The sequence below is a fragment of the Cryptomeria japonica genome, chromosome 10 (assembly GCF_030272615.1).
Source record: "Cryptomeria japonica chromosome 10, Sugi_1.0, whole genome shotgun sequence".
NCBI classification, from domain to species: Eukaryota; Viridiplantae; Streptophyta; class Pinopsida; order Cupressales; family Cupressaceae; genus Cryptomeria; species Cryptomeria japonica.
The window spans coordinates 913,699,019-913,771,107 of record NC_081414.1 but is presented as its reverse complement, the minus strand read 5'-3'; the positions used below and the strand labels follow the sequence as shown (position 1 = coordinate 913,771,107).

Genomic DNA, 72,089 nt, shown 5'->3' with positions numbered 1-72,089 from the left:
CTAGAAGGACCAGGGCACTGGGCGCTCTGGTCCCACCTCCCGGGACAACAGGGTGCAAGGAGGGATCAAGCAGGGTGCTAGAAAAATGCAGTTTTTGATGTCATGAACAAGTTTCGGGGTCTCCATTCAGGTTCAGTGTTGCGTCACCATCATGAAGACCCAAATGCGGTCGAAATTGCAAGTGTCGCAATTTTAGGATGCTACAACAACAAAACTGGGTGTGTCAGATGCACCAGTAGATTGAAAATTACCATCACGCTCTCGAGCCATGGCCCATTGATAGTGCTTGCGCTCATGCACATGTTGTTTTTGAAGAAGATGAGGGCCACCAACTAAAGCCTAAGAGGACTCACCAGCATCATCCTCCATAGGAGATGCCTCTAGAACCGTGACAAGGATATTAGAAGGCCCAATCGATGGAAAAGGAGGTGCATAGGAGATAGGTACTGTATTCACAACAATAGGTTCCCTACCTCACTTTTCTTGAGGACCAATTGGAGGGATGGAGGGTGTCGACATGGGTTGTGAAGTAGGAGAAGGTGGTGACAAATGAATACTAGAGGAACACCTCCCTTTCTCATATCAAGAAGGCCAAGGGATACTGGCCATGATCGGAATCTCGAAGGGAGGATGAGTCATAGACTTTGACAATGCAGGTGCTATTTCCTTGTCTGCACTAGGTACAGTCTCAAGAATAGAAGACACCATTAGAGGTTTCACAATCCTGGGAGGATAAGAAGGTCTATTTGTAGGAGCAGGCTTAGCCTCAGCCCCCAACGATGAGGGGACATGAAGCACCACTCGCTCCAAGACCAAAATAGATAGAACAGAGGCTGATGCAGGAAGAGGCAACAAATAGCTAAGCTGAGTTGATTTAGGAGTGAACTCCCTCATCTTATACTGATAATACACATGATTGATCAAATCACCATGATGAATCATGGGCCCCATCAAACCAGGTCAAAAATGATCCAATGAAAAATCCCTACGAGCTCCCAAGTGTCAATATCCAGTATCTTGGATGACATGCACCGAACCCTCATGGGGAAACTTGAGGAATTTATGAATCACTGAAGGGGCCGCCTCCATAGAAATCAACTAGGGAATGCCTAGTTTAACCTGAAATAGGTCTTATTTAGGGATAATCACAAATGTAGAGGATATAGCCTTGGGTCCCATGAGGACCGTCAAGGTGATGCTACCCAAAGTAGGGATCAAGAAACCATCATACGTCCCCGGGGTTTCTTGGCATTCATCATATGCAAGCCTATGCCAACCATTCACAGATAGAGTCTCCTCCATAATGACATTGACTCTGTGTGATGGGTCAAGCATCACACCCATGACAGTTTGACTGTTCAATCTAGCAGGGATGTATAGAGCAACAGGTTCTCCACAATATGGGGCATCTAGAGGGGTGAATGATAATGACACATTAGACACCTTCCCCTTCTAGTTAGGAGGTAAGCAAATGGGAGTGATGATGATCATGTTCACAAATGGACAATCATCTAAAGGAGGATCTGATGCAGAGATGAAATTCACTAAATGCGAGGGAAATGGATCAGTGTAGATCTATAAGTCACTATTGGTCCTATCAACAGACTTGTTTGACTTATGTTTTCATGCATCACCTTTAATGCACCACTATTGATGTGGTCTTGGATAATATTTTGAAGACGATAACACTTCTTAGTGGCATGACCAAGCACACTATCATAATGAATCTTTTTTTATCCATCATACCAGCACAGATAGGGTCTATTATCTGACAACAATCTAACTTCAGGAAGGGTAATCAAATTGTCTTTTAACAATCGCTACATTATGCTCACATAGGAATCATTCAATTTAGTGAATATTCTATTTTGTTGTGACCCCTATGTAGAAGTCATCGGAGGAATAGCCACAACATTAGCTATGACTTTATTCTTCCTAGACCCTTTCGTGGATGTGCCTATGAAAGACCCACCATGAGGATTCAAAGTAGAATCTCTGAACTATGTCATGGTGTGCTGGTAATCAGTGAGTGTTGAACACATATTGGTAAATTTTTTATAACAATTAAGAGATAACTTATCCCTCAATGATGGTTGCGGATTGCCAATGAACATCCTCTGCAAATCGCTATCTGGTAGGGAAAAGGGGATCCTAGTAGAGATTGACTGATACCTTGAAATAAAATCTATGACCTTTTAGTTGGGATTTGCTTACAATGAACAAGGTCAGCGATAGCGACCCTACTACCAATGTTAACCTGAAACCTCTTGAGGAATAGATCCATAACTTGATCAAAGGTATGAATTAAATTATCTAGCAAGGAGCTATACCACTCTAACGTGGTTCCTTTAAGGGACCGTGAAAATAGTTTAAGCAAGACGAAATATAGGTTGTGGTAATCACTACACATGGACATAAAAGAATCAATATGCACATTAGGTTCCCCATAACCATTGATCCTATCAAACTTGAATGATTCAATCATGGTAGGAAGGATAGTGTTCAAGATAGTGATGTCAAGGGGACTCTTCCTATAATATGCAAGCATAGAAGATTGACCAGAAGTGGAGGCCAGGTTTGTGAGTTGTAACTATAAATGTCTTATGTTCTGCAAGATAGTGTTCAAGACAATATTGGTAGGCAGAGGGGGTAGAGGTGCACTATATGCACTACCACCCCCACCGGCACCTCCAAGAGGACTAGTGCCACTGGCAGATGTAGTACTAGTGTTGACCGTAGAGATATGAGTTGCAACAAAGGCAAAGGTCAAGATAATAACCATACCTGTGTAACCCATGGGAGTGGATGAGGCATTGGCGCTAGGGATAGTGGCTCTAGGATCAACCATATGCACCATGAAACTAGGCATGTCAACACCAAGATGAGAACCACAAGTCTCAAACTGGTCATCTTGGGGAGAGGTACCAGCCAAAGGCACGTCATTCTTGACAATCATAGATAATGCCCTCAAAATCTCCAAGCCTCTTCTATCTGAGATCAACATGTATCTCAAAGTGTTTATGACATTTATAGCCTGGGGGAGGACATTCTCCAGATTCATAAAACCCTCAAAGTCTCTCAGATTCTGCTCTAGCATATTAATTTTTTCAAAATCAATGGTGACAACAAAATCATGATCGACAAATGGAGGGGAAGGTGGAGAAGAATTGTTTTGAGAGTTGGATTTTGAGTGAGGTAGAGAAGGACCCTTGTCAAAATGGTCTTAAGAGGGTAAGAAGATAGGAACTCATTCAGGTTGGGAAGATAATCGTTAAACATTATGTTAGGTAGAGGAGGACTATAATGATTGGGAGGAAAACTACACCTATATGACCTCCTGACTATGGCTCTTGTGGCAGTCTGGGTCGTAAAGCTCATAGGCAAGCCTCACGACACTGAGACCACACAATAGGGAAACGAAGGGTTTGATTCTTCTAATAAAGTTTGCTAAGCGGAAAGATAAAGAAAAAAAATGCAAATGCTAAAAAGGGAATGAAAGCTACATTTGTTTTTGTTTTTTTTAATTTAGATTTTAGATGTTAAATGTATGCAATGAACTAAATGATAAAAACATGATACAAAAAGAAAATTGGCCTTCACGTTAGGTTCACAGAAATGTAGTGGAGGAAATTTTCTACCTCAAGGATGATAAACCCAAGAGAAAAAATTGACCCTCCAATACCTCACTTATATTGGCGCTAAGGGTGAGCATTGGGATAAAAATGACAAGCTAAACTAACAAATTACAAAGTGAGACTTCTAGATGACTCTGCAAAGCCTCTGTCTTAAGGACAAGCACACATGTCTGGGACACCAACATGACATGTTGTTCTCTTTATGGATGAGGTATAGAGACCATATAAGTCACAAAAATGACTAGATTATTAATTAAGCAATGCAAGAAAACCAAAACTATCAAGATATTGCAAAATATGAAATAAAGGAACAAAGTGAAGGAAAATGATAGAAACTTGCAACTGGTCCACGAATGAAGCCTCCCGCAAGACAATAACTTTTCCACCACTACAAACCTACACACAAGCAAGAAGTGAAAATGTTGGGGTTTTGTTTTGGATTTTTCCTAAGTAAAACCCCCATTTTGGTGTTTCCACTACCACGAACAACCCAAATAATAGCCACAGGGAAAATAAAATAGTAAAGATAATAGAGATATGATAGTAGATTTGACATGAAAGAATGAAAATATGTAAACAAATCAAGTAAGAGTGTGTAGATTCCCCTTCCAAGACTTGTAAAGATGGCACTATGAGCTGCTCGAAATACTACTACAATGGTGGTCCTTAAGGTGCTAGAAAACCTATGAATATTTCTCAAGAAGATCGCCAAAAGATCCAACCTGCAAGAAAATGTTCAAGAAATCCCCCAAAATTCCCTCAAATGGGAGAGATATAGCTCCTGGGAGGAAAACCGATGTCGATGGGAACATGAAGAGGTGTTATGATTCCTTCTAGGCACAGATGTAATTCTCAAACGACCACCTGCAGACTGTCAAATTTGTGGGATGCTAGCGCGTCGCTCAAATGTCTCTGCTTTGTACTAATGTCCCGATGATGATAGGTTGATAGGGTTGGTAGGATTCCAATCTGGAGTTGACGAAGTGGTACATGACCTCCAATGACGTGGAGTAAGATGCCATTTGTTGTGATGAATTGTACAAGGTGTGATTTTTGATATTACACTAGTTATATTATCTTCAGAGCTAACCCTCTATATGGTTTTTCCCATTTAGGTTTTCCACGTATAAAAATTTGGTATCTATCTTGTGATCATGTTTTCCATTTATTCTGAATTTGTTGTTTCATGTTGATGAGATTAATTATTAAGGTTAAAATCAATGAAAAGTTTGATTTCTATGGGAATACTAATTCACCCCACATCTCAGTATTTTGGTCCATTCAACAATATAAATGTTTTATGCTTTGGGTAACATTCTAGTGTTTGCGGATCAATGGATTGTACTTAGGAAAAAACATTTGGGTCCCCTCTTTCTCTTGGAGTGGATCAACATGTGTGTTTTTGGTCTAAAATATTTTATTTTTTTTTTGGTCGACTTGGTTCAAGCCTTGATGATCTATCTATTATATAAAGAATGTGTGTAATTGAGTTGTGATATGGCAAAGTGTGATGTGGAGATAGACAACAAAAATGCAATGAAGATTAGACAGGAAGATTTGTGTTCGAATGATATGCAAGTTGATTAAGATTTTGGTAGAGTTGTGAGACAATGTGTTGAGAAATGAGATTTGAGTTGTGTGTGTTGATCGCTTGATGCAAAGTTCAAGAACAACTTTATAATTAGGAGATCCATATTTTCAAATCAATTTGTAGTATCTTGCCCTGCTCTAGTTAGCATTAGGTTTACAAGTCATTTTTGTATATTTCCCCAAGAGTAGTGAGCTCTTTCATTGTAATTTGATATATATAGTGGATATATTTTGTGAGTTGATTCTCACCGTGGTTTTTCTCAGTTAGGATTTTCCATGTACAAATTTTTTGGTGTTGATGTGTTGATTATGTGTTGTTGTTTAATTGATTAAGTATTGTGAGTTACTACATTAATTTTGATTTGGATTGATTCACACCCCCCCCTCTCAGTCCTGCCTTGGGTTCAATGCGACATAATTTGTAGAGATGAACAAGTTTAGCTTTCTGAGGTGATAAATTCATAAGACAGTGGAAAATTGATACTACCTAGTCCTGAAAAATTAGGTTGAACTTCTAGGAACATATCCAAAATATATTATTTTTCCCAGATCCAGGTTGGTGGCTCCGTCTGATATCTATAGATCACTATTTCTGTCAATTTACTTTTGGAATTCCTTGTTTTGCCCTAATTTCAGCACTTCAAAAATATACCCTTCAATATAGAAAGAGGGGCAAACAAACCAGGTGAACCCAATCAAAATTTCAATATTTTTCCCATTGGGATTAAGCCTAGATCTATTAGGTCCATCCCTCTTTCAATGTGGTGGTCTCTCAAGTAAAATTAGAGGTTTTGTTACCTTAATTGGTGAAACCCTGATTTTCACCATTACATTTTGGTGAACCCAACTTCTTTCATGCTAATTTTTTATTTGTGTTCTTAGATCTGATTTGTATGCATCATATTTTCAATTAAAAACATGAATTTAGAGGTTAAATTCATAAAAACCATAATTTATTCTTCTATAATTGACTTGTGGGTTGCAAAAAATTTCCATTGCATTTTTAGATCTGATTCTTATGACATGTTATGCTCATATTTAAAGGAATCTATTGTTCATATTCATAATTGACATTATTTTAGTTTATTGGTTAATCAATCATTTTTACAAAAAAAAAAATTGCATTATTTAATCATAGTTTTCAACTTTTGCATTCTAATTTCCCTCCTTTATTCAAATGTGTTTCAGATTTGATTTTTCATAATTTCAATGCATATATTGAGTGAACATTACTTTGGTTACATGGCATACGAGTTTCTTGTTTGATCATAAGTGCATATATGGAGTTCTTATCTTAATTTGCTCATTTAACTTCAACTTACATTAAAGATGTTCATGATGTTCTCTTTCATGCATATGATGATAATTTAGTTCTCCCTTTCATTAAATATCTATGATTTACGCTCTCCTAAAATTGGTCCTACAAATGAGGACGCATTGCTACAAGAACAAAATATGAACACTTCATTCAAAGATCTCCCTCCTAGAGATGAATATTTCAAGAATGATGTTCATCTTTCTCCTAAAATGTACCTCCCCCATAAGGATTATTTGGTGAAAGAGGATGATCTTAAGCTACAACGCTTTAAGATATATGAAAATACCCTTTATGAAACTTTCAAAAATTCCTCTCCCAAAATTTCGCTCCCTAAAAGGGAAATATTGATGCAAGAAGATATTTTTAACACCTCTCTTAGTGATCTCCCTCTTTGGGATGAACCATTGGAGAATGATGTTGATTATTCTCTTGATATGTCCCTCCCCCATGAGAGTACCTTAGTGAAAGAGGATGATATTATGGTAAAAGAGGGTGATGTGATTGACAATTCCCTTAATAGTACCTCATCTTCTATTCATTTAAATAACCTTTCCACTCTAGATGAAGCATTAATGAGATATTATTGTCCCTTCCCTAAGGTTTGCCATGAAGATACTTTAGAACAAGAGGATAATACCATTTCCCATCATGTTTTCAATGATCTCTCTCCTAAAGATGAAGAACCTAACCAAGATGAAATAAATTGTATTCATGTTGTTTAAGAACCTAAGGTTGTTCTCCACCTTCATCAAGATGCCTCTCAACGTCACCAAAAATCTAAAATTGTTGTTAAGGATGGGGTGAATTGTCAACCTAATTATCATACAGTTCCTACACATGTTAATAAAGTGTTTACTTTAGAAGTTGACAAGAACATACAAATTGAAGAACAATATACTTTGTTAGTTCCTACAATCCTCTCTCCAATTTAGACAAATACATCATCTCCTATTAAAGATGTTCCTAAAGAAGAACTCTTGGAGGATGATTGGGGGTCATTAGATTTCACACCTTCTTTTTGTAGAAAATCTAAGATGCTTGAATTTGATACTGAATATTTTTGTCCTAACACATGTTTGGATGTTGATTGGGCATCTTTAAAATTCAATCCAATTCCACCTAAGATAAAACAATCTCTAGATCCTACACATAGATGCAATGAACCATTTTTAGATGTGTGCAGCACAGTCTTGAAAGTCATGAGAAATCCTACTTTTTTATTGAAAAGCTACATTTCCAACCTCTTCCTTTGTCAACATCTCCTCCTCCATTGTCTAGTAAATCCATGTCTTCTAATTCCAATATGAAATTACATCAAGATAATGTTTTGTCCGATTTCCTTCACACCAACTTAATTTCTCTTCTTTGGCCTAAAAAAAGAAGGAAATGTAGAAACCATCTTTAAAATTCTATGTTTTTGCAAGTATTGTTGGATATTGGCAGATATGTTGTCATTGATGTCAACATATGTGGACATTGTTGATGAGGAGATTGTTGGAAAGTTTTCTATGTATTCCAGTGTTGCAGTTTGATTGGATGAGTTGGTTTGGCCTATGTATTGCAAATGAGATGATGTGCTTTAAAGGTTTTCTGGTATATTGTTGATAGATGGTTCACTCCCATTTGCAAAGGTCTACATGATGATTTAATCAAGTTATGAGATCTGGCATTGGGATGTTATGCATTTATTTATGTTATTTGTTATCCTCGTTTGTCCTTCATATTTCTCTCGAATTGCTATATCTTTGGTTGTGGATGTGTGGGTTGTGTTATGTACATTCATGTGTGCCTTCAGTTTGAGTGGTTCATGATTTGGAGGTCTGTAAGAAAATATTTTAGTTTAACAATCAGTTATGTTGATGATTCTGGTAATCTGAGTGGTTGCAGTGGTTGCAATGCAATTCACGTTGCTTGTGAATGTCTTTAGATTGTGTTTTGTGCATATTGGTGGTCTGCATTGATTATTGTGCATGTTATTGAAGATTTTCCTTGTTCGGTGATGTTCTTCATGTTATGCAACATTCTTGATGATTGTAGCATGTTGCGAATGATTGAGGCATAATTTTTGGAGGTGTTGCGTATTTGCGGTATTGATTTGGGTCCAAACTATGTCTTAGCCAAAATTGTTTTGGTCCACATGCATTGTTATAGCATGTGAGGATATTATTTTGTATTTTTTATTGAGGGTTTGACCGACCTCTATTTCATGGTTTGATGCCTTGTATAAATATATGTAATAATCATGTAAGAGATATATCTACAATTGTCTGTGTTATGTTTACGAGTGTATGATCGAGTTGTATGTGTGAACAATTGATTTGATCTTTTAAAAGTGTGAAGAAGAGAAGTTGTGTTGAGCAAACTGTGTGCTTAACTAGAATTGTACTTGGAGATGCTATTTTTAGAGTTCATATTATCCAGATTGTAGTCCAAATGTTTTTGTAAGTCGGTGAGACTTCCTATAAGGCAATGATCCTTCCCTTAAGGTTGTAGCCTTTCTAGGTTTCTTATTTTAAGCAGTGAGCTCTAGGCAGTGTGTCTGAATGCATGTGCATTCCCATTGTAACATTCGCATTTACTCCTAACAGGGTATTATCTCATTGTGGGTAGGTTCCCACCACGGTTTTTCCCTTAACCAGGTTTTTCATGTCAAAAAACTTAGTGTTATGTGTATTATTGATGTGGTATTATTTCATGCTTTAACTGCTAACTATCAAATCTGATTTGTGGTTTAAGTTGCAGTAAGTTTTGGTGCAAACTAATTCACCCCCCGCCCCCCCCCCAACCCTTCAGTTTGTTGCATTGTTGCCAACAATTGGTACGAGAGCTAGATCCTTCAGAAGAAGCTTGATCACTTGAGGAGATCAGAGATGACAACCTTTTCTTTCAAGAAGGATAGTCTGAGATTTGATGGAACGAACTACACTCTCTGCAATAGCCAGATGCAAGTTCATTTGAGATGCATTAGCGAAGAGTACTAGAAGATTACTAAGAATATTTATAATGTTCCTCAGAATGGTCCTACTACTCTGGATGAGTTAAAGGAAGCAGAATACAATATTAGAGCCAAGGAAGCATTGTCAAGTGCTTTGTCAGATTCTGAGATGACTAATATGATGGATCTTGAGACCGCTCATGAGATTTGGGTAAAATTGGAGACCTTGCATGAAGGTGATAGTCATGTGAAAGTCACTAAGTTGTAGAGCTTAAAAGGAAAATATGAGAGCTTGAAGATGGGTGAAGAAGAGAATATTACTTCTTTTATGCAAAAAGTGAATGAACTTGTGTATGGAATTAGATGTGCGGATGAAGTCCTTGAAGAATCTGAGATTGTTGCTAAAGTGTTGAGATCCTTACCTCCTGCTTACAAACATAAAGCTGCTATTGTTGATGAGATCCGGACTGTGACACATGTGACAAGAGATATGTTGGTTGGTAAACTTGTTGCTTTTGAGATGAGTGAGTTTGAAGATCCTCTTCCTAAGACTGAATCTACATTCAAATATACTATTTTGGGGAAGCAAAGATATGATCTGGGAGAAAGTTCTACAAGAGTATCTAGATATGAGAAAGAGATGAAAGAGATAGAAGATGAAGAAAGAGAGCTTGAGGAGATTGAAGCACTAATTGCCAGAAGATTGCCTAAAGGTGCTAGTAAGTATAAAGGAAAATTACCTCTTAAATGTTTTTCATGTAATAACATTTTGCATCAAGGTGTCCAAAAATAGATAGAAATCCTAAGAAGCCATTTAAGCCATATAAGCCTAAATATTAGAAGAAGTCTTATTATGCTACTGATGAAGGTGTGGCAGATGATGAGTTGGATAAGGGAAATTCAGGAGATGAATTTGTGTTCATTTCTATCAAGGAAGATGATCCTATAACTACAAATTATACAAGTTGTACTAATGAAGAGAAATATTTAGCTGCTAAAGTTGAGGAGAAAGACAAATGGGTAATTGGCAGTGGTTGCTCCCATCATATGACAGGTGATAAGAGTAAATTTGTGAACTTTGAAAGGTATGATGGTGGTATAGTAATATTTGGTGATAACAAAGCTTGTGTAATCCATGGTAGAGGTTCTATTTCTCTTCATGGTAAGCATAATATTGATGATGTGTTGTATGTTGAAGGATTAAAGCATAATCTTTTGAGTGTTGGTCAGATGGTTGATAAGGGATATATCTTGAAATTCAAGAATGGTAAATGTAAGATCTTGAGTAGTTCTAGAACTAAGATTGCATCAAGGACAAAGACTAAAGGTAATATCTTTCACTTGAATGTTGGTGGTAAAAGTTGTCTGATTTCTCAGATTGATGAAAGCTGGTTATGGCATAAAAGGATGTGTCATGTAAATTTTGATTGCATGGTTAAGGTAAGTTCCAATCAAGCAGTGAGAGATCTACCGAAGTTAATAAATCCTTCTAATCCGGTATGTAAGGAATGCCAATTAGGGAAGCAGACGGGAGTTACTTATAAGAGAAAATAGTAAAATTCTAATGGATTGTTGGATCTTGTGCATACTGATCTGTGTGGTCCTTCTAGAGTGAGAAGCTTGCAGGGTGACAGGTATTTCATGCTACTAATTGATGACTATTAAAGAATGATGTGGGTTACCTTCTTAAGGGAGAAGTCTGAAGCATTGGAGAAGTTCAATATTTTCAAGGCTAGTGTTGAAACTGAGACTGGATTGAAGTTGAAGTGTATGAGATCTGATAGAGGTGAAGAATTCACTTTTGGTGAATTTAATACATACTGTGAAGAGCATGGAGTTAAGAGACAGTTATTTGCTCCTAGAACTCCACAAGAAAATGGTGTTGTAGAAAGGAAGAATAGAATAGTTCAAGAATCTTCTAGAACCATGATGATTGAAGTAAATGTCTTGCATGTATTTTGGAGAGAATCTATGAGTACTGCAGTATACACTCTTAACCTCTAGTAAGACTCCTTATGAGTTATGGTTCGGTCATGCTCCTACAATTAGATATTTCAGAATTTTTGGTAGTAAATGCTATATTAAAAGAGATGAAGATCTTGGAAATTTTGATGCTAGATGTGATGAAGGAATCTTGCTTGGTTATTCAACTAAAAGTAAAGCCTACCGGTGTTATAATAAAAGATTCGGAAAGATGGTTAAAAGTGCTAATGTGAAGGTTGATGAACGTAATGTGAGATAGATTTGATATTGCGCATATGATTTTGATGATCAGGATGCCAGTTCAGATAAAGGAAAGCTAGTCCAGAATCAAGTTCAGGTTGATTCGGAAAAGATAGAGAATCAAGGAGAAGCTGCAAATACAAATGCAAAAGAAAGAGTTCAAGAACCTGAAATTCAAGAAAATCCTAAAACCCCCAAGTATGTAAGGTTGAATCATTCAAAAAATTAGATCATTGGTGACAAGAATAAAGGTTTGATGACTAGAAGAAAACTTGTTGAAGAAATTTGTTTGATCTCTAAGATTGAGCCTAAGAATGTTGATGAAGCCTACAAAGATGAAAATTGGATTAAAGCTATGGAAGAAGAATTAAATCAGATTGAGAAAAATGAAACATGGATTCTTGTTCATAGAATGTAATTGGAACTTGTATACACCTAAAAATGGTTTGAAGATAATTAATTAAATACGTAGCTATTTAATTAATCCCCCTTCCCAATTAATCAAATTCACAAGCAAATTTGATTAATTCCCTTATTCATCTACTAGTAAATAAATCTACATGATTTATTTATATAGTTCATTTCATATCCCTTTTTATTAATTAGTCCTTCCCCCTACATCTAAATCAATTCTTCTAATCCCTAATTAAGATTAACAAACTCAAATTTGTTGAGATTAATTATTATTTTCCAATTATTTGAATTTCTAAATTCAAATGAGCACATGGCTCCTAACTTTTAACCACCTAGCCTAACCATCCCCTAACCTAACCCATTCCACCTAACCTTGGGTTTAACTAATCCTATCCTATCTTGCACATCCCAACCTACTTATCCTAACCTCCTATGGTGTGGATATTCTCCCCTTGAGACACATGACACTTTTGTCACATGTCTCCTCCCTTGGACACTTTCCCTCTCATGAGCAAGGCTCCTTGACACTTGTCACCATAGAGATGACAAGTGTCCCTTCCTCCAACCTCTTCTCCAACTTCCTCAATCTTGGCCCTTGATATCTTCAGATCAGATCTGGACCATCGGTTCCTGCCACCTTAGCTTTGGCCTTGGAATTCCTATAAATATCCCCCATTTTGGAGCAATAAGGATCCCTTGCATTCATTGTTTTAGCATCATTACTATAGGCATTTCCATTTCAATCATCTAGTAATTAGCATTTTGGATTAATCATAGCATGTTAATCTAGTTCTTAAATCATGCATTTCATATCATTTGCATAATCAATCATGATCAAGTGGCTACTCAACTCTTGAGTTGCCACTTTGGAGGTCATTGCTTCACTGAGAGCCAATCAATCCAATACCTTCAAGGTCCTCAAGAATAGAGGAAAATGGAATATTCCAAGGAAGGCTTATGGTTTGCATCTTAAATTTAGTTTTCAATTAAGCTTTCCATTATGTTTTATTGTCTCATTATATGTATATGCCTTTCTATTTACCACATTTTTAGCATCACAGAACTAAATGGGTATTCCGGAATAAATTGAATGAACAAGGTCTGAAATAAAGCTAGACTTGTTTGTAAAGGTTATTCATAGATGGAAGGAATTGACTATGGGGAGACTTTTGCTCCAGTGGCAAGAATTGAAGCTGTTAGATTATTTTTTGCCTATGCTACTCACAAATATTTCAAGGTTTATCAGTTGGATGTCAAATCAACATTTCTTAATGGAGAATTGGAAGAAGAAGTCTACATTGAGCAACCAGATGGATTGAAGCAAGCCCCTAGAGCCTGGTATGCCAAATTGGATAAGTATTTGATGAAGCTTGGATTCAATAAAGGTACTATTGACAATAATCTTTACTTCAAGATTGATTAGAATAACATCTTGATTGTTGAATTTTTTGTTGATGACATTATCTTTGGAGGAAATGATTGCCTATGTAATAGATTTGCTAAAGAGATGCAGAATGAACTTGAAATGTCTATGATTGGTGAAATGAAATTCTTTCTAAGATTGCAAATTACTCAGTTGGATAAAGGTATTTTCATATCTCAATCTAAATATGTGAAGGAATTGTTGAATAAATTTGATTTTGAAGACTCTAAACCTGTTGGTACACCTATGATGACTGGATGTAAGCTGACAAAGGATGATGACTCTCTAAAAGCTAATTGGACCAGATATAGACCTATGATTGGTGGTTTGTTGTATTTGACTCAGACTAGACCTGATATAATGAATGTTGTGTGTCATGTTGCTAGATTTCAAGATGATCCTAAGGAATCTCATGTTACTTCTATAAAAAGGATATTCATGTATTTGAAAGGAACTGTTGATTTTGGTTTGTGGTATTCTAAAAATGATGACTTTACTTTGAGTTCTTTTATAGATGTTGATTGGGCAAGTGATGTTGATGATCGAAAGAATACTACAGGTGGTACATTCTTTTTGGGAAAGAAGTTGGTTTCTTGGGCAAGTAAGAAGTAGAATGATATTTCCTTATCTACTACAGAAGTTGAATACATTGTTGCTGCTAGCAATTGTACTCAAGTAATTTGGATGAAGCAGATTTTTGAAGGATATAGGAGTTATTTATTATGAGCCTATTGCTATCTATTACATGGCAATTCAAGTGCTATCAATATTTCAAAGAATCCGGTGTTACATTCCAAAACAAAGCATATATCAATTAAGTTTCATTTCTTGAGAGAGAAAGTGAATAAGAAAGAAGTTAGATTGGAGTATGTATCTACAAAGGAACAGATTGCAGATATCTTTATGAAGCCTTTGCCTAAAAATACTTTTGAGTATCTCACAGAGAAGTTAGGGGTAATTTCCCCTCCTGATGAGAACTAAGGTGCATGGATTTGCATCAATCTGATGAATTTCACAAAGGTATTTTATGCTCCGGATTGGTGAATGAGGCTACTACTTAGGGGGAGTAGTCAGTGTTAGTGTCGGTGGTTCAAATGTTCATATTTGTGAAGCTAATTCAAGGGGTAGAGAAGCCTAATTCCTAAGCCTTTTTCATTGATGTCAAAGGGGGAGAGAAGCATGTGAAAAACTCTATAAGAGAGTACAACATTTTGAGATTTAGATTGTTTGTCAAAAGGGAAGATTGTTGAGAGTTGATTTCTTTCTTTGCATTGATTGTCTTTCACATTCATATGTTGCCATCAATGCCAAAGGGGGAGATTGTTGGATATTGGCTGATATGTTTTCATTGATGTCAACATATGTGGAGATTGTTGATGAGGAGATTGTTGGAAAGTTTTATGTGTATTCCAGTGTTGCAGTTTGATTGGATGAGTTGGTTTGGCCTGTGTATTGCTAATAAGCTAATGCAATTTAAAGGGTTTTTGTTATATTGTCTGTAGATGGCTCACTCCCATTTGCAAAGGTTTGCATGATGATTTGATTGAGTTATTAGATACGGTATTAGGATGTTATGCAATTATTTATGTTATTCAGTATCCTGGTTTGTGCTTCATATTGCTCTAGAATCACTATATCTTTGGTTGTGGATGTGTGGGTTTTGTTCTAGACGTTGATGTGTATTTTCAGTTCAAGTGGCTCGTGATTTGGAGGTTTGCAAGCAAATATTTTAGTTTGACAGACAATTATATTGATGTTCATGTGCTTCGTTAGAGAGATGATGATGATTCTAGTAATATGAGCTATTGCAATGGTTGTGATCCAATTCACGTTGCTTGTGAATGTATTTAGATCATTTTCTATACATATTGGTGGTCTACATTGATTATTGTGCGCGCTATTGAATATTTTCCTTGTCTGGTGATGTTATGCGACATTATTGATGATTGTAGTATGTTGTGGATGATTGAGGTGTAATACTTGGAGGTGTTTCATATTTGCGGTATTGATTTGGGTCCAGACTATGTCTTAGCCGACATTGTTTTGGTCTTCATGCATTGTTGTAGCGTGTGAGGATATTATTTTGTATTTTGTGTTGAGGGTTTGGTCACCCTCTATTTCATGGGTTGATGTCTTGTATAAATATATGTAATAATCATGTAAGAGATATGTATGTGTTATGCCAGCGAGTGTATGATCGAGTTGTATGTGTGAACAAGTGATTTGATCTTTTAGAAGTGTGAAGAATAGAAGTTACACAGAGCAGACTGTGTGCTTAACCATAACTATACTCAGGCATATGGAGATGATATTTTCATAGTTCATATGATCTGGATTGTATTTTTAATGTTTTTTTAAGTTAGTGAGACATCCTGTAAGGTAGTGAGCCTTCCCTTAAGGTTGTAGCCTTTTTAGGTTTATTATTTTGAGAAATGAACTCTAGGCAGTGTGCCTGAATGCATGTACATTCCCATTGTAATATTCACAGTTACTCCTAACAAGGTATTATCTCATTATGAGTAGGTTCCCACCGTGGTTTTTCCCTTAATTGGGTTTTCCACATCAAAAATCTTAGTGTTATGTGTGTTATTGATGTGGTATTGTTTCATGCTTTAAGTATTAATTATTAGATCTAATTTGTGGTTTAAGTTGCAGTAAGTTTTGGTGCAAACTGATTCAACCCCCCCCCCCCCTCTCAGTTTGTTGCATTGTTGCCAACAAGTATCATCAAATGCATCGCCATTCTACGAATGAATGTCAAGCTTTGCAAACTAAAATACAACAATATATTAATTTAGGTATCATCAAAGTAACATGTGACAATGAATGGCATATTTCGCATAATAATTTTAAATAACATTAAAGTTACTATTATGTTGCTCCTCACTATGTGGCATTGTTAGCATATCTATTGGGGGCTCATTGTCATTCATGGTAGTGCAGTCATACTTAGTGAGAAACATAATAGTCTATTTATTCTTGTCTCTATGCCTAGGGGACAGGAATAATTTTCCTATCCCTTTCCTCTTTTTAGTGATTCAATTTTTCCTTTATGGGTGGAATTTTTCATAACATGATGTCCTTTCTTACATAGTATTATCCCTCATGCGAATACAAGTGTCTTCCTTGTGTAGGGACCTATTCCCTAGTTGAAACGCTATGCCTCTTATGAATAATATTTCCTCAAGGGACGTGAGATCCTTCATCATGGTTATCCTTGTATCCTTGCTTGGGGGCATGGATAATGCATATTTCTTTCCTATTTCTCCTTTTGAAGATTACTTCTTCTTTAGAGTTGCATTTTACATAACATAGTGTCCTTTCTTGTATAGAATTATCCTTCATGCAAGTACATTTGTGTTCCTTGGGTAGGACTTATTCTTTTCTTAAAACGATACATCTCTTATGAATAAATATCTCCTTAGAGGTTGTGTAAATCCTTCTCATTGTCCCTATAATTGGGGGGCATTGATCTTTCCTATCTTTTCTAAGGATCCACTTTTCCTTTGTTGAGTGGTGTTTGCTTATGATACAATATCATTCCTTGTGTAAAGTTGTTTGTTGTTGAGGGATTCTCTCTTATGCAAGAGGTGTGTATCCTTTTCTACAACCTCTTTACACTTGGAAATGTATATAACAAATCCCTCACTTAGGGTCAAAAGTGTGTCATCCTTCATTAAGAATCCCTTTAACCTAGCAACAGGGGAAGATACATGAATTCTTGTTCTCCTCTCTCTCGATGATGTTATTGTTTATGGTGAAAATGGATAACAATAATAACAATATTGAAAGGCTAAATGAATTCAACCACAAAACCCTAGCCTAACAATCAACAAAGATCCACCATAACATATGAAGATTACCTAAGATAATGCGAATCACATGAAATCACAAAGATTATACCATCACATGCCCAATAGGGTTTTGATCTCCATTCTTCCTATCTCCATTGATCTTGCTTGATATATTTGCTCTCAGATTTTATATGCACAAGAGCTCAACAAAGAACAGAATGTGGTTGCAAGTAGAATCGTAGTGTAGTCGAGTCCTCCAAATTGTCGATTAGGCTGAGTGATTAGGTCATTAGGGTTTGATAATGAAGGAAGCATCTCCTTATATAGAAGACACTATATGAAATGGAGGGATAAGATTGAGAGGTGTAAAAGGAGGTCGGCTATGATTAGAGGGTAGGTAAAAGAAATACCAAAATAATGAAAGAGGTAGGTAGTGTATGAATTAAGAGATGAATGACATGTGTCGTGTGTAGAAAAAGCTAATGAATTAATTAAATAAATAAAGATTTATTTAATTAATAGAAGAAGTGGGATAATTAAATAAATAAAATATTTATTTAATTTAGGAAATGATAATTTAAATAAATAAATGTATTTATTTAAATGAGAAATAAGGCTAGAAGAAGATAAATGAATTAATTAAATAAATAAAGATTTATTTAATTAATAGAAGAATTAAGCTTAGATAATTAAATAAATAAAATATTTATTTAATTAGACATGACAATTTTAGGTGTCTACATTTTGCCCCTCTTTGAGACAATGCGGCTTGTCGCGTTGTTTCAAAGAAGATAAGATGAACTGATACAGAGTTGCCCCAGGATGGGAATGATATGCCCCCTCGAGAGATTGGATGAAAAAGTCTGGAAAGATTGGAGACAATCTCTCGATAAGAAAGAAAGGCTAGAATGGAATGGTTGGATAAAGTGACAAAGTCATGGGATAATGAAGACTGACTCGGGAAATGAAGGCGAGGGCTAGGGTAGGCTATAAGATAGACCATGGGCAAAAGACATCCTCATTGTCATCTACACCTTCACGAGATCACAGTGCAGAGTGAGAAAAAGAGCAGCAGCAGTCAGCAGCGATGGCTTTCGTGCATAGATTCAACCGTGTTCGTCGATTTCAGAGGCCAGCAGAGGCAAGAGAGCCGGTAAGTACCACCAAACCTCCTTGTATTTTGACGCATTTATTTTCATTAATGCATGTCGAATAGGGTAATAAATGCACTTAGACTAGGGTCTAAAAAGTGTCAAAAAACGTCCAGGTGCGTCTGTGTAGAGCATAGGCACGTCTATGTCAAGAAGGCGCATCTGTGTTTTTCAGGTGCGTCTATGCAGTCTTTGAGCGTGTTTATGTCATGTAAGCGTGTTTGCGTTTGAAAAGTATGAATTTGCATCTTCTAGGTCAAATCGGCAGTTCTATGATGAACATATGCTGTCGATTGGATAAGCTGCTAAGAGGATACACTCAAGCAGGTCCTCTAGGAAGACTAGGATAGATCAAGGCACTTTGTGATGAACAATGAGTACCGAGATAGAGTACTTTGTGATGAACAGGGAGTACTGAAATATGAGCAGCACTTTGTGATGAACAGGGAGTGCAAATGTGAGTAACACTTTGTGATGAACAGGGAGTGTCACACACGTAGTACTTTGTGATGAACAGTGAGTACAACTAGGATAAATAGCAACACTTTGTGATGAACAGTGAATGTCACTAGGATAGATAACCATCTGCATTTAGGTAGCTAGCAGCATTTTTTGATAAACAGTGAATGCCACCATGACTGACATGATTGATTTGCTTGACTGCAGGAGTATTTGCCTATGTTGGAGTCACAGGAGAGATTCCCGTCCACACAGAGGTTGCGACCAGAGTTGTCGTTTTAGGATAGAGCTGCCATTGAGGAGATGGGTTTGAGACATGTGTTGTATGTGCCTGAGTTTCGGGCGAACATGGGATTGCTGACTACACTAGCTAAGAGATGGCACTCAGAGACTTGTACGTTTCATCTGCCGATGGGTGAGATGACAGTCACCCTGGAGGATGTATATAGGATTCTGCGGATATCGATCGATGGGGAGTTAGTACCCTATGATTGAGATGGAGACAGGGATGCATTGAGATGAGTGTTCTAGGATCCAAGACTGGAGATGAGGGCAGGACACGTGGCATGGGATACCATGACATGGATAGGATTAGCACTACCAATAGTGTTGGCAAGAGTGATCAGTGAGTTCCTCTGTATCAGTTTTGTACCATTTTATATAATGATGTAGACACCTGCGGGTGATTGTAGCCATATGATTTTGACATCATTGTATCATGACACTTTATATATATATGAGATGATGCATCTTTGCGGCAGCTATATGCATGTGTACCTATGTGATGAGATGTTCTTATGATGTATGTTTTATGTGATGCTTATGATATGGATGCAAATATGTATATGATGCAATGCAATATTTTTTTTTGTTCTTTTATGTTTTATATGTGTATGCATGATGCAAATGTGAATGTATGTAATGCAAATGAATATGATAATGCAAATGTAAATTGTGCTAACAGGTGTTGTGTGCAGGATGTGATGCAGTTGTGATATCTATATGTATGTATGAAATGCTTATATGTGGTAATGTAGGTGCAGCTACATGAAATGCAAATGTTTTTGGTGTGTCATTATACTCAGTCATGTGATAGCAGGCTACGCGGACTCGAGAAGGACGATGAAAGTCAATCAAGAAAGGGGGATGGAAGACAGAAGATATGAAAGTGAAAGAGCTTCTTGTGCGTTATCATCAATGAGCTTTATTATGGCAAGTAGGTTATGACAATCGAGGCATATGTTCGACCCAGAAAGTCATTGTACCTATTTGCATGGAGATAAGACAGTCACAAAGAAGGAATGCCCCAGTTCATACTAGACTCACAGTGTCCTCATATCCTTGGACAAGTCATAGCATTACTAAGAGACAATCCACAGACAGCAAATGCAAATAGGTGATGATACCCCATCCTCGCCTTTCTAGTCAAAGACATCCTGGAGATAGAATCTCTAGTCAAAGACATCCTGGAAAAGCTAAAAGACATGTCACCAAAAGATAAAATCAAAAGAAAACCAAGACTCGACACCAACATCCACTGTAGTCCTCAAGTTTAGTGTCTCTTGTCACTTGTATAAGTTTTATTTGATTGTGGTCACAATGTTCACTTTCACAAAAAGGATAGATAGCATTGAACCATATGTTGTCTGAGTCTGTTGAAAGATTTGATTTGTTGAAGCCCATTGTTGCTGCTGTATCTCGTCTGAAATTGACTGAATCCATGAAACTGATACTTTATTGCGGAGAAGATGAAACTTTATTGCGGATCTGCGATGCAAATGTTGCTTTATTGCGGATTGTGCGTGAATAGACTGAAGGAAGCTAGAAGAAACTGTACTCCTTGAAACATGTGATGTTCTCAGTTCCACACCCATCACTAGACGTAGGATTTGCCTTAGCCACAGATAAGATCTGATTTATTATGGATGGAAAGGGAGTGAAAAGGGGGGTTTATTATGAATGGCTAACCAATCTTGGGTAGATCAATAACAAGCCATGATAGGAATGGGTAAGTTTATTGTGGATGAATAGGTTGTGAGTGTGTGCAAAGTGAAGGATGAAAGAGAATCCTGAAGGAGGGAGGAGCAGTGTCTCTACACATGGCGCTGGTGACCCAGTTTTCACCATGGTACTTGCCCAGGGCGCCACCGAAGTGGTTTTCACCGTTGGACGAAATTATTTCTCTTTACTTTTTTCGATTTTTCAATGTTTTTGTGTCACAAGGTGCCTGTTTGCCAGGTTTTCACCAAGTAACGATTTTTTTGTTTTATAATTTTTTTGTATTTTTGAATTTTTTTAAATTTTTTTTGTATTTTTGAATTAGGATATTCTGATGAGCTATGTGTAGAACCTGCGAAGGCGCATGCTGTTGATAGGATCCTCCAAAGGTTCACCTTCTATAGTAGAGAGCTGATATGCCCCAGATCCATAGGCTGCTGTAATGATGTAAGGACCAAGCCAGTTTGGTTCAAACTTGTCCTTCTTCTCTCTGTCTTGCTGATGTTTGGGATTTTCTTTGAGAACCAAGTCACCTACCTCAAATGTGTGAGGCTTGACCTTGTGATTATAGCTGCATTGTTCCTTGATTGAATGATGTGTAGCTTGAGTGACTGTCTTCCTTGATGAAGGAACTGAGATAGAATTACTAGCATGTGGACTACACAGGCCCGTATGCGTGTCACCTAAAGAAGTTTGGGCATCCCTGATAACAAAGTCCTTTGAGGAAGCTCCATTAAAGGTCCATGATGTATCGCCAAAAGGAGATGGATGTGTGGAACAAGTGGATGAGTTATGAAGGCTTATGATTGTGAAAAGAAGTGAGAGTAGGATAGCATGATGGAGACTTAGGATCAACAAGTATGCTTTTTGGCTTGAAATTTTAGAACTTTTGCCCCCAGTTATTTTGACATTAGGGGAGATCAACTCTTGCTCTTTTTGCTTCATATGAGTTTTATCCTTGACTTTGATTTTTGTAGAGTCCAATAGCTTTTGATTTTGATTTGGACTAAAGCACTTTTCTTTATTTTTGACTTTTAGATTTTTCTTTTCAAAGCTTGATTTTTGATCCCCAGTTAGTAAGGGCTTTTGTAATTCTTGTTGATCCAAGTCTAGGGGAGGAGTGGAAATGGAATGAATGGATGATATGGTAAGGCTATGTGAGTTCTCAAGAGGGTTGACGATACACTCAATAGATTCTTTGTTAGAACCACTCTTAGGACTATTGATATCAAGAGTTGCTTGCACCGCTAGAGGAGATTTGCATTCAGACTTAGTAGCCACAACACTAGGTGGTTCACACCCAATTCCTTGGCATTGAAAATTGTTTGTAGGTTGTTCTTGTTGACAGAATACCTTAGGAGATAATGGGAGTTGGTCAACATGAAATATATACCCACCACATCCTAGGTCTTTAATGTTGAACTTTTCTTTTAGCTCTGCTTGTTTGGATGTAGAATCTTTTAAGGATTCAGGATCCACATATGCCGATGAAGGAATAGCTTCTCGATTAGCTGGAATTGTTATTTCGGATCTAGGTTGCAGATTGTTGCAATATATGAATGGATTTGGATCCGCTTTGATGGTCACTTCAACTCCATTGTGTGGAAACTTGATACATCGATGATATGTAGATGGGACTACGCTCATTTCATGAATCCATGGGCGTCCCAAGAGTATGTTGTATGTGAGATCGATGTCTAGGACTTGACAAACCACATCCTTTGTAACTGGTCCAACTCTGAGAGGTAAGGTGACTGTGCCTTTGGATGAGCGCTCTTCATCATCATATGCCTTGATGGTAATTTTGTTTGTAGAATTCACAGCTTTGTCGGAATATCCCAATTGTTTAATAGTGTTCAATGTACAAATGTTTAGACCTGCTCCTCCATCTATCAGGACTCGTTTGATTCTATGTTTGTGTATGAAGGCTTCAACATATAGTGGTGCATTATGTGGCCGACTTACGGAGGCGTCATCGGCTTCTGTGAATGTAAGGGAATGTGGAATGGAAAGGTATCCCACCATGGTTTGATACTGGTCCACGTTCAGATCAGTAGGAATGGCAGTGTCTCTCAAGATTTTGTCAAGAATAGCTTTATGAGCCAGGGATATGCGTAAGAGCTCAAGGATGGAAATGAGCGCGGGTGTTTTCCCTAACTGTTCTACAAGGTCATACTCAGGTTTGGTTGATGAAGAAGCGGTGTTTTTAGTGGAGGCACCTGGCAACGTAATCTTACCTCAACGAGTTGTAACATGACATTCAGAGGTAGGTTTGGAAGAAGATCCAACACCTCTTAGGACATTCTTGGGTCTCAAAGTAGAATTCTCAGACGCTTTGTCCTTGATGATAATAGTAGAGACGTAATTGTCCATTGAGATGTGATTGATAGTTGAATCATAGTTATAAGATGCTCTTGTATAGTTGGTTTGATCCTCTGTGGCTTTAGCTTTTCCCTTGTCATGTTTTGGGAATGGTTCCTTAAACATCTCATGTTCTTGATTGGAGGAATGTCCCTCAATCTCAATGTCACCTCTATCAATGAGATCTTGTATGATGTTCTTCAGTCGATGACAATTTCCTGTCTTATGACCCTTGCTCTTATGAAATTCACAATACTCATCATCATTCCACCAATTTGGTTTAACCTTTGGTTCATATGGAGGAAAATCTGGAACTGTGATCACTTTGTTTGCCACAAGCTTTTTGAAGACTGATTCAAGTGGTTCTCCCAACGGGGTGTACTTCCTTCGTGATCTAGAAGTTGCTTGAGTATTCACTTGATTGTTTGTAGAACTTGATCCTGAAAAGATGAACTTGGGTCTCACTGTATTGGCATCAACAACGCCATCGTTGACTGTGTTCTTGTTTTTATTCCAAAATCTTGGCTTGTCTTTTCCTTTAAAGTCATCTTTGTTTTCCTTGAATAGCTTGATGACTCCTTGTTCAATTAAGACCTTTTCTGTTGCTAGACCCTTTTCAATAACATCCTTGAATGTGGACAAACAAGCTTTCCTTAGATCATAGCCAATATCCTTGTTAACGTTTTGAGTGAACATTTCTACCATTTGTTTTTGGGGAATTTCACAAGAGCATCTGCTGGCTAGATTTCTCCATCTTTGTAAAAATGACGCAAAAGATTCTCCTTCCTTTTTCTTAGTATTGCATAGAGTAGTGACTGAGATATCTGTTTCTATGTTGTAGGAGAAATGCTCAATGAATGCCTCTGCTAAGTCGCCCCATGACTTAATACCGGGAGGTAATTGAGAAAACCATTCCATAGCTTGATCTCCTAAGCTCTGCGGGAACAACCTCATCAAATATGTTTCTTCTGCCGCTACCTTAATGCAAGCTGTGAAAAATTGTCTTATGTGTGCCTTGGGGTCTCCTTTTCCTCTATACTTATGAAATTTTGGCGTCACAAAGTGTGCAGGAAATGGAGGCATTGGAATGCTCTTATCAAATGGATAAGGACATATGTCTCTCATAGTGTATGTTGGTTTTGGTGCACTCATGTCCTCCATTTTCTTTTGTAAATCTCTTATTTGTTGCTCCAAATTGCTCTTGGGAGGAGATCTATTTCTTGTAACATACCCCGTGTTTGAAACACCCATTCAAGGAGGAGCTTGTTGCATGTATGGATGATACTGATCGTAGACATGTCCATATGGAGGTCTATATTGATGCGGCATATATGGAGCACTTGGTATAGCTTCATGTTGAGGAACCCCATATCTATTTTGTGCATATATACCATATTCTATAGGCATTTCATTTTCCATTGTGTTGCCCCCAAATTTGACATGAGGTTTCCTTATGTCCAAATTTTGAGGATGCCTTTGAGTATCCACTTGTTTTGATTGATCCATAGCTGGAGCATGTGATTGAGCATATCTATCTGCATAAGGCTTCCATAATGGTTTTCGAAGGTAAGTATCATATGTTTGAGCTTGTGTATGTGGGACTTCTGGTTTTTGAAGCAAAACTGATGGTGATTCAGGTACCATATCCGGTCCTCTATTTCCCCCACTATTGGGTCTCCTTTGATCCATGTTGGATTGAGTTTGTTGCGAGGGTCGATTTTCCATAAGTTGAGACATGTCAAAGTCATGAGGTATTTTAGCTCCACTTTGTGCCATCATGTGTAAGAAGTATTGTCAATCTCTCCTCATTATCTCTTCAACCAATCTATTGAAATGAGGATTCATTATGGATTCTTCTATATCTGCTGATTGTATTGAAAAGTTGTCCACATTGTCATTGTGTGTAGCCTTGTTGTTTGTAGTGTCTGCATAATCCCACTATAAACCTCCATGTCAGGTAATGTAATGTGCTCAGGATTGAAAAATAAATCATTGTCATACTCATAAGAACTCATGTTTGCGGATTCTTGAGCTTTTTTAGCTATTCTCCTAGATTTTTGAAGGCGGGTTTCAACCATGAACTAGGTGTTTGACCAAGATGTGAGAGACTAGATGAAAATGAAAAGAGTATGGAAGACCAAGAGTAAAATGGAATGTAAATGAATCTTGAGGTGTACTTGCAATGTCCAAAGTGTAAGACCAAGTATGTATGTAGTAGAGTAGGTGTGACTTCCAAAGAGAGGATAGTTTCTCTTGATGAGGTAAGTTGACCTTGACTCTAAGTAAAACCAAATGAGACCCAAAGGTAAGAAACCTTGATGAGGGACCACTAAGCAAAGTGTTGTTGTATGTAGTGTGTTGACAAAGTATGATGATGACAAGCAAGTGACCTTTTGACTCAAGTTTAGACAAATGTGAATATAATGTAAGGTGTAAAGCAATGATGGATTTTGTGAGACCCAAAGACAAGTTGAATGCTAGATGAAAACCTGGAGAAACAACCTAGGAAGCTCAAGAATTCCGAAACTGATTGTTCTTGTTTGCTTGATTGTAAATTTTTTTCAATTTGTGAAGTTGTGACCAAATCTGAATGTTTGACTGTTTTTCATGACAAGAGGACACAATGTTGATGAGGACTCAATGTTTGCAAGTGTTTAGACTCTCCAAGATGACTCCAAGAAAAGTGTGTTGTTTGATGTAAAATGTTTTGCATACACTTGAAGACACAAAAGACACAATGTTTTGTTGTTTGGTCTTGATTGTTTTGAATATTTAACATAAGTCAAGCACAATTCTTATGCCTGGCCAAGACAATAGTTGTTGATCCCACTTGGGGTTTTACCCCCGAGGCTACGCTATTCAGAGCGGATACTTAGATGCTTGACCTCACTGGCTCCACCCTCGGCACTCACTTCTCGAGTCAGCCAAGCATCAATCCCCATGAAAACTCCCCATGGCGAACTTTGTATCTCTACTAAAAACCGTATGTGTGTGGGCCGCTACCAGAGGTCTGACCTCCTGCCCCAACAACTAGAAGGATTTGGGCTTCTAAAACAAAAAGGTGCTAGTAAGGGCATCCGCTCGTGTGGCCATACATGCGGCACTTTCAGCTCTGTAAATACAGAAGGCTCCCAGCCGATAGGGGTTACGCCCTACAAATGATCAAATAAATTTGATCAAACGGGTTTATGGGGAGACATAGTGTCGGTATGAACTAATCAGCACACGTTATCCATAGTTTTCACCATGAATACATTTGATTATAGTGGTTCGGAAGAGGTGGGTTTTCCTCGCTACCGCTTGGGTCGTTCTCTTCTCACTAGTAGTCCTAATGACCACACGGGAAGACCGGCCCTCTAAAGATTGAACAAAAAGAGCCTATTGCTCAAGACACAAAAGACAATGATTCAATTTTAGTGCACCAATTGAAGTGTTTGCTAGTCTATGAAAATAAGGCACACAATAAAAATCCAAAAACCCTTGCCAAGGATCTACAACAAATATTTATTAGTAGTTTGGATTGTTTGAAATAATCACCCCTTCCTGCAAGCACACAAGTTAGGTAAATTTTAGATCCAAAGACTTTGTGAAATAGGGGCCTTCAATAATACGTTTTGTTGACCAATTCAAAGATCTGATTCATCATAAAAAAAGACCACCTGTAAAATTTCAAGAGATTTCCAGAATGTAAGAAAATCCAAAAAATTTGCTAATTTGCTCCAAAAATTAATTTTTTATGAAAAATCATAAAAAATTCATATAAAATGCAAAATCGATCCAAAAAATCTGAAATTTTTACTGAAGAGTCCTTATGGTCTTCCAAACCTGCACAAAAAGTTTTTTGCAACAAATCCAAGCAGTTTGTGAGATATGAGTAAAATAATGCAAAACCCTAATTTTCAAAGATCTGATTTTTGAGGAATGATTTTGCGTCAAATTTAAAATAACAAAGAACAGATCTTGTGTATAATTTTGAGAGATTTCCAAAAATGTAAGAAAATCCGAAAAATTCGCTAATTTTCTCTCAAAATTAATTTTTTATGAAAAATCATAAAAAATTCATACAAAATGCAAAATAGATCCAAAAAATCTAAAATTTTTACTGAATATTTCTGATACGTTTCCTGACTTGCACAAAAAATTTTGTGTCAAAATTAGAAACGGTTTGTGAGATCTGATCAAAATAAAGAAAACCCCTAATTTTTAAAGATCCAATTTTTAGGGAAATATTTTGCATCAAAATTAAAATCACAAAGAACAGATCCTGTGTATAATTATGAGAGATTTCCAAAAATGTAAGAAAATCCGAAAAATTCTCTCATTTGCTCTCAAAATTAATTTTTTATGAAAAATCATAAAAAAATCATAGAAAATGAAAATGTGCTCCAAAAATTCTGAATTTTGGCTTGAGAGCTCCTGATACTTTCTTCAACCTGCAAAAAAAATTTGGTGTAAAATTTCCTAGCCGTTTGTGAGATATGATCGAATCTCTCCAAGATCTTGATTTTGTGTCCAAAACCCTAGCTGCACAAGGTTATTCTCCAAATTATTTTACAAAATAGCAATATAGGGTTAGAAAAATCTGCAAAAAACATAGATCTAAGAAAAATCCATGTCCCACAGGGCGTGCCAAAATGTTTATGGTGAAAATGGATAACAATAATAACAATATTGAAAGGCTAAATGAATTCAACCACAAAACCCTAGCCTAACAATCAACAAAGATCCACCATAACATATGAAGATTACCTAAGATAATGCGAATCACATGAAATCACAAAGATTATACCATCACATGCCCAATAGGGTTTTGATCTCCATTCTTCCTATCTCCATTGATCTTGCTTGATATATTTGCTCTCAGATTTTATATGCACAAGATCTCAACAAAGAACGGAATGTGGTTGCAAGTAGGATCGTAGTGTAGTCGAGTCCTCCAAATTGTCGATTAGGCTGAGTGATTAGGTCATTAGGGTTTGATAATGAAGGAAGCATCTCCTTATATAGAAGACACTATATGAAATGGAGGGATAAGATTGAGAGGTGTAAAAGGAGGTCGGCTATGATTAGAGGGTAGGTAAAAGAAATACCAAAATAATGAAAGAGGTAGGTAGTGTATGAATTAAGAGATGAATGACATGTGTCATGTGTAGAAAAAGCTAATGAATTAATTAAATAAATAAAGATTTATTTAATTAATAGAAGAAGTGGGATAATTAAATAAATAAAATATTTATTTAATTTAGGAAAATGATAATTTAAATAAATAAATGTATTTATTTAAATGAGAAATAAGGCTAGAAGAAGATAAATGAATTAATTAAATAAATAAAGATTTATTTAATTAATAGAAGAATTAAGCTTAGATAATTAAATAAATAAAATATTTATTTAATTAGACATGACAATTTTAGGTGTCTACAGTTATTTTTGTTCAAGAACTCCTCTTGGAGGTAGATGTCTTTTGAACAAAGATATCTTCCCCTCCAAGGATTCCCTTTACACTTGTTGCAAGATATCTTTTTTTCAACTATCTTGGCCTTGCTTTTAAGAGTATTGCCTCTTTATCTTGGATTTATGAACATTGTTGCCTAAAATGATATATCCTTGGTGTTGAAGGTGTGTATCTTTGTTTCTAGATTCCTTAAGACATCAACATAGGACTATACTGACATCTTAAGGGGTGGGGTGGGAGGGGGGCAATGCATATCACCATCTTTGAACTATATATCTTTTGCATGTCTTAAATGGGGTGTTCATTCTCAAATATAGAGAAAAAAAACTCTTATACAAGATGCTTCATGCCCGAAACCAAATACAACATATATATATGTCTTACATAGGATTACACATTCTCAAAACTAGACAAAACAAAGTCTTACACAAGATGTTCTTGAATCTAGACATTTTTTGCATTTACATTAAATGTCTTAAATTAGGTGTTCATTCTCAATTCCAAAGAAAACAAACTCTTATATGAGATGCTTCATGTCCGAAACCAGACTCCAACATATACAGCAGGATAAGTGAAACTAGCAAAACACAACTAGACTATTTTGACTCTCCTCCCCAACATGGATCACCTAGCAAATAATAGTTGGCCCATGGCATCCATGTTCTTTCTCACTCTTCTTCTCATGGATCACCTAGTAAAACACAACTAGAATGTGATATCCATGTCTTCCCTTTCTTCTAATCATGAGATCATAGTTTTTCTATTTGTGTTTCATGGTTTGATGCATGCCCTTGCTCTTTTTATGTGATCATTGGTTTTCTTGTGATGGCATTTCGAGAATGATAAATTAGTGGTTGAGAAATTTTGATTATCAAGGTCTCTTCAACTAGTTGACTTGGGGTCTTGTTTTGATTTTTAGATTTTGTGTTATGTGTCTTTTGCCTTTTTGTCTTTGTGTTGTTTTTTGTATCATTGCATGTAATTTTGTGAGTTAAGATCCTAATATTGGGGGCTTGGTTCCTTGAAATTAGTGATGTCTTATACTCCTTATGGTCTTTCTCCTAATTGCCCCTCTTTCATCATTCATCTACTTTACCACTAGTATTTGCATAGGCTCATACTCCCGTTAAAATGGGGGCTTAGCATCGTAAATTGTCACCATTCTAATTTACACTTCATGTTTGTGGCTCCATTTTTGTGTGTTCTATCCCCATCCCCTCTCTAGGTTTGATTTGTGCTTATTACCCAGCTTTGATGTCATGAACAATCTGTTGTGGGTCCCACAGAGGGGTACCTACCTCCCTGGCACCTTATTTTGGTCTCTTTTGTAGTGGGACCAAGGTGTGGTACGTCCTGGTCTGAACCATGGTGCCCTAAAACACCATGGTCCCCCTCAAAGGGGCCCCAATTTGAAATAGGGCAATCATTGTATCTCCCCGACGAGAATTCATCCCAGTGGCTATACATCAGTGTTGGAGGTTGGCCTAATTAGTAATTTACCTAGAAACCCCTATATAAAGACATCATATCAATTCATTTTCATATCCACACCCCACCTAAATTATTTGTGCATCTGTGAAGCATTCATTAGCAAGGTTTTTTAGAGATCTTCAAGGTTGCCTATTCAACATCAAGCATTGTGGAGTAAAGTCATGTCAATTTTTATGCAAGCATGTGTGTGTGATTAAGGTTTTTCAAGTTCATGTGTTTGTCATGCCATTACATACAACATTTGTGATTACATTCAAAGAGCATTGCATCATCAACAACAATTGCACATTTGAGGTATATTTCCTTAAACAATTATTTTAGTATTTGCATTATTTCATTCAAGGTTGATTCCAAACCAAGGTTTGACTTAGGCAGCCCCCTATTCCCAACATATTTCCCCTTTTCTCTATGTGTAGGAATAGGTACAGAGTTGTAATCGAGAGGATCAACATAATTTGCAAAGACGAACACACACACACATATATATGCATGTATTTCAAGTAACAAATTTGATACATTCGAAAAGCAATAATTTGTATTATTATATACTTACACATAAATATATAAATACATACATGTATACATATATTTATGTATTTCTCTTACATATGTATATATTTATCTATATATATTTGTTTGTAATATAAAGTCACATTCATTTTTATATATATATACATATATATCTATTGACGTATTCCTTTACGTATATACACAATGACAACTTACAAAATGAAATTGATCTATCACAAATTGATTGTGACACATACTCTTGACCATTGCAACTTAAGTGTGTGTGTGAAGGTCTCAAGATGACATTGACACATTTACACTTTGTCTATACTGCTCTCTTGAATGATACTCCTTGTTCTTTTGGTAGGATGAACTCGATGATCTCCTTCCTAGATATCACTTGGGCAATCAAACAGGTGATTAGACCACTTTCATACATAAAGTTATATTCCATAATAAAACATTCTTGCATTTCAAATTCATCACAAAATGAACAATTTAATCTATATCTTTCATTGCAAGTTTCAAAACACATTAGAAACCAGATTGACATCGTAACATGTCATTAATGACAATTCATCCAAATTCAAAGTAATTTCACCTTTATAACATGAAAGTTAAAAAGTAAAAACCATTAAGAACTGGAATGAAGTACTAAACAAAATTTAGGAATAACAGTTCTCAACACATAAGTTTTTTGTTGGCATAACAATAAGATGACCAAAATTTAATTGATTTCTATATATCAAATAAAAAAAATAACAATACTTTGATTTTAAAATTTGAATATAAAAGTGATTTGAGTGCCTTTTGCACACTCATATATTTTCATTGAAATAAGGAATTCGATATATAGAGATCAAGCTTATATCAGGAATGAGATTAAATAATGTCATTGACCAACCTGAATACAATAATAACCTAAATATTTAAGAGTGCCCTAATTATCCGGACGCGTCTATTCTAGCTCCAAAACGGTAGTATGGATCAGTTTTACACCATCGATTTTGCAATAAACGACTGCGATTGACTAACACGTCACTATCACGTTATACGAAAGGTCTATTTTGAAACCAGAATAGCTTCAGCCTAATTACCCTCTACTCAAAACATAAAAAAATATAAAGTATACAACATTCAGCAAATAAATTAACCGTAAAACCCCTTTCCAAACAGAAATGATATAACAATTGGTAAAGGCAGGAAAAAGAGCAACTTTTGAGTAGTAAGTGAGATATAAACGAGTAGTTCCATAAGAGCCTCATAATAACAATAGAGATGCATGCATTCGTGTAAGATCTCAAAAAAGTTATTATCTATTTTTAAAGCGCCCAAAGTACAAAATACATGATAGCGTCGGTTTTATCTAACTTTCGCGGCTACCTTTTTCAAAAATTAATTATTATTATTATTTGAGTCAACACATCACCCATGTGCATTCATTCCCCACCAAATAGTCATTACTTTACTTTGACCATTCTTATTAAGAATGAAATTATAGAGCTTAAAAGTAAGAGCTCAACAAGTACTTAATTCACAAGTAACGAATAATCCACATGCTTTTCAACGGTAGATGGCCTAGAAAATCAAAAGCTTAACTGCTAACCAAATTTTGAATATACCCACATCCCTAGGGCCCTGCAAAGGACTAAGTTTAGTTTCTAGATTATAGTACTTAATATTTACTAAACAAATTCTAAACAAAACCTAGAAACAATAGTTGTTATAGTTTGGATACCTACAAATATTGAACGGTATATTGGATTTTGACAATTTTTTGTTGTTGTTTTTATATGTGACTTAACTGCTTATGGCTATCATTATGACTTTGGTGTAGTAACGACGCATGTTGTGGAATCTGTTATGCGAGCAAGGGTCAAAAAATGCACATTTCAAAGTGTTGCCCAATACCTACTTAAAGATGCCCCAATAACCGTACATTTAAAATTGCCAATACTTATGCACAAATACCCCAGTAATCATGCAATATAGGTACCAATAAAAGTGCACAAATGGGCCAATTATGACTCAAGTATATCAAGAAGCGGACGACTATTGAAACATATGCTTAATGGACTTTTAATTATTCACTTATTTCTTATGGATTCGATTGTGTATGCAATTTTTTCATCTACATTTCAAATCACACTCCGATTCATCATCAGAATAAATATGAATTTCAAAGAAAAAAGAATACTCTTCCCTTATATACTTTTTTTCTCCACTTTAAACTCTTTTTACTCCATTTACAAAGTCTTAGATGAAAGAATACTCTTCCCCTATATACTATTTTTTCTCTACTTTAAGTTCTTTTTACTCCATTTACAAAGTGTCTAAATAATCCTTGGTATTAAGTTGCAACGTTTTTATTATCTATATCTAGAAAGTGATTATATGATAATGTAACCCATGTTTGCAAGAGACACAAAGCAGCTGGAAATGGATATGTGGCGCAGCAGTTCTCACATAGAATCTATGGGTCATTGTGTTTTTATCCAATTCTTCTAGGTAGAAATACAGGACAGTTAAATTTGTGAAGCATGGAATGAGCTGTAAGCAACTAGTTTTGGGAGTTGTCAGTTGCTTGCAATCCCAACACAATCATGTTCACCTAGTGTAAAGGTGAATTAATGGGCTCCTCTGGTTGTTTGGAATATAGTTCCCACTATTTTCCATCTTATTCTTTGTCCCCCCAACTCATCTATTTAATTCAACCTCCTTCCTCGCATTTTCTCACACCAATTTCCTCTTCTTCATCATCGTTAGGCCAATCTCTTTCTCTGGCCCTTCATTCTCTCAGTGGGTAAGAAAGAAAGAAATTATTTCTGCTCTGTAATGACTGAACTTTTTCTTTGTTCTGATAGTTTTTGTGTACTAATGAGACTAACTTTTTCTTGTTCTGATAGTTTTGTGTACTTATGATGCTGTAGATATAGTGACGAGTACTCATGCTGTTGTTGATCTTGAATGCAGGACAAATGGCTGTCATGCAACTTTTTCTTGTGGGTTTATTCTCAATAACCAGATTTGGATTCGCCCATGGCTGGACCAGCGCTCATGCTACATTTTATGGCGGCGGTGATGCATCCGGCACAATGGGTATACTCCCTTATTTATTTTTCCTCCTCCATTGGGGGATTCTCTTATAATTGAGATGGGAAATTTGTGTGATACTAACCAAATCAGACACAGTTAAATCTAATTATTATGAACTCTGAACTCTGAGAATCTGATGTTCCTAAGGGAAAACTTGTGTTAATGTATGATCCAGGTGGGGCGTGTGGATATGGGAACCTATACAGCCAAGGATATGGCACCAACACAGCTGCTCTGAGCACTGCTCTGTTCAACAATGGCCTCAGCTGTGGAGCATGCTATGCAATCAAATGCAACAATGATCCACAGTGGTGCCTTCCCAATACAATAGTGGTCACTGCAACAAATTTCTGTCCGCCCAACAATGCACTACCTAACAATGCAGGGGGATGGTGTAATCCTCCACTCGAGCATTTCGATTTGTCAGAGCCTGTGTTCCAACACATTGCTAAATACAAGGCTGGGATAGTACCTGTTATGTACCAGAGGTTTGTCTTTTCTCTTGAAGGCTGCTGGGCCTTACTTTTCTCTTTAACAAGGCTTAAGCAAATGATTAACAATAGTTTTCCCTTCTCTTACATGAATTGCTCTGCTTCGTTGTTGCAGAGTGCCCTGCAACAGAAAGGGCGGAATTCGATTCACCATTAATGGCCATTCCTACTTCAATTTGGTGCTTATCACTAATGTTGGAGGAGCAGGGGATGTGCACGCAGTCTCCATAAAGGGATCTAAAACTGGGTGGCAGCCAATGTCACGAAATTGGGGCCAGAATTGGCAGAGCAACAGCTACTTGAATGGGCAGAGTCTGTCATTTCAGGTCACTACCAGTGATGGGAAGACAATTACCTCCTACAATGTCGCTTCAAACGGCTGGCAATTTGGCCAGACTTTTAGCGGCGCCCAAATTTAACTGCAGACAGAGAAATTCTCTTGCTATTCTCTAAAATATTTACTCACATATGTAGCCAAGGAAGGCATCTGAAATAGTTTTACTCACATATGTAGCCAAGTAGGCATCTGAAATAGTTTTTAAGTTTTTTATATACCCACTGGTGATTTATTACAGTGCTGTGGCTGCACTGGTTATGAAAGGCAGCAGCAGCAGTCGGTCTCATGTGACCATGGTTTTGATTTAATTAGCAGGACATAGGTAGTGCATTGGGCTTAAGCCCCTGGCAGAGGTGGACTACTGAGTCACTGACACCCGCCCTTCTGCGCAGTTATTTTCTATAATTAGAAGCTTCCTGACTGTGTTTTTCCAGAGCACAACACTTCTGCTCTTAACAGAGGCATTCCTTGTGCTTACATTGTAAATATCAGTTGATTGACATATATATAAGTAATAATTGTGCTTGTTGAATTTCTGGTGCTGTACATCATTATTTTGGGTGAAGCTGATTGTTTTGAAAAGTGGATATATGATTTGTCGACAAAATTGTATGATGGGTGGTTCAGATTACCCTGAAAGTCCTGTGGAAACCCATTATTAAGGAATTAGCTCTATGATTGCTTTAGTTCTTCACTGTTACAGAGCATAAGGAAAAGGGGAAAAGTAAAAACCAAAATCCAAAATGTTTTCTTTATTGTGGTGAATTTCCCTGCTGCCAATAATTTATCTTGTTGTGGAAGGAAGGGTTTTCATATTGTTTTCCAAGTGCCAGGGAAAACAAGAGGTGTAAGCTTTTACGACAAATGGTTAACAGTCTGAGTGGCGACAAGTTTGGCGGCCATGATTAAGATGAAAATGAAGGTCCAGCTGACATTTTGCCTGTCGATTCAGAACGTGGTAGGCCGACCGGTTTATTCGTTCCGGTCTTGTGGAAACATATTTGCCCATTGTTTACCCTCTAGCGAAATATTCCCGACGCCAGAATAATTTTTGTCTGCTCACTTCGACACCGAATTTCCACAAAACTATTTTATGCTAATTCTAAGGATTTTGGAAAATTTGTACCTACAATTTTAGACATAAAGGATTTTGGAAAATTTGTAGCTACAATTTATGTATAAAATTTGTGCATTTTTTAACTTTGCCTTCAGTATAAGGCAATGTCTCAAGACATTTCTATAGCTACAAATAACATTTAAAAAAAAACTTAGCTAACAGAATTAGCTTTTTAGTAGTGTTAAAAAAGATAAAAGTGAAATTTAAATTATTGAAAAGAATATGGAGAAAATGTTTATAAAAGTATAAAATACATAAAATTAATATTACAATAAAAATTTTATTCATGAGAAAAAATTATATTCTAAAATTTGAATTATAAAATCAAATAAGAGATTACAACACATTTCCAAAGTAAGATTTTACATTAGTTTATCGACATCAAATTCTAAAGTAGTTTTGAGAACATTATGGCACCTACAAATTCATACATGCATATAATTTCAACATTTAATTTATAAGAATTAAATAATTTGAAAGCCATCAATACTCGTACAAATAATGTGCTAAATCCACCTAGTGGTATGACACCCAAATAAAATTCCAATTTTTTATGCTCACTGGTGGTATGGAACTAAACTAATACACCAATTTCAAATGCCCACCTAGAAAAAAATCACATTTTAGTTAAAAATAGTAAAGCGATAATATATCTTACCAACTATCATAATGCATCATAAGCACCCATACAAACATGAATGCCCAAATTATAATTCCCACCACCAAAAGTGGAGTTACATGACATGTAAACACTTACCATAGTCTTGGTCAAGATATAAAGTAACTCTCTTACAAGCTATCATAATATTATCATAGAATCCCACACAAGTAGGACATCACAATTATACTTAAAATAGACACTCTATACATTCTTTTATAATAGGGTGACCCTACAAGAGTGTGTTCCACTTTTGGTCAAAGTAGAACATTTAAATCAATGTCTCACCAAATTTTCACTTTTTGACACTTATAGTCTCTCTCTCTCTCTCTCTCTTTTTCACTTTTTGACACTTATAGTCTCTCTCTCTCTCTCTCTCTCTCTCTCTCTCTCTCTCTCTCTCTCTCTCTCTCTCTCTCTCTCTCTCTCTCTCTCTCTCTCTCTATATATATATATATATATATATATGAACTAATTTATGAGTTTTTTAATGTGATTTCAATAACTTATTTTTTATAGTTAATAGTATATTTAAAAAGTGACATTATTTTTGTAAAATATAAGTTTATTTGTAGAAAGAAATAAAATTATAAATTTTTAAACATATCGAATGCAAATATCTAGCACACAAATATTTTTTCATAATTTTAATTACTTTGTGAAGTGAGTTTAACTATAATTTAGACATAGGTTGCTTCTATAACACATCTTTTTTGAATTTTGAATTCCCTCTGCATGACCATTGTTCCTGGGGAGGATCCTTCCTCCTTGTAGCCAGACCCCCTCCCAATACTACTGCCGGTTCACATGCTTCACATGAGGCCCCTATGTCTGCTTCTGGGACCCCATTGCCTGCGGGCAATGTGGAAAAGATTGACAAGAACGGAGATTCTTGTGGTTCAGCTTCTTCTGTACTGGTGGAATCTGCCCTTGGTTAGAAGGATGTAGACAAAAGGAAAGAGAACTATGAATTTGGTAATAAGAAGTCTCCTTCTACCGTGTCGGAAAATGCTATCAATCAGAAGGATGTGGAAGAAGGTAAAAAAGAGACTAAATCCAACTAGAAAGGAGCCCTTGTCGGTTCTACAAATACGAATCTGGAGGCGGCATTGGCTAACTTCATCCAAACCGAGGGGACGGAGATCAGCCTACTTAACAACCTCATGGATGAAATTGCTTCATCTCTACATCTAGCGCTTGTTGGAAGATTTTTCTCCTTCAGACCGTCTATCGATATGGTTAGGTGACGGGTTGCGGCAAGATGGAAGCTAAAGGGGAGTGTCGACATTTCCGCTATGCCGAGAGGTCTCTTTCTTTTCAAGTTTACTGTTGATGAGGATTTGATCTTTGTCCTTTTGGGCTCTTGGGCTTATGGCAAGCATGTTTTAACACTCTCCAAATGGAAACCTGGGTTTGACCCCTTTGCTGAACTCAACCGCATGGCCCTAGTTTCAGTCAAGATTCCTGGCCTCCCGCTGGAGTTTTGGGACGAGCAGATCTTCCGCTGGATTGGGAACTCCTTTGCAAAACTATGTCACTGCTGATTCTATCAGTCTAGCTAAATCTAGGTTAGTTTATGCTCATTTTTATGTTAATGTTGCTTTTAACAAAGCGTTGCCCAACTTTGTGTCCCTCAAATCAAAATGGCAAAAATGGTCTTAGCCCCTTGTTTATTAAAATGCTACTCTTTACTGTCAGAAATGTGCTAAGAAGGGACACACTATTGCTGACTGCAAAGCCTCGACTACTTGTGAACCCAAGCTTAAAGAGAAGATTATTGCTAATGATGATCCTATAAGCCCAAGTGCCCCCTCATCCTCAGCCCCTAAGGGATAGACTGACCCTTGTGTGGTGACTGAAGACTATCCCCACAAAGATAGGATCCTTGAAATAATCAAAATCCCTATTGATTCTGTGAAGAAAATGAGGCCAGTTGAAACTCTTGAAGATGGGGAAATCCCCCCAGTTATCAGCCTACATTTATCCCCAAATCCTTCTACCTCCCCCTCGATGGGTAAGGATGAAACTCACCATACCCCCCTTCCTAATAGTGAAGCCAACCCCAAGTGCTACCAAAACCCCCAAAAAAAATATGATCAAAAGTCTACTTTGGGGAGACTAAAACAATTAATTTTCACATCTCCACCTCAGTCTCCTAGAAATTTTGTGACCTTGGAGGAGTTGTGCAAGTCGATCATGTTGACCTCTGATGTGAAGACCTCCCCCCCCCTGTATTTCTTATGTGGATAATGAGGAATGGCTGACACGGAAGGAAAAAACCAGGAAAAAGAAGGTGGATGTGGGTACTGACAACAAAGTTGGAAGACCGGCCGATAGAGTGTTGAGGCAGAAAGCTATGGCGAGGGATATTGCAAGGGGGCGACAAATGACCTTGGATGGAAATAACAAAAACATAAGGGGACTCAACAACCCCCAAAAGCAATTTGCTATAAAGAAATATATCTTAGATATGAAGATTGATATCTGTTTACTGCAAGAAGTCAAAATGTCTTACCAAAATTTTGCAATGACTGTTAACAAACTTTAGTTGAGTGTTGTGTTTCTATATGTTGAGGTTTTGGGGCGTCTGGTGGAATTTCTACCCTTTGGAACCCCTGCAAGCTTCAAGGTGCTATACATGTGCCCTCAAAAAACTATCTAGCGGTGACCTTCAAACTTGGTGAGCTCTGTTGGCACTTGTTCAATATATATGCCCCCAATTCTAGGATGGGAAGACATCTGGTTTGGGAGGAAATTATAGATTGCATCCTTGAGGACCAGAATACTCACTACATGTTGGCTGGCGACTTCAACACCCCTCTCTACCCTTTGGAGAAATGTGGTAGTCTTATGGATTGTTTTGATAGTATGGGGGATCTAGCCAATCTCATAAATGTTACTAGGCTCTTTGATTTAGATCTTCAAGGTATCCCCTTCACCTGGTCTAATAACAGGAAAGGGAATCACCTCATCCAGGTCAGACTGGACAGATTTTTAGTCTCTACTAAATGGGATATTGGTCACAGCTCGTCTCTAATGACCCTTCCAAGGACTACCTCTAATCATAGCCCTCTCCTCCTCCACTGGGCTGACAAACCCCCCTTGGGACATCCTCCTTTTCGATATGAGATTATGTGGGCCTCCCACCCAGATTTTAGAGAACTAGTTAGGAGGTGGTGGGCTTCTCCACTTCAAGGGACGACTATGTTCAAAATATCTGAGAAGCTGAAACTCATCTGTCGAGAAGTGAAAGGCTAGAATAAAGCAACTTTTGGAGATATATTCAAGAAGAAGAAGGATTTGTGCTCTAGACTGGAGCAAATTCAAAGCATTATGGCTACTGGTGATCCTCCCCACTCCCTCCTTAATAAAGAAGAGGACTATAGAGAAAAATGGAAGGACAATCTAACTAAGGAGGAGATCTATTGGAAGCAAAGATCTAGAATCCAATTGTTGAAGGAGGGAGACATGAATTTTGCCTTCTTCCATCATTCAGCTAGTATTCACAAAAGGAGAAACACGATCAAAAGTCTAAGGGATAACAATGGACAGGAGATCACATTTGAGACCCAAATTGGTCAAACTGCTACTAACTTCTTCATCTGTATGTATACTGAGAATGGGAGAAGAAGTGATGCTCTCCAAGACAGTCTTTTGAGTAAACTACCTACAGCCATTGGTGAAGAGGATAATAGCCAGCTCCTATCACCTATTTCTATGGAGGAGGTCTGTGATGATGTCTTTTCTATGGGCGCCTACAATACCCTAGGTCTGGATGGTTTCCCCCTTGCCTTTTTCTAGGAATTCTGGGACATTGTCATCTTTGATGTCACTAGAGATGTGAAGGACTTCTTCAAGATTGGTAAATTGCTGAAAAAGTTGAACAATGCCTACATTGTTCTTGTTCCCAAGTCTCGGGACCCTAAATACATGATGAATTTTTGGCCTATCAGTCTCTGCAATACTATTTATAAGATCATCTCTAAGGTCTTAGTGAACAAAATCAAGCCGTTACTTCCCAAGTTTATCAGCCCTTCTCAAAAAGGCTTTGTCTCAAGTCATCAAATCTTGGATGCGGCCATTGTCACTCATGAAATTATTCATTCCATGGACAAAAGCAGAAACCTAGGTATCCAACTTTTAAATTGACATCTCAAAAGCCTATGATAAAGTCAATTGGTGTTTCCTGTTTAAAACTCTCTCAAAACTTGGCATTAATCCCAAAATTGTTGATATGATTCGAGAGTGTTTCTATGATTCAGTTTTCTATCTTGGTCAATGGGGTTCCTAGGGGCTACGTCAAAGCTGAAAAAGGTATCAAGCATTGAGGGGACCCCCTTTCCCCCTATCTTTTTATTATGATTGTCGAGGTTTTGGGCATAAATTTTCTGAATCTGACTATCAATGGGAGAATATAGGGAATCAAAGCTACTTCTACTATCCCCCCCTTTGTGATTCAACAATTCATTGATGACAACTTCCTTTTTGGTAAATCCTCTGTGATATAAGCTAAGCACTGAAAGAAACTTCTTACTGAATATGCCTCTGCTTCAGGTCAATGCATTAACTATAACAAAAGTAACATTTACTTTTTCAACACCCCTATTGACTTGTAGATCATAATTCTTAATATTCTTGGGTGCCAATATGCTAATTTACTTGGGACTTACCTGGGTCTCCTTCTTACTATCAAAGAGGTGACTCTGACCTTCTGGAATACTATCCTTGAAAGAATTCAGAAGAAACTTGTGGGTTGGAAGGGTATCCCTGTTTATTTCCAATCCCTATTCAAAATCTCAGGCTCTGTGGGGGAGAAGCTTGAGAAGATTCAAAGAACCTTCCTCTAGACTGGTATGGAAGAAAAGAAATGCCTCTCACTAGTTAAATGGGATGTTGTTTGCTTGCATAAGACCATGGGTGGTCTAGGTATCAGAAAGATAAATACCTTGAACAAAGCCTTAATTGCCAAAGTGGGTTGGAACTTGGCTAAAGGGGAGGCAGATTGGTGCAACATTATCAAGGCTAATTACTTGGAAAGAGAACAATTTTGTTTTAACTTGAAATCCATTGGCTTACCTCCTGGGTCTAAATTATGGAACAACATACTTAAGCTTAGACCTATAATCAAAGAGGGACTCAACTGGCAACTTGGAAATGAAAGAGAGATCATATTTTGGGAGGATATGTAGCTAGAAGATAAATCTTTGGCTAAAACTCACTTCTGCCAATTAATGAAAATCTTAAAGGACAAATTTGGTGATTATGTTGTTGAATACATTGTGCCGAGAAGAAGAAAGTGGAAAAATGTCTCTTTGATCTTCATTGATCAGCCTGACCTCTTGCCTAAAGATCTCGACCTTTGGGCCCTCATGCACATGACGAAGATACCTCTATCTCTCTATGAGGATAAATTCATCTGGAAGGGGACTCAGCCTGAGGATTTCTTGGTCAGATCTGCTTGCAGACAACTTTTGAGATTCAATGGGAATACAAAATGCTAGAAAAGAATTTGGAATCCACAACTTATACCAAAGATTAATTTCTTCTGGTGGACTCTCATGCATGGAAAAGTGCTAACTTAGGACAACTTAAGGAGGAGGGGTTTCCAATTGCCTAAAAGGTGTATCTTCTATAAATCTGAGGAGGAATCTATCAACCATCTTTTTATTCACCGCCCCTTCATTAGACACTTGTGGACCATTATCCTTGAAAAATGTGGCCTCCAATAGGTTTTCCAAGGTGACATCCACCAGTTTGTGGACGGATGGTCATCACCTTCTCACCACCCACTGGTTATACAGCTGTGGAAACAAATTCCTCCTCATATATGCTAGAGTGTTTGGAAAGAAAGAACTAATAGAATCTTCAGAGATGTTGAAATTTCCTCAGACAATGTATTTAATAGCTTCTTCAAGATGATCATGGAAAATACTCAGTGAATAGATGGAAAACCCCCTCCAATCCCCCTAACCTGATGGACTAGAGGATTGCTGAACAATGGAAACTCCCCCCAAAGTTTAAATTATTCAACAACACTAAAAAGATCAAAAGGAAAATGACCAAATGGGAAGCCCCAAGTCCCTCATGGCACAAATTAAACTTTGATGGGGCAGTCCACAATAAATGGTAAGCTGGAGGTGGTGTCATAAGAGACCATTAGGGAAAACTTATCGTCGCCTACACTGGAAGCTTGAGGAACCATATTGTCAACCAAGCTGAGGGAATGGCCCTTTTATGGGGAATGAAGTTCGCCATTGCTATAGATATCAGACAACTTGAAATTGAAGGTGATTCTAAAATAATCGTGGAGGCTGTCAGTGGAAGAAGTGCGGTGGGATAGAAAGTGGATGTGATATTGAGGGATGTTAGAATGATCTTAGCTAACCTTGATAGTTTCACTATCTGTCATATTTACAGAGAAGGAAATGTGGCTATTCACTCCATGGATGCTTTTGGCATGCTGCAAGATGGCTTACGATGTTGGAGGAATGTTCATCTGCTGCCAGTGGCTACCAAGGAGATCCTTGAGAGGGAATTTTAGGTGCTAACAATGATTAATCTCCCTCTTCTTTGCCTCTTATCCATTTGTAATCTGATGATGATTAAAAAAATTCAAATTTTGAACTTGAAGTCAGAGCCCGACAATTGCTAGATGGATATCCCACGTGGCGGTGTATGGCCTAGTCATTATTCCCACAAAAATCCAAGGTGGTTGGATAAGGACTTTATTTCCTTGCAGAGTATAGATATCGGTAGTATTTTTTTAATCATCTAGATGAATGACATTGGTGTTGACAAAGGCAATAACCTATCTCGCCTAATCAATACTGGGTGGATTGAAGGTTCACACGAGTGGAATAGATCTCGGGCTTGGTGGGTTTTTTTTAAACACGACTTGCAATAATTAGGATGATTATTGCACTTCCTTATTATGGAGGTTGGTGGGTCTGTTTCTGGACTCTTCATTTTCTCTTGAGTGGCTTTGTAATTCTGATTCCCTACTTCTCGCTACTATTGTTAAGCTAGAGGGAGTGGATATGGGGGGTGAAAAACTGAGACTTGAGCCAGATAAGATAGATGGATTCAAAGCCAAGTTGGCGCTATGGTTTGTGTGCACGAAAGGAGGGATAGATAAATTCATGGAGAATATGAAGGGCAATGATGAGGGATTGTCTAAGTAGTTTGTGGCTTCTTGGGTTGATAAAAGGGTCAATGTGGGTGGCATTTAATTTGAAGTGAATGAGGAGGTTATGTTGGCCATTTGGAGGAATTGATTATGTGTTGTATTGATATTTTGTCATTTATGTCAACACTAGTTGTTTTGGCTGCTTTACTGACATCCTTCTGGTCTTTGTAGGTTGTTTGGTTTCTGGTTGGATTATGATCCAGTATGATCCGGTATGATTTGGTTATGGAATTGGCTTATTCATGCTACTCAGGTTCATGTTTAGTCAGTTGGTTTTGATCTAGTGATCAAATGCTATCTTGTTTGCTAGAAAGCTTGGTTTGTGGTTCCGACGAGGGTTTCACCGACAGAGCTTTGTTGAAGATCTTTGATGATATACATAAGTGGTGTTGGTGTAGATTCTGGTGGAGATTCAGGATGCTAAGGGTGATCATGTTCAAGACTTGGTGGATTGGGATCATTTCTTTAGCGTGTGGACCTAAATTGGGTCCCGGTTTATCTAGGTTATGGACCGGCTTAATGTAACGTGTGGATTGGACCTCTCGATGTGTTTCTGGGATGTCTTATGGGTTGGATATTATTTGTTTGGTCTTAGGCTGACATGTTTTGTAATTACATAATTGTATTATTGTCTGGTGGCTGACCTTATTGTTTATGGTCGACGGTTTGTATATATATGATGTAAGATCTCATTGTAGATCATGGATCATATCATGGTATGGGATATGGATGTAATGCGCGAATAATGTAATAATCATTCAGGCAGAGGATTTGGCTGATCATTGGAGACTGAGTTGGGTTTATGTAAGAGGATTTAGTCCTTTGGTATTGAGCTTAACCAGAACTGTATTCAGGCATAGGAGATGCTATCTTTGTAGTTCATTCATTCTTCTAGATTGTAGTCTGGATTTCTATGTAGTTAGTGAGACTCCTTTTGTGATGAGCAATGTGCTCTAGGCTACTGGCCTTCCTGCAAGTGCAGGCCCCTCAATTGTAATTCACATACTTACTGTAGAAGTATTATCTAACTTTGGGTAGGCTTCCCACCATGGTTTTCTCCTTTACCAGGTTTTCCATGTACAAATCTTGGTGTCATGTGGATGGTATTTATTCTTTGATTGTTGCTTATGCTTAATTGGTTTATCTTCTATTCCGCTATTTGGTTTATGCATTCTGGTATTAAAGTTTTAATTGCTTATGGTTCTTGTAATCTGAGACAACTGATTCACCCCCCCCCCCGCCCTCTCAGTTGTCTTCTAATTATTTGAACTACCTAATAGGTTATAGCACAGGCAATGGGCCTTTCTATGGAGGGCCAAAAATGGAAAAAGCAAAGCCGTATCTTGGACACCACTAGTCTGAATCAGTTATTTCGCAATGGTGAGAATATTGTGAAGTGGACCTGTGGGTTCAATCGTGAGGAGCTTCCACTATCGTGGGACGAGGTGTGCTACATCATCATGAAATATTTTACCCTCGAAGGGCGGTATGGGGTTTTCTACTACTACCATCTTCCATTTCTCAATAATCTTAGAAATAGGGATCTTATTTCTATTATGTTCTTTTTACTGCATTATATGGCTGCTAATGTCAAAGATGTTGCTGAAGCGAAGAAAAAAAGTAAGGATTATACTATTCTCCATCAAGGTCTCATTATTTGCCTGTATAATTTCTACCTGGCTTTTTGCCCTCCCCGCACGATCTATGCTCAAAATGTGCCTGAAAGTTAGTCCCTACCCTTGACTAATGCTAAAAAAAACTACTCTTATGCTTGAACCCGGCCCCTCCAATGCCTACCCTCTGCAGGTCTCTACTCTCAACAAGAAAAACAAAAAACATGTTTTCCACTCGAAGGACTCCAAACCCTTTGAGCCCAAGAAGGTGAAGATTCAACAAATTGACTCTGATGTAAAGATCACTGATGAAGCTAACACCCCCCGTCGTTCTATGAGATTGGAGTCCAAACCCTCTAAAAAAGATGCATACCTGAAGGACCCCTCCTCATCCCATGACACAGGTAATTCTGAGAATGAGGGAGATGATACCAACCCCCCTGGCAAAACGGCCCCATCCCATTCCACCTTGCCCCCTACCTAAAAGCTCTACCCATGTCTCTAAAAGCCCTGACAACTCTATGAACCCGACTGTTAACCATAATTCCCAAGAGAATTATCCATCCCACCCTTAGGATTGAGAAAATGGTTATTGTGGAAGCTAGTAGTATCAAGGAGGAAGCACATGACAAGTTGCTGGAAATGGAAAAGAAAGTGGATGCTCTGAATGAGAAAATGCAGGAAATTGTCAACAGAGCGGAGATAAGTGAAAAAAGGCTCCAAGAGGTCACCAAGTTTGCGCTGAAGGTCATGCACAATTATGTGACCACCCTTTGTCTCTTGCAGGAGAATACCCATAAAGGAAAATGGAAGGAGGAAGAGGACTAGAAAGACCTCTTTAAATTTCTTACCAAAGAGTGGGCTAGGATGCTCCTGCCCAAGCTCAGTCATGGCAAAAAGAAATAAGGATTCTTTCTACTTGGTGGTTTTTTTATTTTTTGGATGGCCTTTGTGGCCTTAGTTTTTTGCCTTTGTGGCCTTAGTTTTTTTAGTTATGATCATAGTTATAATCTTTGTTGGTTCATCTCAAACTCAGTTATCTTTAGCCCTGTGTGGCATATCTTACTGTTTATTATGACTTTGATAAACTTTGTTAATATGGCTAGTATGTTTAAGGTTTTTGATAGAGGAAAGTTTAAGGAGGTTGTGTCTATGCTATAATTTTGCCAACAGTTGTTCTTATGTTGTTACTGTGTCTGTATTTGGGTCAGCCCCCTAGTTTTGGCTACTTTCAATATCAAAAACACATATGTTTTTTTGTATGAATATAAATTAAATTATTTATTTTGTTGAAATAAGAACATCAATGCTTAATGTCGATAATTTTTTTTATTTTCTTATCTATTCTACTATTTTTGCATGTGTAGGGAATAGACACCTTGCCAATTAATGATATCAAATTTCCACAATCCATAATAATGTTGTTGTAGTATTTCTAGAATTAGATTGCGGTTACTTTTTTGCATCAACATTTCAAATCACACTCCATGATCCATTATCAGGATAGTAGAGAGAGCTAGGAGTGTGATCCAAAACGTTGACGCAAAAAAGTAAACACAATCTCATTCCAGAAATACTACAATAGCTTACCTTGCCAATTGCTGAAAAACTTATCTTCATTAAAAAATGGAAAACAAAGATAATAACCAAATTAAATATATATTCAATATTATACTCATTGAAAAATATATTTCAAGTACTACAATCCTACAAATATCTTTTCTAGTTGGTTCTATTTGAAGGTCCAACCTAAGATTTGAAGCTAAAAATTATGAGCAAAATCTCAGACATGGAAGATGAAGGGTCATTCAAGGCCCTTCATTTGAATCATAAGAAATATTGAAACTAGTCATGCAATGGCTATGTCAAAGAGGTGTGGAAGGTCAATAAGGAAATATTTTGGTCTATTTTTTGCATATATTTGTGCAATACATGAGATCAATTGATAGGCCATTTAGCAAGTAATGTTGTTTATGCAAAAAAGGTCTAAATAGAGAAATGACTGGTTGAAATCAACTATGCATTCACTTGTAGGGGTCCAAACATGATTGAAACAATAACCTTTGAGTTAGGAAGATAAGATGGCTCCATTATCAATAGGCTCATGTCATGTTTGCAATAGGGAGAGGGGGAGAGATATGGATAGAAATAAGAAGAGATAAATGTGGGAAGAGCAAGAGAGAAGAGCGAGAGGGTCAAGATATTGAGATAGAGGATAGAGATAGTATAAAGATATATGGGAAAAAGGGAGAGATAAAGATATATGGGAAGAGAAAAGGTAGAGGTAGAGAGATATATAGGGGGATAGCGAGGGTGAGATATGGAGAGATAGATAGAGGGGTATAAAATAGGAGAGATACATAGGGGGATAGCGAGGGAGAGTGAGATATGGAGAGATAGAGAGAGGGGGAGAAAATAGGACATATATAAGTAGAGAAAGAGAGAGAGAGCTCAATATTTAGAGAGGGGGAGAGGGAGAGAGAGATATAGGGAGATGGAGTATATATATATAGAGAGAGAGAGAGAGAATTAATTTATTCTTATATTTATAAGTTGAGTACCTTATATTTATTATATAAATTAAAATTATATGCATAAGTTTCATATCATTTATTTTGTAGAAATTGATATCATTCAATGGAAACATTAATATCAGACTTCATTATTACCAATTAAGTATTGCTATTGTCAAATATAAATTTGGCTATGAATATAATTTCCTTCATGTGCATCACCACTTGTTTCATTCCTTTTCTCAATACGTGAGTTTACAATTATAGAGGTTGGTGATGGTTCACAATACTTTCTAAGCCTGGAATTATTAATTATAATGGGCATGTGCACCAAAAGGGGGTCTTAAGATGCCACTTTTTTCTAAAATCAACAAAGCCTAAACCTCAATGAGAAATTGAAGATATCTAGCTACACTCAAAATTTGAAGATGCAACAAGAATAAGAGTTGTAGTTCTTTGAGTATACTTTCTAAACTACTAATGTGTTATGAAAATGGTGGAGATTAAGGGTTTCAAAAAGGGGGCCAGACAAAGTGGTCTTATTTTTATTAGAAAAACATAACATGAACATCTATTATGGCCCCCCAAAAATTTTAACTTTTTTTTAGAATTTTAAAAATCACTCCAATGAGAAACTAGCTAACACCATGCAATTTATGCTAGATTCTTCGGGTGATTTTTTAATGAAAATGTGATTTTATAAATTTTTCTGAAGTGGACACATCCTAAAAAACAGTAATTTGAGTTTCCTCCCCCCTAAATTGTTTGAAAACTAATCGAAAAAAAAAATCAATGTGTAGAATGGAATCTAGTTTCTAAAAATGTAATTTGTTTCAAAATACAATGAACAGGTAAAAAAATATGCCCAAAATAGCACATGTTGGTTTTGGACAAAAAACAAATACACTAACAAAAGAAATTAGAGATGAGAACCTTAACATAATTATTTTGAAAAAAATTATATGGTTAAATAGCTTAGAAAAGAGAGCTTAAGACCATCGTGGGGGTTTTTGTTTGCATTGAAACGCGTGCAAACTTAATGAAGAGTACAACCAAAAATGTGAGAAATTTTTTCATCTTTCCAAAATAACATGTCTCAAGCCTAAAATGGTTGTCCAACCCTTTGGTTTGGATGCCCGAGGAAAATCTAAGCCAAAAGGGTTGGTATTTTAGAAGGCAGCCCATTTGGCAAGTGCCAAATTTGATGCTTGTCAAATGTGAAAAAATAAAAAAATTCATTTGGCTAATTTGGCACTAGCCAAATGGTTTGCATTGGAAACTATCTCTCTCTCCCTCTCTCTCCAAACTCTAGACATAATTCTCTAGATTCCTCTCTTCTCTCTCTCTCTCTCACTCCTCTCACCCCTCTATAGGTCTATCTCACCATCTCCCCCTCTCTTATTATTCCACTCCATTCTCTCAATCACTACATATCTATCCCACCCTCTCTCTTCCTTCCTCTTTACCTCACTACCTCTCCCTCCTTGTCTCGTCATCCACATTCTTTCTCTCCCCCTCTATCTCTGCCCCCTAGGTCTCTCACCCCTCTCTCCCTAGGATATATGTCTCTAACCTCTATATCTCTCCCCTCTCTTGTTCTTTCCCTCATGCTCTCTCTCCCTATCTACTTACCCCTCTTTCTATCTTTGTTATTCACTCATCCTCTCTTATTCTCTCTCTCTCCACTATCTAGGTCGTCACCTCTCCCTCCCCTCTATAGGTTTCTCTCTCCCTTCCTCTCCAGCTATCTACCTCTACATCCATGTCTCATTACCTACCTCTCTCTATCTCCCTGTATGTATCTCACCCCTCTCACCATCCAGGTCTCTCACCTCTCTTTCCTCCTCTAGGTCTCTAACTTATTTATCCGTCCAGGCAAAAGTATCACATGGGCCAAAGCATGGAGTTGTGTCACACTTTGGGCCAACGGAGGGTAGTCCGGCTGAACTAAGTCCGATCAGACTACCCCCAGGCCACGTGGTGGCACCGAAATGGCGTCGAGAGTTCAGTCAGACTCCCTTAGTTCAAATGCTTCCATTAAAAAAAATGATTTTTTTTTAAATGTTAGAATTAAGGGTAGTCCGGCCGGACTATCCTATGTGTCATGTGATGTGGCACAAAAAAGGTGAAAAACTCTATATTTCTTAAACTTTTTATTTCTGCTCAATTTTTCTTCAAGTAGAATATTTTTTTACAAAAATCAAAAAATACCCTTTTGTAGAGCTTGAAGTCACAAATCTAGAGATTTTTTTTTTTAGTATTTTGATTCATTTTAATATTTTTTATTAATTAAACATTGCGAGTAGCTTTTTAAAATTCAAAAAGAGGCTGATTAGAAATTAAAAAAAATATTAAATGATATTAAAAAAAATAATAAAAATATTTTTCACTAAGCGAGAGAATCTTTTCGAAAAAGGGTTTTTTTTTTGTTAATGATAAATTTAGTAGTCAAAAGGTGACGTTGAACGAAAACTGTCAAATTTAGCTATGTTGGACTTCAAAATATTATAACGAGAAAAATATACATCAAAATTAATTTATTTTTTTTAACGTTGCATATATATGTTCTCTATTTGGAAAAAAAAATCAGAAAAAAATAAATCCGTTTTCATTTTTTTTCATGGTGCCGACTAGAACCCCTGATTTTTAGCGCAATGAAAAATCTCTCTTTGAATTTATTAAAAAAAATCAATTTTTCTCCAAATTTATTAAAAAAATAACAAACATAAATTTCATTCATATTTCTATGTTTGATCAGTTAACATCATTTCAATATTCAATTTAGAAATGTCACTTTTATGCGATCGAAGTTAAACAGTTTTAGTTGTATTGGTCGGTTCCTTTATAAATGTGTGACACAACATTGTGCTTTTACCCACATATAATCATATCTATTATTATCATCATTGAGCTTAAGCATACAACCACCACCAAAAATCAAGTGCTAGGGGAAGGGATGAAAACCTCATCACTAGTTCTTGAATTGTCAAGGGGATGAACTATTACAACCCCCTTGAAAACCAATATATACAATGCTACTAGTCTTATTTAGTATTAAAATCCAACACCAATAGAGATGAGGCAAATTAAATAGGCCTTGAAGTAGCCGCGTGAAAAATTTTACATTTATCATATACTCGTATTTCTCTAACTAAGATACATCCATTACACCATCAAGTTCATCAGCCTCACAACAAACTAAATCACTAAAACTAAATTTAGAAGGGAGGTTAACTCTTAGTACCTAGCAATTTAATCCACCACTCAATACAAACAAATTGAACCCGATTCAATGTGTACAAATAATAAAAAATTCAATTATATTATAATTCTACATAGTGCTCCAAATCTACTATGTCACTATAGAGAAAAATAAACCAAGAGGATGATGGTGATACAACTTAACTAATAAGTTGCACCAAATCCATTCCTCCCAACATTTTTAACTCTTACAAAATACACACCATTCAGTAAACCCTCAATTCTCACTCAATTCTCATGATCAATAGTCACTAGTTTAGATTATTAATTTCTTGCTCTAGATAAACAACAAAATCCCTCAATTCTTTCTTTGATGCCCCTTCCCCATCTCGTTTGACATTTCCCTTTTCCTCGCTCTCTTGGATTTTTGTGCTTCCCTTTTTTCCCATTTTCAAAAAGGATGCCGTTATCCCACCTGAAAGGGCAATCCTGATTCCTCACCGACATGTCATAGATACCTTGGTGCATCCTGATAGCTGATTAGCCATTTCCATCCAGGAGCACTAACTCTTAGTGAACTAAAACATTAAGAAAATCAAAAAAACTGTTAATAGTGAAACCAGTTATATGAGCTGTAAACCAGGCTGTTTGTATAGTGGCAATTGCTTGTGACGAAGCCTCAAAATGTTGAGTGTAAAGATGTGTTAATGTGCTCTTTTTATGCTTTTCCCCATTATCCATCTTATTCTTTGTTCCCCTCAACCTCTATATAATACACAATCCTTACATTATCTCATCACAATTTCCTGCTCTTGCTTCACAAGCACTTCTTTTTAGTTTGATCTTTCTCCAACCCTCCTGTTGGTCAGTTTGGGATGCATTTCTCAAGCTTTGTCCTGTTTTGAATGTCTTCAAATGGTACTAAAAGCATAATGTACAAAACTAGTACTGAATATGACTCATTCTGTTCTATTTTGAGTGCAGGACCAAAGGCTCCTGCACAACTTTTTCTGGTGGGCTTCTTCTCCATAGCCAGATTTGGTTTAGCACGTGGCTGGACAAGTGCCCATGCCACATTTTATGGCGGTGGGGATGCATCTGGCACAATGGGTAAATACCCAATTTTCTTTTGTCCTTTTATAAAAATTATATGCTTAATCTGTATTCACAGGGTACAGGTGGTGCCTGTGGTTATGGAAACCTGTACAGCCAAGGATATGGCACAAACACAGCAGCTCTAAGCACTGCTCTCTTCAATAATGGCCTCAGCTGTGGATCCTGCTATCAAATCAAGTGCAACGATGATCCACAGTGGTGTCTTCCCAATACAATAATGGTGACCGCCACCAACTTCTGCCCTTCAAACAACGCACTTCCTAAGGATGCAGGGGGATGGTGCAATCCTCCATTAGAGCATTTTGATCTCTCAGAGCCTGTTTTCCTACACATTGCAAAATACAAGGCTGGAATTGTCCCTGTCCTTTACCAAAGGTTTGCTACTAAATTTCTATAACAGTTGTTCTTGAAGATTTGTTGTGTAAAATCTGAAGCTTTTAAGGTTTTGGAAGAGGTTTTTCAGAAATTAGTAAGATTTTAGCAATAACCATCCATCTGATAATGAATCACAAGAAAGTGCAATTGGAAGCTTTGATTACATTAATGCTATTAGATTTCACAATCCATGTCAATATTGTATATAATCGATTTGATTGTGTGCATTTCAGATCACACTCTGTGATCCATCATCTTCATCTCTTTGATCTTAATGATAGATCACATGATCACAGAGTATGATCCGAAAGACTGATAATTAAAAATGCACAATCAAATTCAGAAACTTGGCCATCAACATATTATAGATGATGGAAACTTGGTAATATATCTTTGCAGGGTACCCTGTCAGAGAAGAGGAGGAATCCGATTCACCATTAATGGCCACTCATACTTCAACCTGGTTCTCCTCACCAAGACTGGCTGGCAACCCATGTCTCGCAATTGGGGTCAAAATTGGCAGAGTAACAGCTACTTGAATGGCCAGAGCCTGTCCTTTAAAGTCACCACAAGTGATGGAAAGACTGTTACCTCATACAATATAGCTCCCAGCAGCTGGCAATTTGGCCAGACTTACAGTGGTGCTCAGATACACTAAATGATGGTTAAAATATGCAGGCTATTGTGTTTTTTTCTCTCTAGTTTTTTCACCTTTTACCTTTCTACGTTTGTGAGCTTATTCATAGTTTTACTCTGCAAACTACTCTGCATTTATCCTGATTGATCATTACAAATGGTGTACACTGGCACCAGATTTCTGGTGCAAGAGTGACATTTATTCTAAGCAGAATAATTGTCGAAAGAAAAACGATCACAGTTTTATGGTTCATAACGAGAATGAATGAATGAATCATATTGTATGTAATTGTATTGGGTTAAAGCGCCAGACAGAGGTGGACAACTAGCACCCGCCCTTCTGCGCTGTGATTGCCATCGTTCTAATGGCTTCAACTGTATTGCAAGAGCAGAGAATTTCTATTAGTGTGGGTAATGATAAAATTTAATATAAATCTTTGACTACTGTTATGAATGATATAGTAATTGTGCTGTTGGGTATAAACCTCGTGTTTCAATTATCAGTTACCTGTTCTGTTGCACACAGGATGAATTATGAATTATCCTCAAAAAAATCCACTAAAACCCATCATTATAGATTAGAAATTAGGACAATTCTGATGTACTTTTAAAAACTTATTTTAATGGCTTTAGTGACATGATGTAAGAATCGGAATACTGAACGAACTAACTAAAGACGAGTAATAGAAGAAACAAATATAGAGCGGGAACGAAATCGATCTTTTGTATTGAACAAATTTTGGTGGGGAAAAGTGAAAGTGGATGTGGATCACGACATAAGCGTTGTATTCGCTTCGAAAATGAGGGTCACGTAGGGAAACGCAAATCGTTCATTTCTCTCATTTTGCATGTCAAATCAGAATGGAAATGGATCCTTTCCACATCGCCGACTACATTGTCTATGCAGTCATAAATCAAATTTGACAAGATTATTATTTGGATTTATAGATTGTGCTACAAAATAATACAAAACAAGCATCTCTGCATGATTTGAATTTGTGACCTCTTTTTTAAGAATAAAAAATTTCCACCACTAATATAAGCACAATTCAATCATATTTCCTCATTAAATTTTAATAGTCTTCACTTTATGTTTTTAATAAATCAAAAACCACATTCAAATGTACACTTTTTTTTTTCAAATCAATAAAAATTGATCTTGGATAAGAAATTAAAGATAGACACCCTCAAAATTTCAATGTATAAATAGCAATTGCACCTTGGTGTGCAATGGATATGTCAAAGAGGTGTAGAAGGTCAATTAGGAAAGAATTTGATATTTATTTTACATACATTTGTGTTGTACACGAGGTCACTTGGTAGGCCATTTACCAAATGATGTTGTTTGTGCAATAAATGTGTGAACGGAGAAGTGACAGCTTCAAATCAACTATGCATCATATAAACACGATTAAAACAAAATCTTTGAATGAGGAAGATAGTTAGGTTCAATTACCAACAAGCTCATGTTATTTTTGCAATAGGGAGAGATGGGGAGCGAGGTAGACATAGAGGGGGAGGGCAGGCGGGGGGGCGGGGGGGGGAGGGGGGAGAGTGATAGAGAAGGGTAAAGATGAAGATAGAGGGAGAGGAATTTGAGAGGGAGAGATAGAAATATAAATTTAGAGATATGAAGTAATGTATAGAGGTAGAGAGAGGGAGATATGTAGATGTAGAGAGATATGGAGAGATAATGAGGTAGAGATAGAAGGTGGAGATGGAAGAAAAAATATGGAGAAATATCATAAATATAAATTTAGAGATATGAAGTAATATATAGAGGTAGAGAGAGGGAGATATGTAGAGGTAGAGAGATAATGAGGTAGAGATAGAAGGGGGAGATTGAAGAAAAAATATGGAGAAATATTAGAAATATAAATTTAGAGATATGAAGTAATATATAGAGGTAGAGAGAGGGAGACATGTAGAGGTAGAGAGATGTGGAGAGATAATGAGGTAGATATAGAAGGGGGAGATGGAAGAAAAAATATGGAGAAATATCTAGAGGCAAATAGACATAGATATGGAGGTCCAAGAAGAGGGGGAGAGAGGAGACATATCTAGACGTAAAGGATGAGAGAGGAAGATATAGGTAGAGATAAATATGGAGCAAGAGAGGAAGATAGAGAGACATAGGGAGATGGAGAGAAAGAGATAGAGAGATATAGAGGGAGATATAGATGGTGATATAGAGTGATAGAGAGATAGATATCTAAGGAGATTTAGAGAGAGAGGGAGAGGGGAGAAAGATATCTATAGATATAAAAATAGAGATAAGTAGAGATGGGGAGAGAATTAGGGGGAACTAAAGACAAATAGATGACGAGATAGAGATAGAGGGTGAGATTTAAGAAGAAATGTGCAGAGATAGAGATAGAGAGGCTAAGAGATAGAAATAAAGTGGCAGAGAATCAAAGAATTAAATTATTTGATTGCCATCAATAGTTGTACAAATAATGTGCTAAATCCACCTAGTGGTATGACACCCATATAAAATCTCAAATTTAAAGCTCATTGGAGGTTTTCAAATGCCCGCCTAGAAAAAATTGAAATTTCAGCTAAAAATAGTGAAGCGATAATATATCTTACCAGCTATCATAATGCATCATAAGCATCCATACAAACATAGATGCCCAAATTATAATTCCCACCACCAAAAGTGGAGTTACATGACATGTAAACACTTACCATAGTCTTGGTCAAGATCTAAAGTAACTCTCTTAGAAGCTCTTCATAAGAATCTCATAATATTGTCATAGGATCCCACACAAGTAGGACATCACTATTATACTTAAAATAGACACTTTATACATTCTTTATAATAGGGTGACCCCACAAGGGTGTGTTCCACTTTTGGTCAAAGTAGAACATTTAAATCAATAAAACTATTAATAATTTGAAATGTGTGGGATCTCTCTCTATATATAAAATGTGATTTCAATAATTTATTTTTTATCGTTAATAATATATTTTAAAAGTGATATTATTTCTGTAAAACATAAATTTTTAAACATATGGAATGCAAATATCTAGCACACAAATATTGTTTCATAATTTTTAATTACTTTGTGAAGTGAGTTTAACTATAAATTAGACATAGGTTACTTCTATAATACATCTGTTTTGTATGAATATAAATTAAATTATTTGTTTTGTTGAAATAAGAACATCATGCACATAATTTTTTATTATTTTCTTATCTATTTTATTATTTTTGCATGTGTAGGGAATACACGCCTTGTCAATTGTTGAAAAACTTATCTTCATTAAAAAATGGAAAATAGAGATAATAACCAAATTAAATATATTCAATATTATACTCATTGAAAATTATATTTCAAGTGCTACAATCCTACAAATATCTTTTCTAGTTGGATCTATTTGAAGGTCCAACCTAAGATTTGAAACTAAAAATCATGAGCAAAATCTCAAACATGGAAGATGAAGGGTCATTTAAGGCCTTTCATTGAATCATAACAAATATTAAAACTGGTCATTACACCTTGGTGTGCAATGGGTATGTCGAAGAGGTTTGGAAGATCAATAAGGAGATATTTTGGTCTATTTTTTGCATACATTTATGCAATACATGAGATCAATTGATAGGCCATTTAGCAAGTAATGTTGTCTATGCAACAAAGGTCTAAATGGACAAGTGATTGATTGAAATCAACTATGCATTCACTTATAGGGGTCCAAACATTATTGTAACAAAACCTTTGAGCTAGGAATATAATACGGCTCCATTATCAAAGGCTCGTGTCATGTTTCCAATAGGGAGAGAGGGAGAGATATGGATAGAAATAGGAGGAGATAAAGGTGGAAAGAGAAAGACATAAGAGGGAGAGGGTCAAGATATAGAGACAGGGGGTAGAGATAGTAAAGAAGAGAGAGAGAGAGAGAGAGAGAGAGAGAGAGAGAGAGAGAGAGAGAGAGAGCCCTCAATATTTAGAGAGGGAGAGAGATGTAGAGATGGAATATATAGAGTTAGATGTATGTGTGTACACACACACATATATATATGTATGTATATGCGTATACATATATGTATATAGACGGGGGACCAAAAGAGGGTCTTAAGATGCCACTTTTCCTAAAATCAACAAAGTTTGAACTTCAATGAGAAATTGAAGATAGCTACACTCAAAATTTGAAGATGCAACAAGAACAAGAGTTGTAGTGCTTCAAGTATACTTTATAAACTACTTGTTTGTTATAAAAATGGTGGAGATTAAGGGTTTCGAAAAGGGGGCCACTCAAAGTGGTCAAGTATTTTTATTAGAAAAATAGAACATAGCATTTGTTATGACCCCCCAAAAATGAACCTTTTTTTTTAATTTTAAAAATCACTCTAATGAAAAACTAGCTAACACCATGCAGTTTATGTCAGATTCTTCAGCTAATTTTTTAATGATTATATGATTTTATATACTAATTTTCAAAGTGGACACATCCTAAAAAACAAAAATTAGAGTGTGCTCCCCACTAATTTTTTTGAAAACTAATTGAAAAAAAAAATTCAATACATGGAGTTCACAATATGATGAAGGAGGAAAAAGTTATGCCCAAAATAGCCTAAAATGGTCGTCCAACCCTTTGGATTAAATTCCCAAGGAAAATCCAAGCCAAAAGGGTCGGTATTTCCCAACGTAAACCATTTGGCAAGCACCAAATTTTGTGCTTGCCAAATGAGAAAAATGCATTTTTTTTATATTTGGCACTAGCCAAATGTGAAAAATAAAAAAATCCATTTGGCTAGCACCAAATTTGGCATTAGCCAAATGTTTTGCATTGAAAAAATTATTTGTCTTTCTCTCTCTCCCCCCAAAACTCTAGACATAGTTCTCTCTCCATCTCTTCTCTCTTTCACTCCTCTCTCCCCTTTGTAGGTCTATCTCACCCTCTCCCCCTCTCTTGTTATTCCTCTCCATTCTCTCAATCACTTCATATCCCTCCCTTCCTCTCTCTCCCCATCTCTAGGCCTCTCTCTCCCTTCCTCTTTACCCCAGTACCTCTCCCTCCTCATCTCTTTGCCCACATTCTTTCTCCCCTCCTCTATCTCCATCCCCTAAGTCTATCACCCCTCTCTCCCTAGGATATAGGTCTCTAACCTCCATATCTCTCCCCTTTCTTTTTCTTTCCCTCCCTCTACACTTCTCTCCCTTTCATCTTACCCCTTCCTTCTATCTTTGTTATTCTCTCTCCATTGTCTAGGTCATCACCTCTCCCTCCTACCCTCCCCCCCCCTTTGTAGGTTTCTCCCTCCCTTCCTCTCCACCTATCTACCTTTGCATCCATGTCTCATTACCCACCTCTCTCTCTCTATCGGGCCCTCTATCTATCTCACCCCTCTCTCACCATCCAGGTCTCTCACCTCTCTTTCCCCCTTTAGGTGTCTCACCTTTCTATCTGTCCAAGAAAACATATCCCATATAATCATATCTATTATTATCATCATTGAGTTTAAGCATACAACCACCACCAAAAGTCAAGTGCTACCTAGGGAAGGGATGAAAACCTCATCATCAACTTGAATTGTCAATACTAAAAAGATATACATATCACTCAAATATAAATTGTATCTACTATGTATTTTGGTGATGGGGTTAATTTTTACAACCCCGTTGAAATCCATATATACAATTCTATTATTCTTATCTAGTATTAAAATCCAAATGCCAATAGGGATGAGGTAAATTGCACAGGCCCTGAAAAAGCCACATGAGAATTTTTACATTTATCATATACTTACATGTTTTTCTACCTAAGACACATCCATTACACCATCAAGTTCATCATCCTCACAACAAACTAAATTACTAAAACTAACTTTAGAAGGGAGGTTAACTCTTCGTACCTTAGCAATACAAACAAATTGACCCCGCTTAAATGTGTGCAAATGATCAAGAATCCAATTGCAGTATAATTCTACATAATACTCCAAATCCACTATTTCACTATAGAACAAGAATGAACCAACAACATTTGAAAAGATATGGTAATACAACTTAACTAATAAGTTGCACCACACCCATTCCTCCTAACATGTTTAACTCTTACAAAATACACACCATTCATTAAACCCTTCCTCCTAACATGTTTAACTCTTACAAAATACACACCATTCATTAAACCCTCAATTCTCACTCAATTCTCATGATCAATAGTCACTAGTTTAGATTATTAATTTCTTGCTCTAGATAAACAACAAAATCCTTCAATTCTTTCTTTGATGCCCCTTCCCCATCTCGTTTGACATTTCCCTTTTCCTCGCTCTCTTGGATTTTTGTGTCTTCAAAAAGGAAGCCGTTATCCCACCTGAAAGAGCAATCCCGATTCCTCACCGACATGTCAAAAACAACTTTTGAGAGCTACAAGGGGGAAGCTAATATTATCATCGACACCCCAAATCCATTATATATATGATTAATCAGATATAGAATACAATGAATCAGATATAGAATAAGAAAAACAATGAACAGTGGAAAAATTTGACCTGCGAAATATAATTTAAATTGTTGAACTCTTATTGGAAGTTTGTGGGCCACTCCAATTCTGCAGTGTATTGGTGATTTTGATTGTAAATTACAGCTTAAGTTCTTGAATCAAACTATCAAACTGGAAGCCTACTTAGAAATTTGGAATCTACGAGTTAGAGTAGTTGTCATAGTTTTCAGTTTGATATAAAAAGTCTTTGTTCATGACATTCATGATTAAATGTTACATGACTGAAATTTTAATTTTTTATTATGTTATTTGTTTGAAGCAATGATATAATGAATAAGCTACAAATGTTCCTCATCAATGATAAGTCAAAATTTCAATTATGTAACATCTAATCATAGATAACTTGATGCATCCTAATAGCTGGTTAGCCGTTTCCATCCAACAGCACTAACTCTTAGTGAACTAAAACATTAATAGTGAAACCAGTTATATAAGCTGTAAACCAGGCTGTTTGTATAGTGGCAATTGCTTGTGACGAAGCCTCAAAATGTTGAGTGTAAAGATGTGTTAATGTGCTCTTTTTATGCTTTTCCCCATTATCCATCTTATTCTTTGTTCCCCTCAACCTCTATATAATACACAATCCTTACATTATCTCATCACAATTTCCTGCTCTTGCTTCACAAGCACTTCTTTTTAGTTTGATCTTTCTCCAACCCTCCTGTTGGTCAGTTTGGGATGCATCCCTCAAGCTTTGTCCTGTTTTGAATGTCTTCAAATGGTACTAAAAGCATAATGTACAAAACTAGTACTGAATATGACTCATTCTGTTCTATTTTGAGTGCAGGACCAATGGCTCTTGCACAACTTTTTCTGGTGGGCTTCTTCTCCATAGCCAGATTTGGATTTGCACGTGGCTGGACAAGTGCCCATGCCACATTTTATGGCGGTGGGGATGCATCTGGCACAATGGGTAAATACCCAATTTTCTTTTGTCCTTATAGAAAAATTATATGCTTGATCTGTATTCACAGGGAGAAATTATATTGTATGATACAGGTGGTGCCTGTGGTTATGGAAACCTGTACAGCCAAGGATATGGCACAAACACAGCAGCTCTAAGCACTGCTCTCTTCAATAATGGCCTCAGCTGTGGATCCTGCTACCAAATCAAGTGCAACGATGATCCACAGTGGTGTCTTCCCAATACAATAATGGTGACCGCCACTAACTTCTGCCCTCCAAACAACGCACTTCCTAAGGATGCAGGGGGATGGTGCAATCCTCCATTAGAGCATTTTGATCTCTCGGAGCCTGTTTTCCTACACATTGCAAAATACAAGGCTGGAATTGTCCCTATCCTTTACCAAAGGTTTGCTACTAAATTTCTATAACAGTTGTTCCTGAAGATTTGTTGTGTAAAATCTGAAGCTTTTAAGGTTTTGGAAGAGGTGTTTTAGAAATTAGTAAGATAGCTAATTTGTTAGCAATAACCATCTATCTGATAATGAATCACAAGAAAGTGCAATTGGAAACTTTGATTATTAAAACATTAATGCTATTAAATTTCTACAATCTATATCAATATTGTATATAATGAATTTGATTGTGTGCGTTTCAGATCACACTATGTGATCTATCATCTTTCATCTTCTTGATCTTAACGATGGATCATAAAATGTGATCTAAAAACTTGATCACAAAATATGATCCGAAAGACTGATAATTAAATGCACACAATCAAATTCAGAAACTTGGCCATCAACATATTATAGATGATGGAAACTTGGTAATATATCTTTGCAGGGTACCCTGTCAGAGAAGAGGAGAAATCCGATTCACCATTAATGGCCACTCATACTTCAACCTGGTTCTCCTCACAAATGTTGGGGGAGCAGGAGATGTTCAAGCAGTTTCCATCAAGGGCTCCAAGACTGGCTGGCAACCCATGTCTCGCAATTGGGGTCAAAATTGGCAGAGTAACAGCTACTTGAATGGCCAGAGCCTGTCCTTTAAAGTCACCACAAGCGATGGAAAGACTGTTACCTCATACAATATAGCTCCCAGCAGCTGGCAATTTGGCCAGACTTACAGTGGTGCTCAGATACACTAAATGATGGTTAAAATATGCAGGCTATTGTGTTTTTTTCTCTCTAGTTTTTTCACCTTTTACCTTTCTACGTTTGTGAGCTTATTCATAGTTTTACTCTGCAAACCACTCTGCATTTATCCTGATTGATCATTACAAATGGTGTACACTGGCACCAGATTTCTGGGGCAAGAGTGACATTTATTCTAAGCAGAATAATTGTCGAAAGAAAAAGGATCACAGTTTTATGGTTCATAACGAGAATGAATGAATGAATCATATTGTATGTAATTGTATTGGGTTAAAGCGCCAGACAGAGGTGGACAACTAGCACCCGCCCTTCTGCGCTGTGATTGCCATCGTTCTAATGGCTTCAACTGTATTGCAAGAGCAGAGAATTTCTATTAGTGTGGGTAATGATAAAATTTAATATAAATCTTTGACTATTGTTATGAATGATATAGTGATTGTGCTGTTGGGTATAAACCTCGTGTTTCAATTATCAGTTACCTGTTTTGTTGCATACAGGATGATTGATGGATTATCCTCAAAACTTTCCACTAAAACCCATCATTATAGATTAGAAATTAGGACAATTCTGATGTACTTTTAAAAACTTATTTTACTGGCTTTAGTGACATGATGTAAGAATCGGAATTCTGAACGAACTAACTAAAGACGAGTAATAGAAGAAACAAATATAGAGCGGGAACGAAATAAATCTTTTGTATTGAACAAATTTTGGTGGGGAAAAGTGAAAGTGGATGTGGATCACGACATAAATGTTGTATTCGCTTCGAAAATGAGGGTCGCGTAGGGAAACGCAAATCGTTCATTTCTCTCATTTTGCATGTCAAATCAGAATGGAAATGGATCCTTTCCACATCGCCGACTACATTGTCTATACAGTCATATAAATCAAATTTGACAAGATTATTATTTGGATTTATAGATTGTGCTACAAAATAATACAAAACAAGCATCTCTGCATGATTTGAATTTGTGACCTCTTTTTTAAGAATAAAAAATTTCCACCACTAATATAAGCACAATTCAATCATATTTCCTCATTAAATTTTAATAGTCTTCACTTTATGTTTTTAATAAATCAAAAACCACATTCAAATGTACACTTTTTTTTTTTCAAATCAATAAAAATTGATCTTGGATAAGAAATTAAAGATAGACACCCTCAAAATTTCAATGTATAAATAGCAATTGCACCTTGGTGTGCAATGGATATGTCAAAGAGGTGTAGAAGGTCAATTAGGAAAGAATTTGATATTTATTTTACATACATTTGTGTTGTACACGAGGTCACTTGGTAGGCCATTTACCAAATGATGTTGTTTGTGCAATAAATTTGTGAACGGAGAAGTGACAGCTTCAAATCAACTATGCATCATATAAACACGATTAAAACAAAATCTTTGAATGAGGAAGATAGTTAGGTTCAATTACCAACAAGCTCATGTTATTTTTGCAATAGGGAGAGATGGGGAGCGAGGTAGACATGGGGGGGGGGGGGGGAGTGATAGAGAAGGGTAAAGATGAAGATAGAGGGAGAGGAATGTGAGAGGGAGAGATAGAAATATAAATTTAGAGATATGAAGTAATGTATAGAGGTAGAGAGAGGGAGATATGTAGATGTAGAGAGATATGGAGAGATAATGAGGTAGAGATACACAGGGGAGATGAAAGAAAAAATATGGAGAAATATCATAAATATAAATCTAGAGATATGAAGTAATATATAGAGGTAGAGAGAGGGAGATATGTAGATGTAGAGAGATATGGAGAGATAATGAGGTAGAGATAGAACGGGGAGATGGAAGAAAAAATATGGAGAAATATCAGAAATATAAATTTAGAGATATGAAGTAATATATAGAGGTAAAGAGAGGGAGACATGTAGAGGTAGAGAGATGTGGAGAGATAATGAGGTAGATATAGAAGGGGGAGATGGAAGAAAAAATATGGAGAAACATCTAGAGGCAAATAGACATAGATATGGAAGTCCAAGAAGAGGGGGAGAGAGGAGACATGTCTAGACATAAAGGATGAGAGAGGAATATGTAGGTAGAGATAAATATGGAGCAAGAGAGGAAGATAGAGAGACATAGGGAGATGCAGAGGAAGAGATAGAGAGCTATAGGGGGACATGGAAAGATAGAGGGAGATATAGATGGTGAGATAGAGTGATAGAGAGATAGATATCTAAGGAGATTTAGAGAGAGAGGGAGAGGGGAGAAAGATATCTAGAGATAGAAAAATAGAGATAAGTAGAGATGGGGAGAGAATTAGGGGGAACTAAAGACAAACAGGTGACGAGATAGAGATAGAGGGTGAGATTTAAGAAGAAATGTGCAGAGATAGAGATAGAAAGGCTAAGAGATAGAAATAGAGTGGCAGAGAGATATAGATATAGAGGCCTATAAAGAGGGAGAGGGAGACAAAGAGGGGGACACATGTCTAGAGATAGAGGGAGAGATGGAAAAAGAAATATGGAGAGATTGAGATGCAAAGAGATATAGATATAGAGGCCTATGAAGAGGGAGGGAGAGATAGTGCGAGACATGTCTATAAATATAAAGGAGGATAGAGGAAGATACATATAGAGATGAAGAGGGAGACATAAATAAAGAGATAGAGATAGAGATAGGTAGAGGGAGAGATAAATATAAAGATAGGAAGATAGAGAGGGAGAGGTCGACTGGAAAAGATAGATATAGAGGAAGAGGGGGAGGTAGAGATGGAGAGAGATATATATGGGTATAATGATAGATAGATAGATATATATAAGGAGATATATAGAGGAAATAGTGAGAGAGAGGGAGAGAGAGAGAGAAAGATAAAGAGATCGAGTGGGATAAAGATAGGGCTCAAATATAAATAGAATTATACATAGGGAAGGAGGAAAAGAAGGGAGTGCATGTGTGTATGACTAAAGAGAGAGGAGATAGAGAGGGGGAGAGAGAGATAGAGAGGAAGATAGATATAAATAAATAGATAGAGAGGAAGATAGATATAAATAAATAGATAGAGAGGGAGGGAGAGAAATAGAGTGGAGAGAGAAGTACAGAAATATATAAAGAGGGTGTGATAGGGAGAGGGTGGAAGAGATTTAACAACAATAGACATACAATCCGTGAAGCTTAAAAGAGGGCATGACTCTTTGAGGAAAGGAAGAGATAGTTGTAAATGAGATATCTTTCAATAGGTGTAAATGGATCCTTTTGAGGGATGCATAATTAAAGGAGGAAGTGATCTTTGCCTAAAGATATCTACCTTCGAAAAGAGATGAGATATTTAATAAAGATGACATCTTTGAAAGGGGAAGGAGAATAAGAATACACACCTTCCCTATTGCTAGGAAAAGGTAGATTCTTGGATGAAGGATTGCACACTTTCTATCACTAAGGAGAGATCATTCATAAAAGGAATATCATTTCAAGCAAGGAATAGGTCCTAACCAAGGGAGACACATGTACTCACATGAAAGATAATTTTATGCAAGAAAGGATATCAATGTTATGAAAGATACAACTCAACAAAGGAAAAGTGAATCCTTAGAGAAAATGAATTATTTAAAAACTATTCTTCCCCCCCAAGCATAGAGACAATAATAAATAGACTATTATGTTGCTACCCAAATATGATTGCATTTGAAATCGCACCACCATGAATGAAAATTATCCCCCCAAAGGTAAGCCTCCAATGTCACATAGCGAGGAGAAACATAATATGAACTTATTTGTTATTTGGAATGGTCATGACAAAGATTCCACTCATTGTCACTTGTCTTTTGGATGATGCTAAAATCAATGAATTTTTAAATTTTAGTATGTAAATATTGACACTAATTAGTGGGATGGAGTTGATGATACATACATTTAGCAGAATTTTCAAGATCTTGTCTACATAGTCTTCTTCATTTGGGTGAAAGGAGGGTAATCAAGTTGGATTGAATAAGTTCAAAAAAAATACTCTCTTGTTTTGATTAAAAGTTGGGAGAAGTATACATAGATGTATTAGACGATGGGGGAGTGGATGTCAACAAAGGAGGAGGTTGGAAACCTAAACCTTCTTTGGAAATGTGTGATGTATATTTCTCATGACCCTTGAAACTTTGTTGCACACATCCTAAACCATGTCTATTACACCCATGTTTAGAATCAAATATAGATTTCTAATTGTCTCAAGGATTATTCTCTTGTTCTAAGGTATGTGCATGATTAAGATAAACTTTAGTAAAAGGTTAAACATAATTCATTAATGCTTTATCTCTAGAGGGAAGGTCCTTGAAATGAAAAGAAGGTATCATTAGGAAAGTTAGCATGGAATATCTGTTAGACAACTCAGATAACCAGAGAACAACTGAGAGGGGGGGGTGAATCATTTGTCAACATATTACATGACTTTAAGCATTCAAATCCTTATTACCGGAACACATAAACTCAATACCGGAATGCATAAACCAAATACCAGAATAACTAATATAGCAATTAAGCATAAACATAAATCAAAAAACACCATCCATCCAGAACACATGACACCAAGATTTGTATGTGGAAAACTCGGTAAAGGGAAAAACCATGGTGGGAAGCCTACCCACAGATAGATAATACTTTTGTAGTAAGTATGTGATTACAAAATGAAGGGCTTGCACATGTAGGAAGGCCAATAGCCTAGAGCGCACTGCTCATCACAAAAGGAGCCTCACTGACTGCAAAATAAATCCAAACTACAATCCAAAAAGAAGAGTGAATTGCAAAGATAGCATCTCCTATGCCTGAGTATCGTTCTAGCTAAGCTCAGTACTGGAGGTCTTAAACCTCTCTTACCAACCCAATTTGATCACCTATGATCGACCAAAACTCCTGCATATGATTACAACATTATTCACATAGGTAATCGCATAACCATCCCATAACCATAATCCCATGATCTACAAAGAGATCGTACCTCATATTTATACCAACTCGGGACCTAAACAATTAGGTCAGCCACCTAAAAAATAATACAATAAATTCATAACATAAACCCGCAATCTAATGATCAACCAAGTCAGCCTAACAATGAAAAAACATAATCCAATAAATGAATCCATCTGGTAACGCATCAAGATCACCCATCAACGCATTACATAAGCCAGTCCATAACCTAATAGAATAAGATAGCATTAGGTCTGGTCCTAAATACAACACCACCGATCAACAAGAATACAAACAAGATAACCAACGGCATCCTGAAATCCATCTAGAAGTCGTGCCAACACCACTTATCACGTGCATCAAAATATCTTCAACAAATCTCTGTTGGTAAAATCGTTACTGGTGACCAATAGCCTTACTAGAACAAATGATAATATCTGATTCATCAAATCCCAAACCAACTGATTGTGGTATGCATCTGAATAGCATGAATGACAGATCCAAATCAATTCCACAAACCAAAGCATACCTGATCAATATCCTAATCCAACCACTCTATCGGAACCAATTGGAAGTCGATAAACAACCAAAACAGTCGATATTACCATCAATGACAAAACATCAATTATGCAACACATAATCAATTCCTCCAAATTGACAACAATCTCCCCCTTTGGCATTGATGAAAGAACTAGATGTGAAAAACATCCAAGTGCCAAGAAATGCCAAACAAGTTTCCCCCTATGGAAGACAACCAACAATCTCCCACAAAATGATATAGCAATGAAGCTCTAAACCACACTCCCCTAATGAATATATCTCTCCCTTATGTTTTTCTCAAGAATAACTCTCCCCCTTTGACATCAATGCCAAAGATCTGACATAAATATCAAATAAAAATCATAAATCCTCTGATTCTTACAGCTGACTACTCCCCCTGAGTAGTTGCACCACCACATCAATCTGGAATGAGTAATAGCTTTGATAATGCATATCGGACTAATGCCAATCAGCATCACTCAGGTCTCTACTGGAGGGGCAGAAACCCCCAATCTGTCTTTGAAGTACTCAAATGATTATTTAGGCAAGGGTTTAGTGAAGATGTCTGCAATCTTCTCTTTAGTGTTCACATAAACCAGTCTGACTTCATTTGCTTCCACCTTCTCCTTCAAAAAGTTATACTTGATAGATATGTGATTTGTCTTAGAATGAAATATCAGATTCTTTGATATATCAATAGCAGCAAAGTTATCACAGCGAATAACTACCGGTTGATTATAATCCACCTTTATATCCTTCAACATTTTCTTCATCCATAGAACTTGTGTACAGTTAGTAGCAACAACAACATACTCAGCTTCAACAGTAGATAAAGAGGTGCATACCCTTTTTGCCGATCCATGAGACAAGTTTATTTCCAAGTGTATACGGTGAAAATGGATAACAACAATGATGAAAGACTAAATGAATTCAACCACAAAACCCTAGCCTAACAACAACAAAGATCCACCATAACATATGAAGATTACCTAAGACAATGCAAATCAAATGAAATCACAAAGATTATACCCTCACATGTCCAATAGGGTTTGGATCTCCATTCTTCCTATCTCCATTGATCTTGCTTGATATATTTGCTCTCAGATTTTATGTGCACAAGAGCTCAACAAAGAACGGAAATGTGGTTGCAAATACGATCACATATGAAACTGCAAAGCGTAGTGTTGTTGAGTGCGTAATTGAGTTAGCCAGGATGCATAGATTGATTAGGGTTTGATAATGAAGGAAGCATATCCTTATATAGAAGACACTATATCAAATGGAGGGATAAGATTGAGAGGTATAAAAGATAAATGGTCGGCTATGATTAGAGGGTAGGTAGAGGAAATAATAAAATAATAAAAGGGTAGGTAGTGTAGGAATTAAGATATGAATGACATGTGTCATGGGTAGAAAAGGTTAATGAATTAATTAAATAAATAAAGATTTATTTAATTAATAGAAGAAGTGGGATCAATTAAATAAATGAAATATTTATTTAATTTAGGAAAAGGATAATTTAAATAAATAAATGTATTTATTTAAATGAGAAATAAGGCTAGAAGAGGATAAATGAATTAATTAAATAAATAAAGATTTATTTAATTAATAGAAGAATTAGGCTAAAATAATTAAATAAATAAAATATTTATTTAATTAGACATGACAATTTTAGGTGTCTACACCAAGAAATAAAGCTCCACCGAATGTGTTCTTTCGGTCATCAACATCTCCAACCCAATCTGCATCTGTATATGCATATAATCTAAAGTCATCATTTTTAGGATACCACAAACCATATTCAGTTGTTCCCTGCAAATACCTGAAAATACTTTTCACCGCACTCTCGTGATTTTATCTAGGATCACTCTGGTATCTTGATACAATACAAACTGCATTCATTATATCTGGTCTACTCTGAGTTAGATATAACAAACCTCCAATCATAGAGTTGTACCTTGTAGGATTTTCCGGTGCAGATACATCTTTCTTTGTCAATTTCTCACTTGTAACCATCAGAGTACCAACTGGTTTAGAATTTTCCAACCCAAATTTCTTCAACAACTCTCTAGCATACTTAGTTTGATAGATGAAAATACCTTTATCAATTTGTGTAATCTACAAACCTAAGAAAAATTTCATCTCCCCAATCATAGACATCTCAAATTCATTCTTCATATTGTTAGAGAATTTCATACACAACTTATCTTCACCTCCAAAAATGATATCATCAACAAAGACTTCAATAATCAATATGTCATCATCAGTGATCTTATAATATAAATTACTATCAGCATTACCTTTAGTGAAATCAAGCTTCAAAAGATATTTACCCAGTCTTGCATACCAAGCTCTAGGGGCTTGTTTCAATCCATATAAAGCTTTCTTTAACCTGCAAACCATGTTTTTGTCATCTGAAAGTGAAAATCCATCAGTTTGCTCAATATAAACTTCCTCTTCAAGATCTCCATTCATAAATGCACACTTAACATCCATATGATAAACCTTGTAGTTCTTATGTGCAGCATAAGCAAGAAATAATCTCATAGCTTCAATCCTAGCTACCGGTGCAAAGGTTTCATCATAATCAATTCCTTCTTTCTGAGAATATCCTATACAAACCAATCTATCTTTATTCCTCACAACTTGTCCATCTTCATTAAATTTATTCCTAAAAGCCCATTTAGTTCCAATAACATTCTTATTTTTAGGCCGGGAAACTAAAGTCCATGTGTTATTCTTTTCTATTTGATATAATTCTTCTTCCATAGCTTTCATCCAACATTCATCTTTACAAGCTTCAATTACTGATGCCGGTTCAACTTGAGAAATTAAACTATCATAGAAGATTGTAAAGCATCCTTGCACAAACTCTGAGGAATGAGTACGATCATCACTGATATAGAAGTGATATTCTCTTATAACCTTTTTGTCCTCCTTGGTGCTATCATGTGCATGCATGAATGCTATGTGTACAAAAATTGTAACTTGTGTAGAATGGTAATTCATAGATTGTACTTCATTTTGCAACTTTAGTGTATAATTCTCAGCAAAATCAATGACGGAGACAATAGTGTCGAAGGGGAAGTGTCCTTACACAACTTGAATTGCTCATCTAACCACCTAGCTCTATGTGTGTGACCTATGTACACATACACTAGTTTCTCTTGAAACATCTTCATAAAATCAGCTACGCATATATCCCTTTTCGCTAACTCACACCTCTTTAATTATTTTCCATCTTTAACACCATATGTGACTGGCTTATATTTTCCAATAGAAACTAGTTCCTTACCAATTTCATGTGTGCTATCCAGATGTAGGCATCTATGCAACTGTTGAAAACCGCCACATGTAGGACAAAAACCTCTCAAACACATCATCTTATAATAAATGCACCCGTCATCTCGTTTACATAGTACACTTGAAATAAATTCTCTCGGTGACTTAGGAGGTGCTTGTAGACCACATTCATGCAAAAAATCGTTACTGTGCAAAGTACAATATATATAGCGATAAATATCATAATGCATGGAAAATTCAACATGGACCCTACAACAACATGTAGTACGTGCATGATTAATCTTAACATAAAATGGTTTTTTCATGTCAAAAAATCTTTGACTAATTTTAATATGAGGAAAGCTTTGAAGAAACCTTTCATAAAATTGTGTTTGGGTGGTATCTAGATAGTGTTTTGGATGTGGCTCACGATTACTAATTCCAATTCGCCTTCTAACAACATCTCTTTGGTTGGGTGAAACCCTTGTGTTGTCATGCCAATATTTCTCAATTAACATTCTTAGTGCATCAACAACAACCTTGTCCTTGCGTGGGAGTCTACTCATGAATGCCCAAAAAAAATTATTGTTAGGATCCTCGATTTTCTCTCGCCTCTCTAAGGCATAGTGTAATGTAGTTCTACTTATCCTTAATGACTTGCTTGTTTTGCTTATTAAACAATATTTTTTCATTTCCTTTCCCATTATGGTTGATGTGAGGACACGACGAGTAACATTAGCATCTTTAGTGCGTGATTTCAAACTAATGGCTTGGTATGCATCAAACATATTTCTCACAATGGTTCTTTCACTATTATTTTTGGATGTTCTTAACCCCAAAATTTCATTGTCTCTCTAAATTTCAGATTTTTAATTATTTCAACAACTAATTGGCATCTTCCACTTTGATTTAAGTTTTCAAAATAATTATTCCAAATTCTTCTAACCGTCCTTCTACAAGTTCTTTCGGAAATTTTATCATGTATTGGCTTCACAATATTTTCATCAATATCTATTAGGAACTTTGGTTTTCTACGAATTATTCTAAGAGGTGTTAAGATTGGTGCATGCTCTTCGTTTTCATTAGGTGCATTATGTGCATTGATCACACCAAATTCAAATGGTATATCTTCTTCAAATTCATTAACATGTGCATTCACCGAATCATTTTTAAATGGTGTATGTTCATTGCACTCATTAGGTGCATTCATCATATGTATTTGAATTGGTGTATGTTGATCATTTTGATTTGGTGCATTCATCATATCAATTTCAATTGTTGAATGTTCATCACTTTCATTAGGTGCATTAGATGACGTACCTTCACGTAATCTCCTCATACGCTCCCTTTGTCTTTCCTTTGTTGCCTCTCTTTGTCCATTTGTTCCTCTCTTGTTTTTTCCCACTGTCCTACACATAAAATCATGATGACAATCCACAATCAAATAGCAAAAAAACAACAAATGATCATCATTTTGTTATAATCTAAACTAACAATAATAAAATAACTTTTAAAAAAACCAAAATACAAGACAAATCAATCATGATCAAAGAAAAAAAGCAACAAATGATCATGATTTTGTTATATTCTAAAGTAACAATGATAAAATAACTTCAAAAACAATCCAATATACGAGACAAATCAATCATTCCAAAGCAAAAGTGACAAAAGAATATGAAAACCTGACTGTTACTGTCCCAA

At 36.5% G+C, this 72,089-nt stretch overlaps 3 protein-coding genes across 5 annotated transcripts; all 3 read left to right on the top strand.

Moving 5' to 3' along the window:
* The first annotated feature begins 33,434 nt into the window (after positions 1-33,434).
* LOC131050424 (expansin-A1) lies at positions 33,435-35,213 on the top strand. The gene is made up of 4 exons (XM_057984603.2): positions 33,435-33,560; positions 33,731-33,856; positions 34,029-34,341; positions 34,460-35,213. The coding sequence occupies exons 2-4, from the start codon at positions 33,736-33,738 to the stop codon at positions 34,761-34,763; spliced, it is 738 nt and encodes a 245-aa protein (XP_057840586.1). The 5' UTR covers positions 33,435-33,560; positions 33,731-33,735; the 3' UTR covers positions 34,764-35,213.
* A 16,546-nt stretch (positions 35,214-51,759) lies between these two features.
* LOC131050416 (expansin-A1) lies at positions 51,760-53,502 on the top strand. 2 transcript variants are annotated; one of them, XM_057984583.1, is made up of 4 exons: positions 51,760-51,833; positions 51,954-52,055; positions 52,141-52,460; positions 52,860-53,502. In XM_057984583.1, the coding sequence occupies exons 2-4, from the start codon at positions 52,038-52,040 to the stop codon at positions 53,116-53,118; spliced, it is 597 nt and encodes a 198-aa protein (XP_057840566.1). In that variant the 5' UTR covers positions 51,760-51,833; positions 51,954-52,037; the 3' UTR covers positions 53,119-53,502. The 2 variants fall into 2 exon arrangements, with proteins under 2 accessions (XP_057840566.1, XP_057840576.1); XM_057984593.1 differs by having other exon boundaries at positions 51,954-52,079; positions 52,148-52,460.
* Positions 53,503-60,183: 6,681 nt separating this feature from the next.
* LOC131050402 (expansin-A10) lies at positions 60,184-62,040 on the top strand. Of its 2 annotated transcripts, XM_057984572.1 has the most exons (4): positions 60,184-60,270; positions 60,391-60,516; positions 60,603-60,915; positions 61,350-62,040. In XM_057984572.1, exons 2-4 carry the CDS (start codon positions 60,396-60,398, stop codon positions 61,654-61,656), a joined length of 741 nt encoding a protein of 246 aa, XP_057840555.1. In that variant the 5' UTR covers positions 60,184-60,270; positions 60,391-60,395; the 3' UTR covers positions 61,657-62,040. The 2 variants fall into 2 exon arrangements, with proteins under 2 accessions (XP_057840555.1, XP_057840547.1); XM_057984564.1 differs by lacking the exon at positions 60,184-60,270 and having other exon boundaries at positions 60,332-60,516.
* Positions 62,041-72,089: the final 10,049 nt, after the last annotated feature.

What these genes read in the sequence shown, in the direction of transcription:
- LOC131050416 (XM_057984583.1), top strand. An exon ending in GTCCCTGTCCTTTACCAAAG is followed by an intron (nt 52,461 to 52,859) that starts GTTTGCTACTAA and finishes ATATCTTTGCAG; the next exon opens with GGTACCCTGTCAGAGAAGAG.
- LOC131050424 (XM_057984603.2), top strand. Translation starts at nt 33,736, where the DNA reads ATGGCTGTCATGCAACTTTTTCTTGTGGGTTTATTCTCAATAACCAGA. An exon ending in TGATGCATCCGGCACAATGG is followed by an intron (nt 33,857 to 34,028) that starts GTATACTCCCTT and finishes TGTATGATCCAG; the next exon opens with GTGGGGCGTGTGGATATGGG. An exon ending in GTACCTGTTATGTACCAGAG is followed by an intron (nt 34,342 to 34,459) that starts GTTTGTCTTTTC and finishes TCGTTGTTGCAG; the next exon opens with AGTGCCCTGCAACAGAAAGG.
- LOC131050402 (XM_057984564.1), top strand. Translation starts at nt 60,339, where the DNA reads ATGTACAAAACTAGTACTGAATATGACTCATTCTGTTCTATTTTGAGT. An exon ending in GGATGCATCTGGCACAATGG is followed by an intron (nt 60,517 to 60,602) that starts GTAAATACCCAA and finishes TGTATGATACAG; the next exon opens with GTGGTGCCTGTGGTTATGGA. An exon ending in GTCCCTATCCTTTACCAAAG is followed by an intron (nt 60,916 to 61,349) that starts GTTTGCTACTAA and finishes ATATCTTTGCAG; the next exon opens with GGTACCCTGTCAGAGAAGAG.